Source organism: Balaenoptera acutorostrata, chromosome 14, assembly GCF_949987535.1.
Source record: "Balaenoptera acutorostrata chromosome 14, mBalAcu1.1, whole genome shotgun sequence".
NCBI lineage: Eukaryota > Metazoa > Chordata > Mammalia > Artiodactyla > Balaenopteridae > Balaenoptera > Balaenoptera acutorostrata.
Window position 1 is genome coordinate 10990168 of NC_080077.1, and position 72089 is coordinate 11062256.

Here is a 72089-nt window from a genome sequence, read left to right on the forward strand (position 1 = left end):
GGGCCCCGTGATTTGTAGTACATTCAGTATTAATTGCTCACTAGCCTGGGAACTTCACATATCAATTTGCCTGTGCCATATAGCGTGATCATTCACTACAAATGTGTTTGAAGTATTTCCTTGCAGTGACAACTGCTGAATGAACAGATATTCCTTTCTATCACAGAGTGAATTATATCCTAGACCCTCAGGCTTGAAGGAGGCTGTGTGGAGTCCCCTACATAAATAACGAGGGGAAGAGGGAGCTTCATTTATGAGAAGTTCAGGTGTAACATCCAGCAAGTGTCCATGTGAATGTAGGAAACAGATGCTTGGAGTCTTCCAGGATGGAGATGGTCAAGTCCTTCAGAAACACCTTTTGCCACCATTAGCTCACAAGTATGGTCCGGCAGTGTGCTCTCATCTTGCCTCCCGAGAGGCTCCAGGATAGTGAGGAGAGCTGGGAGATTCCTGGGACTTCAGATCACAGTCACATCATAATAAACAGCAAAGAGAAACAGCTTCCATCATTTTTTCCCTTCTCCTCTGCACTCCATTTTGCAACAACTTTCTAGAACTTCTGTCAGTGCACACATCCTCAGAATCACTTTTGGGGCCTCTTCTCTGCTGGCCTCCAAACCTAGGGACCTCCTCATTCCAGGTCCTGCATAAAAGGACACACTGTCTCCTACTCTTAATTATTCAGACTCCCCAGTTTGGGGTATGTAAAAGTTGTTTTGCTTGTAACTACATGGAGAGAGGTAGGTATACAAAATGATAAACAGGGAACTTATAAGAAATCAAAAAAGGTAGAGTTATGGTCACCCTTGTCCCCTCATCTGCACAGAAATGAAAAGAGAGTGAGGCAGGATATTTCTTAGCTTTTGTCTATTTATTTATGATGTATTTCTTCTCGTTCGAGTTATTTCTGTCCACACCCTTCCCTTTTTCCTTCAGGAGTAGTGAATCCTGAATTTGCCCTATTGCATAAAACAGAGTTTACCAAACCACCCAATTATAGGAATCACCTGAAGTTCTTGGTAAAAAATGGATCAAATGGCCCCATCTATGATGTAAGAAGTAAAAGTCTCCAGAGGAGAGACCCTGACTGTCTTTGTTTTAAATCATTGCTCAGGTAATTTATATTATCAGACAAACTTGGGAAACACTGTGCAGACTTATCTATAGTACCAAGTAAAAGTCCATCTTCAATTTTCCATGTACTGCTGGGCTCTTTAGAGAGTGGGATAAAGGTGAGTTTGCACAAGAATTCAAACAGTTTTTTTCTAGTTCAGAAGAAATGCTAGAGAATAATTTATACTGTAAGTTATAATGATCTAATAGAAATAAAATCATAAACTATAATGTAATAAAAAATTATTATTGCTACTCACATATTTGCTCAGAGTCTGCACCCTTCCTCAAAAGTTCTGGAGGCTATTGGTCAAGAAAAGATCAAGGGAAAGAGTGGGAAGGTGTGTGCAGAAGACTATGACTGGCATAGTCTTCTCCTGTATGTGTGAAAATTCTAGAAAACTCTGTGAGAAACAACCAACGCTTATGAGGGGTGCAAGATGGATTTAGTTTTTCAGTCTACATATTTCAGTCTTGATTGATTTATATTGATGTTTTGCAAAAAAAAAAGGTATTATCTTTATTTTTAAAACAAATAATTATTAAAAAAAAAAAAAACCACACATTTGCCTTTCTCAGTATCAGTGGGTTAAACTTTCTCCACCTGAAGAAGCCGGCATAGCCATTTGTGACTGATAACAGAGAGCAGCTGAGGCCGCCTTTCCATGAATTTGATGGACGTTTTCATTCCTACATCTGGTTCTTTTTGGCCATACAGGCATGATTAGATTTCCTGGGTCTCTTCTCTCCTGTGGCCTTTTCAAGGAGCTCTGCAGAGCCCCTGCTTCTCAGGAGAGCCATTCAGGAAGACTGGACACGGGCTGGAGCAGGGCTGCATGACTGGCCTGCTCCGAGGTACCCAGTTTACAATAAAAAACAAAACAAAACACAAAACCACCAAACAACCTGCAAAAACAACCTTGCTGCTATCCAGCAAGTAGCAAAGCGCTCTTTTGATTGTAGCTGTTGCTATAATTTAAACAGAAAGTATCTTACATCCATTTTTCTCAAACTGCTCTAATCACAGTAGTCTTCATTTTACTTTAATGGAGCAAATACATCTGACGACTTAATTTTGCTCCTTTTTATAATATAGCGTTTTACATTTAAGCATTCCAGGCTGCTCTTGTGTATTTCCAAAGTAGAAATGATGAAAACTCCCTTAGTTATGCTATGACTTTAAAAAATTAAACTGTACTTCCAAATGACTTACTTCATTCAACTCCAAATGAAATAATGGCTTTGGATGTCTCTTGTATTTTAAATTTAGATGGAAATTAAATTCAGCACAAACCATGTTGGGCATATAATAGTCAAATATCATTTTAAGAGATTATTATTTGAATGGATCATTTTCTCGGGGGCTACTATTTGTAGCTAAGTGAGTAACAGTGGGTTCTGTCTATCCTTATTAATGCTTTGGAGAGCTTTTCTTGTTTTCAATCCCACAGATAAAAATCTTTTTCCAAAGATAGAAAAAAATTCCCACTGGGATATTGTCATTTTCTCCTGTGGCAGATAAATTTCTCCATACATTTGTCTTAAAGTATTGGCTTAGCCATTGTCCATATAGTGGTTCATGACTGAATGATTTTAAGTGTATTTTAAGCGTATCTGTTTACTTTTTTTCTGGAAACTTTTGGTTTCAGGTTTATTGGTGTCATTGGTGCGTCCTTAAATGATGGCAGACTTTGTCCTCAGTGAGGGGTAGGGAAAATATCCTCTAAGAAATCATCATATTGGGGAGGAGCCTGAACTTTATAATATTAACAACCTCTCAAACTTTATGCAGGCCTATTCAAATTGTTCTCTTGTACATCGTCCCTGCAAAGTCCAGACCAAGATATTTAATAAGGTTTGGGGAAAAGCTGTTGAAAAGCAGAGTACTTCCCTTATAAATGCCAGTCAGTCATTTCATTTCGTACCTTTTGTGATAACCTTAAGATGCTTAACATATAATAGCTTAATAGTCTGTTGTCACTGTTTTCATTTAATTAAAATTTATGAAATGCATAGAGAATATAATGAAGAGAATTTGTTCAATGCAGATGTCAGCCTAATGCCAAAGAAAGGACTTATATAGGAAGGTAGAAGGCCTGGACTTCGGTCATTTTTCTGTGCTCATTGTGAATTTGGGAAGTCACTTGACGTTTTCAGGACTGTGTCATCCTTATTTGAAAAGTGGGGATGATAATACCTGTTATGGACTTCGTTTCTTTACCTGTAAATTGAGCTAGATCACTTTCCCAACTTTTTTCCCCTTCGTTCTACAATACAGGATTATTTTAAAGATACGAAACAAGTGTAAAAGTATCTTTAAAATATCTATAGAATGCAAATATATTTTACATAGATTGTTGCCATCATTTTTCAAGGTAGGATTCTGACATGAAGAGTGGAGAAGCACCTATTTTTGGAAGTCCTAAAAATTAAGCCCTATCTTTCCTGAAGAGGGGAAAATAACCTCTTAAAATTTACTAGGACATGGATATTTTTTAAAAAATCGTCATCATTTGGTTCTTTAAATGGGCCTCAGATGTCCTAGGGCTGATAGGGAGTTTGTGGCAGAGGTTTTAGTCTGTAGTTTGGCTTAACTTTTTCTGAATTACATAAAAGAAAATTACTAAGCAGGTCACAAATTTCCTTAGCTGTTTGAAAGCAGATTTCGCCCGTATTTAGGGTGTGAGGTGCCTATTTTTAAAAAGCAGGACATAAATAAAAGATATAAATAAAATATCATTCCACTAAGGTTTGTTTTTCTTTTTTATCCTCTCTAGCTCTTTCCAAGGGTGTTGAAATCTGCCGAGATTTATTTTGATGAAGGTAAGTTGCTTCTTGTTATCAGGCAGTAAAGATGTTCTGTTATTGTTTACTGCCTCAGCAGCTCTGAAAGTTGCCATCTGAACACTTGTGGTTATAATAGGCAGAAATAATGAAAAGCCGGTTTTTGCTAGTGATGTCCAAAGCTTTGATTTACATCTTCAGAAGGTGAAAGATTTATTACTGACACGTAAGGTGGTTTTGAAAGATAACAGGTCACGGAGCCCTAACTGTGAGAGACTTTTGAGGTTTGATCTTGGAGTAGTGGGTTCGTAGGTGGAGAAGGATTTTCAGAGATGTAGATCTTGGCCACGGCTGCTGTGAGGCACCTACAGAGAAGGGAGTCACCAGGTGTGGAGGTCCTGGTCAATCAGAGGATGTGCAGGTTTAAGTCGTCACCTTGAGTTGCTCTTCTAAAACTGCTATGTGTTAAATGTGGCACATGCATTGTGAGGGCAGTAATGTGGCCTGATTATGTCCATATATAAGAGAGTCCTGGACCAGGAACAAGGGGACCTACGTGAGTCGGATGCTGGCCACATATGTGATCCTGAGAAAGTTGTCCGCACCTTCTAGAACCCAACCAGGGCTGGATCAATGACCGTTGAGATTAACTTCCCCAAATGAATTCATTTTTTTAAAATATGAATTTGTTGAATGTCTGGGCGTTAGGCATCTAAATGTGAATAAAGCTCAGTTCTTGTGGTGGTGGTGAGCTAGATATGAAAGTGAATATATACAAAGCAGTATAGTAAGAGACATACTGAGGAATGGATATGGCATGATGGACACACGTTAGGAAACCATTTCTTTTAAGGGTAGGAGGGCTAATGAGAGAGTTAAAGGAGATTGCTTTTGAACTTAGTCTTGCATAATGGTTCAGGAAAAAAAGTCCAACAGGGAAACAAGGGTGTTCTACATAAAGGGCCAGATAGTAAATATTTTTGGCTTTGCAGGCCATATGGTTTCCATGGTAACTACTCTGATACTGTAGCACACAAGCAGCAATAGTAAATGAAGGGGCATGGCTATGTTCCAATAAAACTTTATTTACTAAAACAGGCCAGATTTGGCTTGTAGTCTTTTGTTTGTTGACTCCTGCTATAGAAAGGCCATATGCAAAGATGGATGCTTTTTTCCATCTTTGGAATTTTAATAAACATGACTTCACAGATTAATATACATGTGTGTATGTATAAACCAGGCTATGTTCATCAGAAAGCAGCTCATATCCCTCCAGGCAAACTGGCCCAGCTTCCAGCTCCCAGCTCCCAGCTCCCACACCTATGACCAGTTGTCTGAAGATTTTCTCTGGCTGCCAGAGCTGCTAGGCCATGCATGGGGATCAGGGCAGGTATGCTGGGGAATTAATATGACCCTCCCCTCCTCCAAGTCCTCAGTCAACTATTGACTGAAGTTGGTGGATAACTATCCCAGTCGCTTTCCTCTGGGGAGGGTTCTCAGCATGGGTTCTATGGACTGTCTCTGAGTTGCCCACAGGAATGGGTCCAGTGGCCTGCAGTTTTAACTTGCTTCACAACACCCTGTTAGTGGCATCTTACCTTGCCTGTCTCAGGTACCCCCTTCACCTACAAGTCCATGGTCACCTCTCAAATCACCTACTTGTACTCAAATCTGTGTATTAACATTTGTTTCTGGAAGAAGGCAAACCAAAACAATATTGGGGGCCTGGAGGACATAAATCAAACTCTATATGTGATTACTTGGAAACTCCTGATTAAGAGATGCTACAGAGAAACTTTCTCCAAGTAGGGCAGCCCTCCTCGGCAGAACTGATTACAGAAGGTCTTCTTTGGGTACAGAGGCCAATAATGGAAAACAATTTTCTTAACTATTGACAGATTTGCCTACTTTTGACCAGGGCCTGTAGCAGATGCCGTTGATCCCCCTCCCGACACCCCCTGCAGCTGCTGACAGCGCCCTCCTGCCCCCACCTCAAGCACCTGCATCCATCTCTTTTCCTCCCACTTTTGGAGGTGCTGATCTGGGCACAGGTGCAACCTAGACATGTTGAGTGATCAAGGCTGGGGGAGGTTTGGAGAGATGGACGCACTGGGATGGGTTTGGAGGAGATAAGGTTGAACGGGCTGGAGAGGAGGATGGGGCCGATCATGATGGGCCCTGAGTGACTGGCTGAAGTATTTGAATTTCATTGTGTATCCAGAGTGGAGTCACTGACAGTCTTTGAGGAGGGAGTGGCGAGAGTGTTCAGTGACATTCAGTAAGTACTTGCTGACAGCCTGCAATATGCCAGGCGTTGTGGACAGGTGCAGCCACATGGACAGGGAGGTGCTGAAAGGTCACCGCCTTCATGAAACCCTTCCTGACCCTTTAGGTAGACAGCGCCCCTCTGCGTGCCACTCTTCCTTCTAATAAGGCATCCTCTAGCACTTCGGTGCACTTACTAAGTACTACCTGTACCGCCCAATACTGCCTGTCTTACTCACCTCTGCATTGAGCTTTGTGCCACAGCTAGCCATAATTAAATGGATTTTCAGGTGTTTTTTTTTTTTTTCCTACAAGTGACATTTGCTTAATAAGAATATCGAGCTCAGTCTTTAGGGAGGGAGAAGTCAGAATCAGTCAACATGCTTCCTGAGAGGGGTGGTCTTCTTGACCAAAGACCACTGACCATCTTTACCTTCATGTCTGAGACCTTGGGGCTATATAAGCACCAGTCACTGGAGCTGTCTTCTTCTCCCTCCACCAGATCACCTGAGTCACTCTTCTACACCCTGATCTAAGGATCCTCAACCTTTTTGAGTAAGAAGAAATCCATTAAGTACTTCATTGTGAAGATTCTGAAACATACACAAAAGTATTAATTGTAAAAACAGTAATAAATAATCAATCCTTATATACTCTTCACTCAGAGTCAACAGTTACCTAGTTTCCCATTCTTGTTTCCTCTGTTCATTTCTTTCCTTTTTGCTTAAGTATGTTAAAGTAAATCCCAATCATCATTTCATTTCACCCGTACGTGTGTGAGTATGCATCTCTTTTTTTTTTTAGTTTATTGAAGTATAATTGATTTATAATGTTGTGTTAGTTTCAGATGTACAGCAAAGTGATTTAGTTATACATACAGAAGAATCTTTTTCAGATTCTTTACCATTATAGGTTATTATAAGATATTGAATATAGTTTCCTGTGCTATACAACAGGTCCTTGTTTTTTATCTATTTTATATATAGTAGTGTGTATCTATTAATCCCAAACTCCTAATTTATCCCAACCCCCCATTTCCCCTTTGGTAGCCATAAGTTTGTTTTCTTTCTTTTGTTATTTTTACTTTTTGCCTGCACCACGTGGCATGTGGGATCTTAGTTCCCCAACAAGGGATCGAACCCCTACCCCTTGCGGTGGAAGCGTGGAGTCTTAAGCATTGGACCTCCAGGAAAGTCCCCATAAGTTTGTTTTCTATGTCTGTGAGTCTATTTCTGTTTTGTAAATACAGAATTTGTAAATAAGTTCACTTGTATCATTTTCTTAGATTCCACATATAAATATCATATGATATTTGTCTTTCTCTGTCTGACATTTCACTTAGTATGATAATCTCTAGGTCCATCCATGTTACTGCAACTGGCATTATTTCACTCTTTTTTATGGCTGAGTAATATGCCATTGTATATATCTACCACATCTTCTTTATTCATTCATCTGTGATGGACACTTAGGTTGCTTCCATGTCTTGGCTATTGTAAATAGTGCTGCTATGAACATTGGGGTGTGTGTATCTTTTCGAATTAGAGTTTTCGTCTTTTCTGGGTATATTGTCCAGGATTCGGATTGCAGGAGTATATGGTAACTCTATTTTTAGTTGTTTAAGGAACCTCCATACTGTTTTCCATGGTGGCTGCACCAATTTACATTCCCATCAACAGTGTAGGAGGGTTCCCTTTTCTCCACACCTCGTGAGTATGCATCTCTTGAAAATATGGCCATTTTCTTATGTAACCACAATGCACAGTCACACCTAACAAAACTTCATAATTTCTTGGTATCATCCAATATCAAATCTAAAATTTCTGGATTGTTTCAAACATCTTTTTTTTTTTTTTTTTTTTTTTTAAAGATTTATTTTTTTTTTTATTGATTAATTGATTGATTGATTGATTGCTATGTTGGGTCTTCGTTTCTGTGCTAGGGCTTTCTCTAGTTGTGGCAAGTGGGGGCCACTCTTCATCACGGTGCGCGGGCCTCTCACCATCGCGGCCCCTCTTGTTGCGGAGCGCAGGCTCCAGACACGCAGGCTCAGTAATTGTGGCTCACGGGCCCAGCCGCTCTGCGGCACGTGGGATCTTCCCAGACCAGGGCTCGAACCCGTGTCCCCTGCATTAGCAGGCAGATTCTCAACCACTGCACCACCAGGGAAGCCCTCAAACATCTTTTTACGGTTTGTTGAAATCAGAAATTAAACAAGATCCACAGATGTCATTTGATTGTTCTGTCTCCTAAATTTCCCCATGGGAAACTCAGTGTTCTTTGGGATTTGACCTCACTGCTTACTGGGGACTTGTGACAATCCTTCTACTTTGACAGTTTCCCCCCTCCTTTTCTTCCTCCTCCTTCTTCTTTTCCTCTTTTTTAAATGGCAAAAATTAGGTTAAATGTCTATAGTTTTGGTGGGAACACTGAATTTGAGCTTGTGTTCTTATCTTAGAGGGCTGGTTCTCGTCTTTGAAGATCTGGCCTGAAGGTTACAGCATCAGGAAAAATAAAACTACAGGTGTAAACCTGCAGTCTTTTTACCCCTTACAGCTTCGGCCTTATTACCTCAAGCAATAAGTCTAACCCTTTTTCCTCAGTGTATTGAAACTAAAGAATAAGTAGTTGATTCCCACTGTTCTTCTCACAAATTTTCAGCAGAGTGAGGCCAATTCACTGCTTGTTTTAGGCTTGAAACTCCTCCTGAAGTGCAGGGATGAAAGCTGGTGTGTAACTGAAGTCACTGGATATTGTGTGCATAAGATGGGAGACAGAGTTGAATTTCATGGGCTTTTCTGCAGCTTTCTCTCTTAACTGAAAATGTTGGCATTTTCTAGGAAGTTTGCTGTATGTTTATTGAGAAAGAGAGACTTCTCTTCAGTGCAGTGTGACATTTCTACAAAAATCAATGATTTAGAAACAGGTATCTGAAATGAAATGTGCAACTTCAGTTTCCATCTGTTGGAAAGCCTGCTGGGTTGGTTTTGAAATCTTCATACATGTTTGGTACACCTTCAGGGGGTAAAAATTATATTCACTCTGCACTTTGGAACGTGTAACAGATATCTTTTGAATGTGGCAAAAAATATAACCACCACCTAGTCCTATGTTTTCCAAATTGACTTTGGGGTATTTACTTAATTTTTTTTGACTTTTAGTACTAGTGTTTATTTATTTTTTTTTATCTTGGAAGATTTTCACCTTTATTACACATGATTACTTAATCCAGTGGAAGGGATGGTAATGAATGTGGCTCAGCACTGCCTCATCCGTGTGTCAAGTTGAAACTTGTTCTTTGATTATTAGAGGTAGTGAAGCTTATAGGAGCATGATGATGTTTTAATTTGAATTTTGAAAGTTAAAAATGCCGGGCACTAACTATTGACACAGTGAAGAGGGAGACGCTGAATCCGCTTTGAAATCCAGCTCCTCCCCCCCAAGAGACTCATGAATTTTTACATCTTCTTTCAAGCCCTTAAAATATAAAAGGATTAACTCCTAAAGTTACTGATAAAGGGGGAGAGAAAAATAGCGAAGAGTATAGAAAGACTCTAATGAAAACTCAGCACAGGGCTAGCCCTTAATTCCAGCTCACAATAACAAGAAAAAAGCATAACGGAGAGTGAGGAGCAGAGCCATTTACGTAGTAACATCCTAGCAACAGCTGTAATGAACAAATACAGGCAGATGAGTCAATTCTCTAAGACGCTACCTCATATCAGACCTTAAAAAATCGGGGAAAGGAGGCAACAACTAAATATCTGGGATTCCTGAATTTGGGTTATGTTCCATGTAGTTTTAGACCAGACCACTTGATCTTTGTTATTGTGACTTAAAACCGATTTGACAAAAGAGAAGCAGTCTGGCGAGATGAATATCATCTCCATCTAGGCATAAGCCGGGGTGAGTGGAGTGAAAGGTCTACCTTTTCCGGGAACGGATGGTTAGGACTGATGCTTGTGAATTTTCTGGCTTAACCTGGACATCACTAACACCAAAATCACCCTCCTCCTCCTCCTCCTCCCCCTCCTCCACTCCTCCCCCTCCCCTCTCCTCCCCTCCCCCTCCCCCTTCTCCCCCTCCTCCTCCTCCTCCCCCTCCTCCTCCCCCTCCCCTCCCCATCTCCCCTCCCCCTTCTCCCCCTCCTCCTCCTCCCCTCCTCCTCCCCCTCCCCCTCCCCATCTCCCCTCCCCCTGCTCCCCCTCCTCCTCCTCCCCCTCCTCCCCCTCCTCCCCCTCATCATCACTGCTATCGTTTGTTGAGTGCTTCCTTTACTCTATGTCAGGCACTGTGCTAGGCACTTTACATATATTTCTTTCAAACCTCACAGCACTCCTGTATAAGTAGATATGATTATTTGCAACTTACAGATAAGGAATCTGAGGCTCAAAGAAGGAAAATCACTTGGCTAAAATCTCACAATCAATAATAATCAAAGTAAACATAGTCCATTTTGATTGAGCACATACTGTACCAGGTGCCTGGCACGGTGCTGAAGGCTTTGCGTGAATTGTTTGATGTGACTGTACTCAGATTGTAGATGAGGAAACAGAGCCTCAGGGATGGCAGATGGTTTGTGCGAGGTCATATAGCTGCTCAGAAGAAGAGCCGAAACTCGAATTCAGGCAGTTGTGGCAGAAGGTGGGAGAATTAGGATTCAAACCAAATATGTTTGACGCTAAAGCTCAGCCTGCAGGGCTGCACCGCACCGTGTCCGTGGACACTTGGAAGGTGGAGACAACCGTGCTATTCAATAATCACGTGACTTGGGATCTTTATAGTCACTCCAGTGGATGTAACAAAATCAGCAGCAGCCACACTGGGCTTCTGGCAAGTGACTAAGGCCGATTTTAGACAAAATCATAGAGAACTTGTGTGTCCGAGAGAGAGAAAGAGAGAGAGAGAGAGAGTGAGTGTGTGTGTGTGTGTGTGTGTGTGTGCGCGCGTGAATGGTGCTTCTTCCTCCTGTGGACTCCGGCTGGGCAGTGTCTCTGGCCCCAGGACTTTCTCTCAATATTCACTCAACTTACTTTCTTTTGCCTCCGTCTGGTAACTGGCTGGAGACTCTTTGAGAAAATACTTTGTCTCCTAAGAATGGATCAAAGGGTGCTGTTTCCAGAATAGCACACTTACCTTTTTTTAAGGTGCAGATGTTTTTAGTGCTTCACACAAATGACTAAATGTAGAATTTCAGGCCCTTGACGGGAGCTGGAGGAGATATCCTGCGGTGTCTGTGCCTGTGTAAGTGGGAGTAAGGGGTGGCTTAGAGAGGATTTTCTGGGAAAAGAGAGGGACTTTTGCCCCTCTAATAAATGTCAAACAGGCCCATGTTGTTTATTCTACCTACATTATGATCTGGGGGCCTTGCCTTTCCTCCCTATTGGCTAACGGGAAGATGCAGCGAAGGGCAGGGATCTGGGGGAGATGTAGCCCAAGGAAAGTGGGTCAGTAGGCTGAGAGACAGGGGACAAATCTCTATTCAGTTTCCTAGATTGTGCCCTTTGTCGAGTTGCCTACAGATACAGTGCCTGTGTGTTCCAATTTTGCAGAATTACCTTCCCTGGTTAGTACCCAGACCCCAACCCCAGCGTCTGTAGAAATACTTCCCGGTCAACATCCTGTCCCCTTTCCTCTCTTTCTCAGGCTGTTCAGCCTCCTCCAGCTCTGCTGTGATTTGGGCATCTGAGGAGTTAACTATTTCTCTAGCAGGTCTTGTCTTTGCTTAACCCCAGGTGAATGTCTGGACCCCCTTTTAAGCTGGCCCCTCTCCCTGGACACCTTTGAGTCAGCCCCTCCTCTTTTAAAGGGGAAAGCTCCTTGGAGGGGCCCTCTTCCCCGCCCCCCTGTCGGAGGTGGAGTGGGAGCGGGGCGCAATTCGCACAGTGGGCGCGGGGCGGACGCGCCTGGACATCCTGGCTCCCCGCGATCTCTCCGGCCCAATGGTACTCCACGGGGGCTCGCCGCGGCTCACACCTGAGGTCATTTAAAAAAGGCCTAAAGCTTAAGTAGCTGCCGCGCTAGAGGAGGTATTGCCCAGCAGCGGCAGGCACCCGGGCCGCGCGGAGAAAACTGGGGCAGCGCAGGTGGGGCGGGGATGGCGCGGCGTCATCCGTGGCGACGCTCACCTGGCGCTGCAGGACCACCTCCTGGGCGCCTTCCCTGGCGCTCCGCCTGCAGCTGCTCTTCTGGAGTGCAGGGCCGCGGGGATGGCAGCCACCTCTCCTTTCTCCAGCCCTGGTGTCTGAAGGTCGTTAAGCCGGAAATCTCCGGTAAAATTTTATTTCCTTTTTTCCTCCCCCACATTTTCTTTCTCTGTCCCTCACTAATCCTGGGATTTGAAAAAGTCTGTGATTTCCAAGCTTGAAACGGCAGGCGAGAGACACTGACAGCACACCTGCTTTGCCAGCTTTTGTTTTGGGTCCCACAGAAAGTTTTTGCATCTGCGACATTTTGAGATCGTGCCCCAGAAAATTTCTTAATTTTGTTCTTTCCTAGTTGAAAAAAAAAAGGCAACTTACCTTTGCAGTAAGAATTTCCCCCATCTCCCTTTTAGAGATAGCACTCAACAGCACTACCATCCTATATTAATAGACCAATAATTGCTACATTTCATACCACGTAGCTTTCCCTCTGAACCACAATCACGTTCGGATACTGTGGTGAGGGTTTAAATGCAGCAGCTAATGTGCCGTTCCAGCAGGCATTTCCCCACCTCTCATCTTTTTATTGAACCTTTAAATGGAACTTGAGCTCCTCTGGGTGGGATCAGGGCTTTGAGATTGAGTTCCACGGTTTGGTGTGGTTCTTTTGCGAAGATTCTAAGAGCCTGAATTGCATGAAGAGATGCATTTGTTGGTGTGGGTTTCAGATGAAAGCATGAAATCTCACTGACTTGCTGAACATTGTGGTTTTGAATCAGGGCTTTGGAGACGAAGCTGCTAAACCTCCCCAACCAAACTCTTAACAGAAATCACCGGCTTAATATGCATATTGGCTTTTCAGCAAAGTTTTAGCTCCACCCCTTTTCAGTGGCTACGATGTCTTACAAATAAGAATATTTTCCGATGTTTAATCTAAAGCCCTCTTGCTGTTTCCAAAAATCCGTTGCCTCAGACAGCCGAAGCACCTGTACTATGGTTTGGACAGTATTACTTTGTGTACTAAGGGCTGGCTATTCCTCCAGACTAAATAAATCTGGTGTCACCGTCTATTAAGATTAAAAAATATCCTTTTGCCGACTGACATTCAAAATGGAAATGCAAAAAGCTCAGGCTTTCCTTTTATTTTTCATTCTCTCTTTTTAACCCTTGTAAAGGTGTTGACACAGATTTCAGTATGCAGCCTGTAAGGTGATGTTTTTGATGAATGATGGCTCTGGTTGGCATCACAGACTTGAATTTACCACTTACTGTGGGTTTGACTGACCTGGTCACGGCCAGACCAAAGGCAGCCATGTAGACTGCTGGCCACATCTGTCACCATCTTTCGCCTCCCTCATAACCTCTTCTGGTACGGAAGTCAAAGCATTCTCTTTAACAGCAAATAGTGAAAAACGTGTTTCTTGCTTTTTTTTTTTTTTTAAATGGTGAAACTTAAGTCAATTGGCAACAGGTTCTTATTTCGCCATGGGCAGAGGAGGTGCCAGGTGTTGTGGATCTGTGCCTGTGGATCTGGGGCAGGCCGGAATTGTAATCATACCCACCCCCGAGCAGAGTCCATTTAGTTCCAGCAGTCGGATCATGTGACAAATGTTTGAATCACTACCCAGGGTTTCACAGATGGCATCTCCACTGCAGAGACCCTTCTCTTACTCACAAAGAAAAAGAAAAGAAAAGAAAAGGGGAGATGACAGAGCAGATGCCTTGATCATTGCCCAGGGGTGAACACCTGGAGGACTGGCCATTACGGAGTTTGTGGAAACATGACCTTTTCCTCCATGACTAGAACATGTAAAGGACTAATCCGGTGATGATGAAGCAAAAAAGAGGCTGGCATCTTTGAAATTTTCAGTAAGGGTTTTGTACTCAGTGTTAAATGTGACCCGGATAGCTTACAGCCCCTTTAGAAATTTAAATATGGTATAAGAGAGCCTTAATTACTTATAGTGAAGACATCTCTTTAACCGCTGGTTGGAATATATGTAAACAGATCAGACATTCCACAAGTTTTTGATCTTGAACACTGCTGTAATTGAGTATCCCACATAGAATGTTAAGGTGAGGGGTCATTCTTATTGAAATAGGTTCTAAAATCTCTGATGCAGAAGCCTTTATCTGCTAATCATTAAAGATGTTAGTCATGAAGAAAGTTCTTATCTTGGAGACTTTGATAGCTGTGACAAATCTTGTGAGCACTGTTTTCTTATGCTGTTTTTGTCAAATCAGATTTCATTTGGGGTAATAATGCTCCATCCTGGTCTTACGCTCTCTCAAGGTACCTCTGATTCTTCCATTTAGTACTGAAAACATTTTCGTTTTCACAACCTTTCACAGATCTTTCTAATACAACACTTTAAGAAAATCACATCACCCTTGGCTCAGAACTTCTGATGGCTCTCCATTGCCCTTTGAGTTTTGAAATGGAAAGGGATCATACAAATCCACTCTCCTGCTGGATATAGAAATTATCTCCCTAATAATCTTCTTCGGTTTCCTGCTTGTCACTCCAGCCACAGGGACTTCACTGCCTCATGAAGTAATGGGTTTCATTATTGGCCAGTGCAAGGTATTAACAGGTTTGTTTTTGTATTGAGGTGAAATCAGTTCCTTGAAGCAAGTACCGATTGGACCCACTTTTGCCCATGAGAACAACAACAACCAAAACACCTGCTTTCTTTTTGACATGATATTTGAAGACATTACTCTGTCATGTTTTCCTTCACCAAGTCAAGCTCAGAGCCCTTTCACTGTCTCTGGGGCATGACCTCTGGGTACGCTTTAGTTGATCATTACTCCTCTCAAAGTGCGAAGCCAGATCAAGCCCAGACTTATCATCTGGGTTTTCAAGAGCTACCCTGCCAGCCTGTCTACTGTATCTACCCACAGGTTATTTCTAGGACTTTGCAGTACAGATACCCAGAATCAGCCAGTCTCTTCACTGTCCTTTAAATAAAGCGATGATAATTCTTCTTTCTTTGGTCTGTCTGAAAGATACAAGAGAAGTTTAAGTTATGATAATACCTTATAATAATATGATTTCAAGAACCTACCATACGCGCGGTGCTGATGCTGGGGAAATGACTCATAGTCTCTGCCATCTTGGAGCTAACCGTAAGCTTCCTAGATGGACAATAAAAAATTGAACAAAGAAATTAATGATTGCAAATTTCAGGAAGTGCCGTGAAGCTAAGAGCCGTGGGGTGCTGTGCTAGAGAATCAGGACGTGTAGATTTGTGCGTAGGAAACCTGATTTAGATAGGATTGTCACAAAGGCCTCTCTGGGGAGACAGTACTGAAGTGACACCTGAAGGATAGTAAGAGGCTGGCTCTGTGCAGAGTGAAGGGAGAGGAGGAGGAGAGACTGCGTGTGCTGGGATCTGAGGCGAGAAGAGCTTCATTGCTCAAAGAAGCTCCAAGGGACTGTGGTGCAGAGAGTGTTAAGGGCATAGGCCAAATCCAAAGGGCTTTGCAAGTCATTTAAAGATTTGGACTTTTCCCTGAAAGCAAAGGGGAGTTCTTTTCTGAAGACATTTAAGCCAAAGTGTGTGTGTGTGTGTGTGTGTGTGTGTGTGTGTGTGTGTGTTTGAGAGAGAGAGAGAGGTTTTAATTTTAGAAAGATCTCCCAGACAGCAGTGTGAAGAAGGAAGGTTTGTGGTCCGGCCCTGTGGTGCGGGCGTGGTGGAGGAGGCTGACTGGTCAGAGCCCATTCGGTGCTTCCATCAGGGACCCTAGGGTGTCAGGTAAGAGCCCTGCAGTAGAGCTCAGGGCGTGGTCATCCTCCAGGTGGGGCTTGTCTGGAAGAAGCTCGGGCAAGAATGAAGAAACTTCTTGGGAAGGAGCCAGCACCTCAAATCTGGGGCCGTTGGTCAGGTCCTTCCAATGTCTTCCTCTCTCCCCTGGGGACCTGGAAAGCCACCTGACATTAGGGTCCCAATGACTCCAGGAGGAAGGGCAGCTCTATTTGTAGGAGGAGCCTGAAATGAAAACCTGAGTCTTCCTGAGTTACAGGTTGGACACACAAGGGAGAGATGTCAGACGAACAGAGACCAAACTGAGCTTCGATATACACCCATAACCCTCGTCTTTTCAGTCTGGCCTGCTGGCTCTCTTAAAAGTTAGGTGGGGATCCAGGGTAGTGAAGAGGTAGGGTGGCTCTGTTCCCCACTGGCCGGAGAAGAGTAGCCCTTCTCTCCCCCTCCCCCATGTCCTTCCCATTCTTTTCAACCTCCTCCAGTCCTTCAAACCACAGTCTAGACCACAACCCAGGGTGATGAAGGATTCGACCTTAACTTTCCTCCGACCTTGACCTCTGTAGGTAGGGCCTCACAAGCAGTACAGGAGGGAAGAACTCCTGTTTTGTCACCTAGCTTCTGGGGTTGAGAAAAGCCAACCTGCTCTGAGCCAGAGTGGAGGAGGAGTGGGGAGAGGTGAAGTTAGCGGTGGGAAACAGGAGACATTTGAGTGGAGAACAGAAAATCCATGGAGAAATTTTATCCATTTCTGCTGTGTGGATTCTATAATGAAAAAATTTCCTTATCTCGTCAACAAACTATCAGTAGAATATGAATTTCTCCTGTTATATAGAATTGGAATTTTGGGGGGAACTGTCATTAATTGAAGTTCTCTCTTTGTCTTGATGGGTAGTACATCAAGGGTGTGTCCATGTGTGAACGGCTGTAAAAGAAAGGGTGTGTGCCACACATACACACACACACACACACACACACACACGTTTCTATTGGTTTTGTCTTGACTTTTCCTTGCCTGCAGTGTCTGGCCACTCATGAATCCTGTGAGTGTCAAAATTCTAGATTAGTGTTGACTTATAAAAGGGAAGAATCTGGTACTGCCAGAACCCCGGCACAGTGTTCTGTAATTGCATTATATTTCATAATTGTTTGGAGCTGGATTATTTGTCCAATTCCATCACACATGATTGTTTCCTTCTCTTGCCTTATAAATTGGATAAAGCTCTTATCAGTATTCACTCAGCTGTGGGAAATGGCCTGAGTTTTTCAGGCCCCCTCACTGCGCTTAAACAGAATTTTAATGTATCTAAAAATACCAGGCCCAATGCTGTTTGTTTAACACCGTTATTGCAGAGCCCTCTTTTTGACCAAACCAGTCCCAGCTGCAGAAAGCAAAGAATACAATGAATAAATATCCATAAAACAGGAGCACCTCTAACCGGCAGATCTCAGATGGAGAGCTGGGTATTCGCTGCCTGGGGTCAGCAGACAGGGTCTTTGGCGGCCACTCCTGCAGGCGCGCAGCCAGGAAACCAGCCTTCTTGGAGTCCCGTGTAGACGGTCCCGGGACCTGCTTGGGCAGGGACAGAGGCTCTCTGTGTGGCAGGCAAGGGCCTGGGCCAGCGGGGATATTGGGACACAGCAGACCTGATGTCTGGCTCCCTTTATCACTCCCTCACCTATACTGGTAGGCACTGTGCCGAATGCTTTAATGTGTATTTGCTTTCCACCGGCCTGTGGAGGACGTGGAGCTGGTGTGATTTCCGTCTACAGGGGAGAGATTATGGCTCAGAGAGGCTTCATATCACAAATGCAAGTCGGAGACTTCACTGTGTCTTGAACCTTTGCCTTCTGACTCTATGTCCAGTGCCCTTTCCATGACGTTTTGCTAGTGTAATATAATCCCTGGGGCAAATGCGTTCTAGTCGCGAAAGAAAAGCCTTGAGTCAGAGAAGGGCTGAGGTGCTTGGGTTTGAACTTCCTTGGACGTCAATGGAGATTTCAGCAGAGGGGGAAGAGGAGGAGGTCTTAGGCCTCTGCCCAAGGTTGGCTCAATGTTCCTGGAGATTGTGTAGGCCAGGGAACATTCAATAATGCAGCCTCGAATCTGGAAACACAGAGGTAGCGGAGGCCCATACCTGGGCTTGAGCTGACATCCTTAGCACTAGACTCCGTGGGAACTGGGTCTTCCTAGCCGCAGCAGCAGCAGCCCTGGGTTATTATGAAGTAACTAAGGATTTAAAAATACCCCAACTTGTGTATGTTAATGAGCAAGGGCAGCCCAGTCTTTTAACTGAAAGAGCCGTTAGCACTTCCCCTGTTAGAGGGATTTGATATAATTTAGAAGAAAACACTCATTATTTTAATTTTCGTTGTTAGCTGTAATATTCTTAACAATCGTAATGTATCCCTGAGCGTTTTTTTCAGAGTTCAGTAGTCTACTTAAAAAGAGGAACATCAAAAAAATCAAAATTTCTAAAAATGGTTCCTGGGTAGGATTTATTTAAAATCTACTTATGTATTAATATATACAAATAACAAATATAAACAATGCCAAAATGCAAGAAACACAATCAGGTATTTAAAATTCTCTCTATTATTATTCAACTAAGACAAAGCTGTTCTGTTTTTCTTTTTAAAGAAACCTTTCTTGAGTGAGCAATCACTAAAATTACCGGTGATATAGCATAATGTGTTTTGCAGTTTTACAAGTGCATCTTAATTTCTCTTGTGTTTCTTCCCTTCTGTTTCTCATCTTTACATCCCATTGCATTGTAAACATTTTCTGTTCTTTCCTGGATGGGGCTATCTCTTTGCACCTTTGTCCTTGCTCCCTGTCGACCTCTGGCCCGGCTCCTTCAGTGAACAGGTCCTTGGCTTGTATGTGACACCTCAACCCTTGTTTCAGCAGCAGTGGCTGGTGGGACCATCTAGACCAGGGACTCCTCCTCCTTTGGGGACAAAGCTTTGGTGCCCAGCGCTGTGCAGGGCTGCTCTTGAGCTCTGTGCCCCCTGACCAGGGTTCGGCCAGATCTACCTGAGCAGTGTGGCGGATGGTACCAGCATTCCCTTGGCTCTTCATAGCCTTCTTCTCTTCAGGAGGAGGAAGCACAGCTAAAGGGAACTCAGATCCATTACAAGGCTTCTGGAGCAGGGGCTGCCGCTGTTCTCGCCAACAGCAGACAGGAAGAGTTTCAAATTAAGATGCAACCAACGGTTCCATCCAACGGTTTAGACCAACCAAAGGTCTAGTTCCTGGTTAAGGCACACACCTGAAGATTTATATAGACCAGTGACCCTTAATCGGGGGACTCATGTCCAACCTTAGTATCACATGGAAAGGTGTTTCAGAATATTCTGGCCTAGGCCCCTGTCTACATCCATTGAGCCAGAATCTCCATGGGGACTCATCTTTGGAAAAAGTTGTCAGGGGATGCTGACACGCATCTTAGTTCAAAGCCACTGGTTTAGAAAAAATGGTTGTTTGGAGGCCACATGACAACCAGGCTGTGAAGTGTTTCCTTCAGGCCTTTCATCTACAGCAAGCACTGTTTTGTAGGGCACCAAGGTGTCGCTCAGAATGCGTGTCCTGGGGAGGCTGAGCTCCTGGGTGCTCAGGAGAATGAGCGCCCAGCATGTTCTGTCATCTTCACTCTGCGAAGTAGTGTAGTTAGCCGCCTTCCCGGGGGAGGGCTGTGCTCAGAGCCCTGGGCTGTGTTTGTTAAATTAGCGCGCTTGACTTCTCTGGGCTCCAGTCTCTTGCTGGTAAGAAGATTAGACTGGGTGACGTGTTAGGTCCTCTAAAGTTCTAGGCTACTTTGAGTTCAACTTAAAAAAAAAACAACACAAAACTTAAAGTATGATACAAGTGATCTATCGTAGAAAACCATAAAACTTTGGAGTAAGCAAAAAGAAAAGAAAAACTTCATTATCCCATGACCCCACCACCCTGAGACGACCTTTAGATATCAGTTCTTTCAGTCTTTGTGCAAAGATAAACATAGATATGCATGTGTGCACATAACTAAAAATACATATATTTTAATACAGTATGCATTTTATAAAAAGGTGATCATATTGTATATTGTCCTGTAATCTGTCTCTTTAGTTAATATGACAAGAACACAGGAACACCTTTCCATGCTACTAAATGCACATTTGACACCTTGAACTTGGGGGCAGATAGCTTACTGATCAAGAGCCGGGTCTTGGAGACTGACACTGGCTCTGCTCTGTACTCGCTTTGTAACCTTGAGCGGATTACCTCACCGCTCTACATCTCAATTTCCTCCCATGGAAAATGGCCATAACAGTAATGTCCACTTCATAAAGTGTTCTGAGGATGAAAATCAGACAGTGTGTGTTAAGTACTTAGTGAAGTGCCTGGTAAGTGCCCACAGTAAGGGCACAATAAATGGTAACTAAAAATGCTGCATATCATTTCATTTTACTAATGTGCATAATTTCACCAATCCTCTATTACTGCTTATTTAGATTTTTCTTTGCTATTATACACAGTGCTGTGCTGATTGTTTTATAGGTAAGTATTTGTATATATTCTTAGGACATACTCCTAAAAGCAGAATTGCTGAGTTAAACAAAGGACACATACATTTTAAAGATGTCAATACGTAGAGCCCAAGTCTCCTACAGAAAAATTACAGCTGTCTGTGAGAGTGACCTTCCCCACATCTAAGGGATGTAGTTTTTTTTCTTTTTTCTTTTCCTTTCTTTCATTTTTTTTTTTGAACTTAAAAGGAAGGGAAAATGGGTGAAAATGGTGTCATTATTTTATTTTGCATTTATTTTTATAAACCTACTCACTTTGACCACTTCTCTGCTGCACTGTTTGCCTCTTTATAGATGATTTGTAGGACTATTCGTACATTTAGAGCAACAGGCCTCTGCTTTCATTTATTAATTCATGAGAGCCAGCTCTGTAGCCCAGCGCTGGGTTAAGTGATAGTGGTAAACAGATAGCCCAGTCCTTGCCCTTGTGGATGCAAGGTTCAGGGAGGAAAATGGAGATTCAAGAAATGATTTAACCTGCAATAAAGGAGGATCACAGGGCTATCCTGGAAGACTTCCTGGAGGCAGTGATGAATGAAGAGAAGCTGAAGAAAGAGGACTTAGCCAGGTACAGATGGGGTTCCAGGTGTGTAGGAACATTTTTCTTAGTTGGTTCTTTGCCTTTTTAAAAAAAACTTGGCTCATGGTCTATGCTGATATCTCAAGGTTTTTAAATTAGTAAAATCTATAAATATTTATATTCACGTATATTTTCTACCGTTGGTGATTTACTTGGAAAATCTACCTATGAGGTTTTTACTTAAAAGTTTTGGTACTGGGACTTTCCTGGTGGTGCAGTGGTTAAGAATCCGCCTGCCAATGCAGGGGACACGGGTTCGAGCCCTGGTCCGGGAAGATCCCACATGCCACGTAGCAACTAAGCCCATGTGCCACAACTACTGAGCCTGTGCTCTAGAGCTTGCAAGCCACAACTACTGAGCCTGTGTGCCACAACTACTGAAGCCCGCACGCCTACAGCCCATGCTCCACAACAAGAGAAGCCACTGCAATGAGAAGCCTGCACACTGCAACGAAGAGTAGCCCCCACTCCTCGCAATTAGAAAAAAAGCCCGTGCACAGCAACAAAGACCCAATGCAGCCAAAAAAAAAAAAAAAAAGTTTTTGTACTACTGGAATTCTTCATCCTAAGTGAGACAGATGTGTGTTTAAAATAAACACCAAATATTGGGCTTCTAAAGCTATCTTGTGGGTCTGAGCTCAGGGACGGTAAGACTAACCTTTACGATGATCTTTTAAAACCTATGCTCAGTGGTAATAGAAGCTGGATAGGAGGAAAAATGTCTTAATTCACAGGAGAATTGTGAACGGGGAAAGTTTGTATTCAGCTCTCTCTTATGAGCTGTCTGATTTGTAGTACCTCAAGCTTTTAACAAATCTATATGGCCCCAGGTTGCTCTGTTGAAAGACAGTTTTCTATCAAACTAATTCATGGTGAGATGTGAATGACTGAATAAGCTGTCTGTCCCTACTCTATTTACATTTGGACAGAACACCATAATAAAAGGATAATGCTTATACAAAAATGGCAGAATTTCAGACATCCAAGTCAGACTGAATATGGGCGATAAAGTTTTGGTTAAATGAATTTCTACCTGCATTCCTCGACCTACTCACAAAAGCAGCAGTTCCAGGCAGATGCTGAGAGTTGAGAGGTATAGAGTCTATTGGTTAAGAGAGTGAACTATAGAGGTAGAATAGCAGGGTCCAATTATAGTTCTGCCATTTCCTAGCTGTGTGACTATGGGCAAGTTCATTAACCTCTCTGTGCTTCAGCATTCTCATCTGTAAAATGGTAATGAATGATGGTACCCATCTCATAGTAAAGGTGAGAGGACTGAATGATTTATTAAGTGTATGGTACCCAGAACACTGCTTGATACAAAGCAAGTGCTCATTAGATAATAGTAACTGTTATTTTGATTGAGGACCTTTCCTTGAGAAAAAATTAGAAAGTTGGCATCCTCTCTTTACCCATACTCTAGGGATTTTGATACTTTACTTTCTTGGTCTTCCTGTTACCTTCCTAACTCTCTTTTTCCTTTTTTTTTTCAATTTATGTGTTCCCTTACCCATGATGATTTATACAATCCCATCCTTAGTTGTCATCTTTTTTCTCCCACTCCTCTCTCCATAGACCACCTTTGCTTCCCTTGCTCCATTTATCACCTCTTTGAGTGGTTTCTCAAATTCATATCACCAGCCTATCTGTATATAACATTTGGATATTTTGTCAGTTAACAGTTGTGTGTGTGTGTGTTTGCTGTACTGATGTAAAACACAGTGTAAACTGGCTTAAATGATAAAAAAGTTCATTTTCTGAAAAATCCATAATATATGGCTTCAGGTATGGTTTGATCCAGGGGCTCCCATGAGAGACCAAGGCCCCAGATTTTCTCCATTTATTTTCTCTGCTTTCCTTGGGATTGGGCCCATCATCTGAGAGCCAGGACCTTACTAGAATCTACAAAGTACTCATGTTTCTTGTTTTCTCACCATGCCCCTGATAGGGAAGAGAGAGCCTCTGTCCATAGCTTCAGAGGGGAATCAGTTCTAGTACACTCCATAGCTTAAAATCTGGGCACTACTTTATGAAAAGAAGTATAAATGAATACTGAGAGGCAAAACCAGCAGATATTCACTACAAGTGTACTGCTTTTCCTCAAATTCATCAAAACACAACCAAGGTGGTACTTGATTCTTATGTTCTGACTTCACTAATTCTGTTTGGACGTTTACCATTCTCCCATTTTCTGAGTTCAAAATCTCAGCATTCAAATTTGTTGTTGCCTATTCCTGTAACTCCACCTGCATTCCAGCTACTGGGTCTTGGAATACACTCCATCCATGTTGATGCTCTGCTCGTTAGTCTAGCTCCTCCGTACAAGCCCCGCCTGCTCTGTGTAGCATTCTGTTGACACTGGGGTCCACCGTGAATTCATCTGCCCAATTCCTATGACAAGGATGTCCAGCATTCGTGGGCATTTCTTATTATATCCTGTTTTATACTGTTACTTATCTCTGCCTTACTTCCTCTCCTACGTTTACTGCCCAACTGAATTTGGAGTGAGTGCCTCCGGGGCAATCTGGTATTTCCCTGAGTCTTCCCACACCACCCGGCACAAGCTCTCCGGGGTGCAGAGACACAATTGAAGCTTCTGTTGACTGAGGGAGCCCCAGGTTCGATGGAGGCAAGCTGGGGTAGGATTCTCTGCAGTCGGCATGGAACTTTGGGCAAGCCTAGGTCTTGGCAGCTGCCCAGTGGTGTGCCCTGCAGAAACATGGGTCCATGGCATGTGAAGAGATGTGACAGAGAAAGTTGGACGAATGCTGCCTCATACAAGGTTAGCATTTTCTTTAGTATATGAGGTTTCAGCGCCTTGATAGGGTAGTGTGTTTGTGAATCTGCACGGAAGGGGTTATGAGCTGAATCGTTACGGGCTGAATCCCCCATCCCTCAAATTCATTGTTAAAGTCCTCACCACCCTGTGGAATGTGACTGTACTTGGAGAAGGGGCCTTTAAGGAGGTTGTTAAGTTAAAATGGGCTCATACGGTGGGCCTCAATCCAAATGACTGCTGTCCTTATAAGAAGAGGAGATTAGGACACAGACACACACAGAGGGAAGACCATGTGAAGACACATGGAGAAGACAGCTGTCTGCAAACCAAGGAGGGAGGCCCCAGAAGAAACCAACCCTGCCTACACCTTGATCTTGGACTTCTAGTCTCAAATTGTGAGAAAATCAATTTCCGTTGTTGAAGCCCCCCAGTCTGGGATGCCTTATTATGGCAGCCCTAGCAAACAATACAGGGGGTGTAGTTGATTGTGTTTTGTAAATGAATTTGACGGCACAATCTCTCTTTTACCAACAGAATTACATAAGGTGAGCGTCTCCTCTCATTCCTTGGGCTGCAGCCCTGTCAGCACTGCTGGGCATGGCGGACGCCTCCCAGGGACACACTAGCAGTGCTGGGTGCTCCGCCCTTTACACACATCCATATGCATGGGAGCTGCACCCCGCTCTGCCCTGTCTCATAGCCACGTTCATGTAGTAACGAGCTGTAGCATATAATGGGTCCTATTTTGAACCTCATAAGCTATCAAAGACCTGATTTCTACAACAACACAACCTAAGCTGGGATTCTCTGGAAGTCAGAGATGGTATTTGATTTGTATCATATAAAGTGGACACAATAATTTGGTGACTGGCTAAAATTAAGAGGAAGATTCGGACATGCGTGCGTTATACATCTCTCTCAGAAAAGATCTGGTTTATCATCATTGCTTTGAGTAGAAGTTTCTAAAGTGTCTTTCTTTTCTTTGAGGAATGTGTTGTCCTTCAGAAGAATTCCATCTCCTCTTTAACCAAAGGACCTGTGTCACGCGATGTGACGCAAAGTTTTGGTAATAAGGACGGATTTAGCTCTCTTCATGCCTCATACACATTTCCTTTTTGCAAAGGTTTCTCCCATTTTTTTGGTGATAGAGCTCACTGCTTGGGCACAAGAACTGTAGATTGTAGGATGAGAAGACGCTACTTATCTGTCAGAACATAGAAGCGGACACTTGAGGGTGGTGCTAATGTCAAGTACAAACGGTAAGTAGTTGTTGTAAGACTTTCATGGAGGAATGGAGAGTCTCTTTTAAAGATGAAATGATTTTTGCAATTGCAAGGGGAGAGAAGAAGAGGCAAGGCTCTGGGGTTTCTCTGGTAAATGCAACACTCATTCAAAGGGTCAAACTAACATCTCTAGAAAAGTCACAGCACAGCTTCATCCTGAGAAAAGAGTCAGGTAAGCATTTTTATTTTCTGTTGTAAGTGTGCATATGCATATATGTGTGTGTGTGGATTTAATGGAAAATAGCACCTCAAGTAAGGGTGGTTGTGGTAGAGAGTGGGAACTCGGAGGGGCTGTGGATGTCTGGTGTTAAAGCAACACCCTCTCCTAAACTGAACCTGGCACTCAACATTGGACACCATGACCGACCAGACACAGCCAAAGAGCTGTGATACGATGGACATAAGTACGTTAACATGGAAATCAAGTTTTCACTCTTTTGCGGGTCAAACTCCAGTGTGCTCAAGAATCACCTTTGGATGCTTGTTAAAACAGATTCCAGGAATTCTTCTCCCCAAGATTCGGGTTCAGTACTTCTGGGGTGAGGAGGACCTGGCATCTGCGTTTTTAGCGAATGTAGCGAATTCAGCTTGGGAACCGCTGACCTAGAAGGCCCCATTTCTGGGCAGCAGATGGACCTGCCTGTCGCCTTGCTGATAAAACCTGCCAGTAAGCCGCGCAGCCTGGCTGTGTTACAGAGATAATACCGCAAACGGAACCTGGATGAGTCATGTGTAAACTTATTAAGTTCAAATGTTTTCATAAGCAACTTATCATTTCCCAAAATCAGGTTAGAATAGATTTTGGAGGGAGTCTTTGGGCTTGCTTGTCAGAAACAATAGTATAGGTAGATTTGGGGATGTTGCCACCCAGGGAATGGATTCTGTCTTGCAGGGGCACAAATCTTGCCTGACGATCTGATGACTAATTGTACCGGACTTCTCTGCAAGGGTCCTGCTGCGGGTCACACATATGCTTTGCCTCTTATGTGGAATTCAGTAAAGCAACTGCCTGTTAATAGCCATTCGCTCACTTTAAAATTGTCCCAGGATGTTCTTTCTTTCTGTCCCACAGAATTTAGAGCCTCTACTGGGGAATGGGCCTCAGTCTTGGCTAAGTTAACTCTTCAGGTGTTATTTCCATCAGGATAAACTCGGAAAGGGGGGCTCTCGATCCCTCACAAATTACAGAGGCAGCACTCTGTGAGACATTTATGTAATTTGTAGCCCTGTATTTAACTTAATCCTAAAACAATTTAGATTTTAATGCAAAACTAGTTTGGTACTGATTGTTGCTCTTTCCGGCCACTGATGAAATGATGTAACAAAAACACAAACGTTTTCTCAAGGTTCATTGCTATTTCACTGGCCTTTAACATGTAGACAGGAATTTTTTTATGGGCCAGTCTATAAAACCTCATCATATATCTCAGGCCATTAGTGTTTCTCAAAGTCTAACTCACAATACTGTTGTCAAACTCTTAAGTGGCAAAGACATGTTTTTTGTCAAGTCAAAATCCAATTTAAGTGGTGGAAAACAATGCTGTCTTCTATTAAATGTGTATTTAAGTTGTGATGCAGCAATTAGATAATTTGGATGCTTCTCTGACGGTCATGGGAACTAGGAAGACATACATCCACTTCTATGTTTATGACATAATCTTTTTCTTTCTTTTCCATTATGGTTTATTACAGGATATGGAATATAGTTCCCTGTGCTCTGCAGTAGGACCTTGTTGTTTATCCGTTCTGTATATAACAGTTTGCGTCTGCTAATCCTAAACTCCCAATCCATTCCTCCTCCACCCCCCTTCCCCCCTATTACATAATCTTACTATTATATATTGGAATGACTGTAAAACACTGATGAACCCATTGCCTGATTACTATCAGAAAGGATTGTATCAACTAAATTACTCTCGTTGGCCAAGATTTCTGAGAGTTGAGTTGGACTCTATCCTAACTGGACCGTTCTAAAGGAACAACTCATTCAGAGTTAAATAAAATCATGAATGTCCTGGGTAAAATGTGAAGCTCTAGTCACGTTAAAGACTATTTTTGTGTTCTTGGGGCGACCTAAGGTCTGCTCCTCAAATACCCATTTTTTGTTCATCCTAAGACTGAACAGGCAGCCTGTGTGAGGCGGGCTGTGGTCCAGGCAGAGGAGAGACTTCTGTCCTGGCTTACGGCCGTGTCCACTCGGAGGCGTACACCTGTCTCAGCTCTGGAATTTCTTCTCTAATCTTCATCTTCTGAACGCAGTAGATTTACCGCGAAGCTACTGACACTTACCTGTCAGGCCCTCCCCTTGTAAGAGACTCTTCCAGGGCCCTGGGAGCAGCCTCCAGCATGTCTTCACATGGACATACGTGTTTGTAAAATTTGCTGAAAGAAAACATTTAACCTCATTCAATTAACACCACTATCTCTTGGCTCTCCGACTTAACTTCTGTCACACTTTCCCTCATCTTGGGTAGCATTGGAGTGGCCCTGGGCAAATTTTTAAAAAATAGACTTTGTTTAGAGCTGTTTTAGGTTCAGGGTGAAATTGAATGACAAGTACAGAGAATTCCCATCTACTCCCTGCCTCCACACATACATTCCCTCCCCCACGATCAACGTCCCTCCCCAGAGTGGTACAACTGCAGTCGATGAATCTACAATGACACATCATCATCACCCAAAGTCCACAGTTTACATTAGGGCTCACTCTGGTGTTGAACATTCTATGGGTTTAGACAAATGTATAATGACATGTATCCGTCATTGCAGCTTCATACAGAATAATTTCACTGCCCTAAAAATCCTCTGTGGTCCACCTAGTCTTCCCTCCCTTCTTCTAGCCCTGGCAACCACTGATCTTTTTACTGTCCTCATAGTTTTGCCTTTTCTACAATGTCATATAGTTGGAATCATACAGTATGTAGCCTTTTCAGATTGGCTTCTTTCACTTAGTCATATGCATTTAAGGTTCCTCCATGTCTTTTATGGCTTGAGAGCTCATTTATTTTTTTATGTTGAACAGTATTTCATTGTTTGGATGTATCACAGTTTGTTTATCCAGTCACCTACTGAGAGCATCTTGGTTGCTTCCATGTTTTGGCAATTATGAAGAAAACTGCTATCAAGCCCTGGACGATTTTGAGATAACTCAGGAAAGGCGAGATGGGAGTATATTTACCTTGGGTTTATTGGAATACACGTATATGATTTGTAGTCACTTCCATGTCTCATCCAGCATCGCTAGCTATCCCAGTGCAGGAACAGCTTCCAGGAATGCTTGTACCACTCACTGCACCAGCTCCCCTAGCATCATGGCCCAGAGGTGCTGGGCCACACGCCATCTTCCAGTTTGTGCTGTTCATCACCTGGTCCCCAAAATGTGTGGCTGGTGGAGGAGGAACAAGGTTTGAAAGGTATGGAGCCAGAGGCCAGTGTGTGAAAATTTCATCAGATGTATGACATTGTACGCTGAAGATTTGGTTCTCATCAACACCTAGTGGAGTGGAAGTTCTCTCTTGTCAGGAATATAATTGTTAATGCAACATCTTTCTATCAACTGTGCGAGAGGACAGACTGAACTATCTTTCTATTCTCTGTGTAGAGCATACACAACACTTTTGTCTTACGAAGAGGTGCTCAAAGAACATCCAGCCAAAATATGAAGAAAAAAAGTATTATAGCGCTATGTTAGTAATTTAGTTAATAAAAATATTATGTCTTTGTTGCATTTTATGCTCTGCGTGTAGTATTGGTCAGTTTAAACTATAATTTGCTGAGATTCCTTTTCTCAGTTATATATTAAATGTACTTCTGTAGCAACTCTATATTTATAATTTTGTATTCTTTCTTATTAAACAGGGAGCCTAAGATTGTAGAGTCTTCTGGCACTAAGTCTAGCTCCTTCCATAACCTTTGGCTTCTTTATCTTAAGATCTGGCTGCTTTTTGTGGCATCTGACCAATTTTTTCTGTCACATCTAGGCCACTTTAATACCTAACAATAACGTGCATATTATTTTAATAGGCTCTTGACTCACAGAGAAATTAATGTTTAAAGGCTTTAATGTTTAGAGGCAGTGTTTAAAGGAAGAAGTGTTGTAGGTACTTCATCCCTCCCAGCCTCACCCATCTGAGTGCATCTGTGGAGTATTGACTCTCCTGTACATGCTGAATATCTTAGTATGAATGGAGGGATTCCTAAATTTGTCTTTTAGAAGGACGCTTTCATCATATAATTAAAAGTATTGCTATTACACTCATGGAACAATTAAACAGTGTTTAAAAATTCTGCAAAACTCTTATGTATTCTTAATGTTAAGATCAGTTATTGATCTTTTATTACAACGTAAACAAGCTCTACTATTTTGACTAGGGGACAGTTGATTATTGTTAACCATATTTAAATTTCTTTAATAAAATTTTTCTATACTTGTTTTTTTAACTTATTTGTAGAACACTGAAAAAGGTCATAAATAATGACATTGTCTATGGAATATGCTATGAGGACTGGGCTTATTTAACAGTGAATAGAGAATTGATGTAAATTTCTAAGCAGCTGTGTTCCCCAAACCCCACTTTTGTTGTCATTTACTTGTGATTTGAGATTAAATTTGGTTATTTTACTTGAGCTAAACACATTTCAACCTCATTTAGGTGGGCAGTTTTAGCTTCAGAAAGATGAGAATTTACATATTTTGGCCTTAAAAAGAGCTATAATAAAGGATTCTAAATCTTTAAATGGCCAGTTTAAATAGGGTATAGCTAGAAAAGGTTGGGCTACCTTTAATTCTGTGCGTTTCCTGAGTATTGCTGATGGCAGTGTAGGGAACAGCCAGTGCATTGTTCTGTGTCTGGGCAGTCCACTCCAATTCCTCTTCCCAGAGTGGGCTGTGTGTGGTGTACACGTCCCCTCTCACACCTTTACCACGAGACACATCACAATTACATAAAGCTGGTGAGCATTGCAAATCATAAGACTCACTCTGGAAATACATTTTCTGACATTGCCTTCAATTGTGCAAATGTTATGGAGCTGTCCTTAAATTATGCAAATTGTCTTATAAAAAGGAAACAACATAGGAAGAACTATGTCAGTGTCATATCAAAGTGACTACAATGCTGTATAAAAGAAAAATGACTTGTAAATTTGATTTCATTCATTCATTATCAGCAACATGCTTTTAGATACAGAAAACTTTTCTAATCGTACAGGCCTAACTGGAGTTCTAAAACACCAGATTTGGTATATTGCAAACATCCCTGAGGGGTTGAAATCAAATCATTTGTTTCTTCAGATTGAAATCCTCAGCTCCACTGCCGTGCATTTGGCATGGTTTTCAGCACTACCGATGCAAGGACAGCGCGGCACTGGGGCCCTTGCTCTCAGAAGGGCCTTTTGAGAGCCCCTTTTCCATCGCTCTCAGTTTAGAGCGATGGAAAAGAAACCAAGGAACAAGTGCACACGTAACATGAGCGCCACACAAAGAAAAATAAAGCAGGGAAAGGGGGCAGAGATTGTGGGAGAGGGAGTAATCTGAGAAGGCTTCTTGGAGGTGGTGACGTTTGAGTAGCGAACCGACTTGCAGTGAGGGAGGGTATCAGGGGTAGTTCTAAGAAAAGAGCTTTTCAGATGGAGGGAACTGCAAATGCAAGTGTCTTGAGGTGGGAAGACGCAGGGCTTGTTCGAGGAGTGGCAAAAGGCCGGTGTGACTGGAGTGGGAGTGGTGGGCAGATGATGTAGGGGAAGCCAGTGGGGGCAGAGGTGTGCTCTGATTTTCAGTTTAAAAAGATCGCTGGTTGCCCTGTGGAGAGGATATTGCCGGCAGGCAAGAGAGGGAGCAGGGTCTCTCCGTTAGCGTTTGTGGAGAAACCATCCCAGGATGTAGCAGCTTAAAACAACAGCCCCGTGTGCAGCTCAGAAGTCTGCGGGTCAGCGACTTGGGCTGGACTTGGCAGGCAGTCTCCGCTGTGCTTCAGGATTTCAGTTCAGGGGAGCAAGGCATTAATGAAATAATGTGTGGTTGGAGAAGGCTTCATGGGGGAGCTGAGGCCTGAGCTCTCTCTGAGAGACGTGGCGGGTTTGGACAGATAGGCGAGGGCATTCTGGGGAGGGGCAAGCATGAAGGGAGGAACTGGCGTGAATGTACAGGGTGTGTTGACGATGGAGTGGGAGACCACTCGGACTGGAGTCTGATGACTCGGGCAGAGGTGCAGAGGAGGTAGGTGTGGCTAGGCTTTGGAGAGACTGGACCACAAGACGATTTCAGCTCTGAGGTGGAAGGAAGTAGCCATGGAAGACTTTGAGGATGAGAGCAATATAGGAGGTGACGGAGAACTTTGGCCTTGAGCTGGATCATGGGGACTGGGAACTGCCTGCTCACTGGAGAGCACGGTGCAGAGAGGGCCACCCTGGAGTGATCGTCACGGGGCTCAGGAGGTGGATATACGAGCTAACTTGTGAGGCGAGGCAGGCCTTGCTTATGGGTTCCATGTGGAGGGGAGGGGCAGGTTTGTAAAAGGTGATCCTGCGGCAGCGCTTCCTAAAAGTGTGTCCTCTCTTGCATAGTATAGTAACGTGTACTGTTGATTACGTTCTCATAGCATCACGATGGTCAAAGATATAAAACAACTCCAGGTATTCAAGAAGGAAGGGATTTAATACAGGGGTATACTTAGCCTTTAGAAAGACAGGAGGTAGTGGGGTCTCCCGGAAACTATCAGAGGCAGCTGCCTCCAGAACAGATGCTTTGCCAAAAAAATCCCGTGGCTGCCAAAGCCCTCACTTGCCCCCTCCCAACCCCCCGCCAGAGGAACACTCCACGTGACTGTTTCTCTTCCTCTTCCAGTCACGTGCGAGCACCCCTCCTGGGTAGGGTCTGACAAGCAGCCCCGCAGGCAGACTCTGGAGTGGTAGCTGTGAGACTTCTAGCTCTGCAACACAGGGCGGGCTACAGGAGGAGGGAGCGATGCTGAGGAATCCACAGACGGTTTGACTCCTGTGAGTCTGTCCTTCCTCCTTTCCTTTTAATTCCAGCTCCAATTCCTGCAGAGATCCCTGCCCTATTTTATAAGATTCCTTTAACCAGAGTTTGGTCAAAATCCGTCTTAGCATTTCCATAAGCAGTTGCAAAAAATAGTTTAATTTTAAAGACCAATTATCAGTGTTTCTTATTGTTCCCTATTATGGAACAAGGCTGAATAGAAAACCTGGTGAAATAACTTATTGGGTGGCAGAGACTCATTTGTACCTGCCTTGTATATTTTATCTATGTGTCTATGCCTTCATCCAAATAGAGATACAAATGCATAACTTGCTAGTTAATTGAATCCCAAACTGGGCCAGGTTTTTTGTTTTTTTTTTTTTTTTCTTTCTACCCTCTTCTGGGCTGGAAAAGTCAGGAGTTCCATTTTCTCTTCTCCCTGGAAGGACATCCCCTTTGTCATGTGTTCATACTGACTAGAGGAACCAAGCTTTATTGGCTTGACTTTCATGGTAGATGGTATGCAGGGAGAGAAATAGGCTTATCAATAGAAGGGACTGTAAAAAATTAAGAAACAGAAACCTCAATTAAGTAAAGTTTGGGAGACCAGAAGGGGGCGCTGTCACACCCTGCGACACTAGCAGAGCCCAACAGGAAGAAGAAAGACACCTCTTCTTTCCCGTCAAAGACTGGGTCATTGAAAGGCCACGGACTCTTTGGTTACTCCAGCCCTCCCAGCTTCCTTTTCCTCTCTGTAAAAACCTTCTCCCTTGCCACACAGGGACTTACACATGACTCACCATGGTTGCAGATCCCGAATTGCAATTCCCTGCTGATCTCGAATAAACCCATCTTTGCTAGAAAAATATCTGGCAGTCTGTTTTAGGTCAACAGGACACATATCAGGAACTATTTATAAAACACGGTCCCTGTGGTACTTGCTATCTGGGAGAATCAAGGGGAACTTCACAGAACAAGTAATTCTTAAAATGAGACTTGAGGGGTAAGTTAGAATTTCCTGAGTAGACAAGAGTAGGAAGAGTATTGAAGCTGAAGCACAAGTATTTTCAAAGCCATGGAAGCACACAAGTTTGGCAGGTGCAGGAAAAGAGTGTTTTTGGACTCTGTTATTTCAGAAAGTCCTGGGCAAGAGTTATTTTTGTTGGTGGGAGTAACCTGGCCAGCACGACTGATCTGACTCTACAGTAAAAATCAAAATGTGTGGTTCCAGTTTAAGATGGGCTCAGAGACCATGAGCTTCTCTCTCTTCATTCCCAAAGTTGCCTTTAAAATGACAGCAAAGGGATAACAACAGCAACAATAATAGTAATAATAAGGAAAATGACAAAATATTGGGATTGTCTTCTATGCACCTGCCCTTTACTTTCGCATTTTGGTTCCCGGACTGAAACTGGAGAAAAGAAAATCACAAATAGGAAAAGCGTTCTGGATTTTTCCTCTTGGAGGAAACAGGGCAGCCCCGAGAGCTCCTTGGCATCTGCTACTCTTTGACTCATCCCCCGGCTGAGTGACCATCACCAACGGGTAGTTCAAGTCTTACGGTCTCAAGCTGTGTGGTCCTGTCCCCACCTCTCTTCCCAGCCAGAGCCATCCTCCTAATCATTCATCCCACAAATCTTGCTTTTGTATATTTTATTCTTAATATAACCTTCAATCCCGTGGTGCCTCTGCTCTTCTGTCCCCTGCAGACTCTCCGGGCTCACAGTTGTCCTATGCATCCTGGTTCGGTGTCTCAGCCACGTCCTCTCTCGTGTCCTGGTGCACCTGTTCTCTGGACCTTCACCCATGCCTCACTCACCAACCTTCGACTCTACTTTCTGTTTCTGTGCAACCAAGAGTTGCTGAAGAGTTGTGAACACACAAAAATGTGTTGATTGATCTCCTGTGTATTTATTGGATATATCATACAGAAACCAGGAGTGGGTTTTTTTTTCTTGAATTAAACTCTATTTTTCTCAAACTCTCAACCCAATGTTCCTCAAGCATCCATGGAAAATGGCCTTGATTCAACTTTACTGTGAAGAGTGTCTCCACTTAAATTCAGTACCCTCAATGTCCCTCCTCTCCACTTCAACATTTGTCTGTATATTCCCCTCTCCTTTCCTTCTCCTTCCCTGGGTCAAGGTAAGAAACTGCCCTTTGCCCTCCCATGCTCCTCTGCGTGTGCTGTGGGCTGAATTCTCTTCTACCTCCTCGCACGTCTAGCGTCATCAGTTTTCTATACTTCTAACTTGTTTCCTCATCCTCTCTCTTGCCATGGGTCTCTTCTCTGTCTTTTGATATATTAATATTTTCCAATGTTAAAACAAATCTTCCCTATACTCTGCCATCCCCATCAGGAACTCCCCTTCTTTTTACCTTTAAAATTCTTGAGTGAGTAGTCAGCACTTCTTGTTTCTTATCCTATACTCCTCTCTCTATCCCTTCAACATTGGCACTGTTTCCAATGTTCTGTTGAAACTTCTTTCTTGAAGGTTATCGATGACCTTCAACCTCCCAAATCTAGGATCTTTTCTCAGGTATAATTTCCCTTGACCTTGCCCTAGCATTTAACATCGTTCATGAACTTCTCGGGCTTGAAATCCTATCAGCTCCTTGTTTCCATGACAACTCATTTTGCAGGTTCTCCCCCTTTTGATTTCTCATTCTTCTTCTTCTTTTACTCTTTTTTTCTTTTCTCTTCTTCCTCAAATGTAAACATCCATTTATTTTATATTATGACTACTGCCATTATCATTAACACTTATATTATTTTCTTGAGCACTAAGTATCCTCCAAAATCCTTCCCAGTGCTTTCTCTATATTAACGTAACTAATGATTATCACAACTCTATGTTTTAGCAGCTATTATTATTCTAATTTTCCAGATGAGGCTACTGCAGGACAGAGAGGTTAAATGATTGACCGAGATAAGATTACAGGGCTAGTAAATGGCAGAGCTGTAATTCAAACTCAGGCATTCTAACTCCAGAGAGTCCAAGTTCCTAACCATCTTGATCATCTTTTCTACTCATCTCCAGGTTTTCCAGGTTATCTCCTCTCCTCCCAGGCTTTGAAACTCACTCCTAGCGTGTGACTACTCCTGTACCCTTTTTCCCCTTCTAATGCCACTACTGCCTCAACTGTACAATGTTGATGCCTCTTAATAACCGCAATGGGTCCCCTCAGTACTATTTCCCCCCCAACGATATTACCAGCCTGATATCATTATCTTTGTTAATGGCTCCACTTGGTTCTACACTCAACATTAGCACTGATGTTTCTACATCTATTCACCCCTGTAAATACTATCTCAACATGTTTCTTCTGCCACCATCACTCTACCTCACGCTCTATATTTCTTCTCCTTCTAACAACCTGTATGCCAGTTCCTCATCCACAAGAAAGATGATTTAGGGTGTATGAATAAAATACACACTTGTCACAGAGTGGGCTCTCTGGAAAATTCTTCTGTGTTTGATGTCACCAAACGGCTGCTCCATTTTTAAGACCCTTTTAGCTCACCCTACATGTCTGTAAGCGGGAGCCTTAGCCAGGCCAGGTCTTAAGTACAGATGTTTACAGCTTTGACAAATAATCTCCCATCTACTTCTACAAAAAGATGCCAGCAGCTTTGTGAGTTATGTCTAACACCGCTTACAGCAAACCAATTCTATTTGATGGACAGGCGATTGAGCAAATCATTTTCATGTGAGCTGGAGTTGATGGGTTGACTATACGCCAGGCTGGAAGAATAGACTCCTGTTGAGAGGAGTCTATGGAAGTGGGTCCTGAGGATAAGACTCAAATTTAGTACATCTCTAACCTTCCTCCTCTTACTGCCTGTTTCTCCTGAATTCGTCATTCAGGGAGCAGGACCTCCATTAATCTGTGTCAGTCAGGCAACAAACCTCTGTAATTCTTCCCCTTCCCTCAGACTTTCCTTGTATCCCACCTGGACAAGCTCACCACCCCCCTGACCTACCCTCCAGGTACTCACTGGCCCCCCTTGCACGCCTCAGCCTGGGAATATTTATAAACAAAGACGTCAGTTCTTAAAAATGGTGAGGGTGAAGGGTGGGTGCTGCAGAGGGCACGTTGGTGACTTGACTTAGGGGTTCTCTGAGTGAAGCACACATAGAGGCCACCTTGGTGTGACCAGGGTCTCCGTGGCCGGAGGAGCCATCAGTGACCCCCCTTCATGACAGTGGTCCCCTTGGTATTGTTACTGAACGCAAGTTCCTGTGCCCGATGCACAGTGAGGCCAGACAAACCGAAACGATGGAGTTTCGGGCCATGCACGGAGATGGGTGACTTATGCCCAAAAAACCCCAAACTCCCTGAAGGGTTTCAGCAAAGCACTTTTAAAGGCAAGGTGAGGGAGGGACGTGGTTAGTTGTTGCAAACTTCTTGGTGTCGGAATCCTTTGTTCTTGTCCACGTAGGTCAGGTCACATGTTTCTGTTAACCTCCAATAAAACAAATGATATTCTCTGTTCTGCTAAAAAAAAAAAAAAGACAGACAATGACCATGACCCCTGATTGTGGTGCATTGTTTAGGCTACTGCTCTCATGGCTGACCTCTTCTCAGGATGCTATATTTTGGATTTTACCTCCCCAGCCTTGCAGTTTCAGCACATGGATTTTCTACTCTGTATTCTTAACACTAAGGTTGCTTTCCTAGCAGCTGGGTTTAGTGACTAGGCTTTTAAGCTTAAACAAAGTAACTTTATTTTTAAGTGAAAGATTTTGTTTTCAAGTGAATGATACATAAAAGAGATATACTCAGAGCCTGGGGACCTGGTGGGGGTGGATCCAGTCCAGCCACTGCCTCCTTCCCTGGGCAGCTCTGGAAGAGGCCCAGGGGAGTTTGAAAATATACAGGGTGTGGTGGAAAGGTATAGGCAGAGCCCTTGCGTGTGAGGTTCTTGGTCCTTGGGTAAATCACTCAACCTCTGGGAACCTTAGTTTCCTCCTGTTCACAATTTGTCTGTTAAATGGTACTTGCCTTACCTAACCCTACCTTGAACGATCTTGTAGGTAAGGTACTTTTTTAAAAAGGATAATATGGAAAAAGTGAAAAGTCTCCTCAAAATAGAAAAAGTTTTGCAAACGTTAATTGCTACATTCAGATTAAAGAACTTCCCTGAATTTAATCAGCATCTGTTAACTTTTAAAATGGTTTTAACAAATGAATGGGTGCCTATAATTATTTTTAGCTACTGTGCATCTTTCTCATTGTGGTTTCCTCAGTAAACAATTCCCAAGGCTGCTGTACTAAGCAAAACCAATATAAATGTGAATAGCAAATCTCATTCTTGTTAAACGTGAGATGGGTACACGCTATGGTGTATTTTGTGCTATAACTGTGGGATGCTTTGAAAACATATTGTTGACTGAAAAATAAAGGCATTATGTTTGTTCTTATTTTTATTTTTCATGTTCTATATCTGAAAGCTACAAGGAAAAATGCCCAAAGACCAAAGTAATGGGGGTTCATTTATGTATTCGGCCCTTTATACCCTGCGGTAGAATTCAATTGGTGAATGTACTTTGCATGATTTTCCCATAGAGCATGCTGTATTTAATAGCATCTGGCACATGTTGGAGAGCCCCATTGCATATCATGAGATGCTTAAATTGTATTGAATACTTTATAGAAGCAATTTCCATTCTGTTGTGTTCTTTCTGCAGATGGTGATCTGAAACGGTTAACAGTGATAATACTCTTCACTTTACTTATTTGTGACTTACACTGTTGCAGATGAAGAAACAACATTTAGGGATCACTGTTTCTATTCCCTGATTTTGAGGCTGACTTCTCCTTAGACAATACCTCAGATTTCACATTTAGTTCTCTCGTGCCAGATGGAAGCTAGCATTTGTGCGTGTGGACTTGATTTGTACCTGCAATAGTCAAGTAGAGTGCTCAATTTAATAATGACTGGTACCTACAGAGACCAATGAACTCGATTCTTAAGGTAATGGAACCAACACAAATACCATTTGAAGAATGTGTCTGTCTTGCCCAATTTCAAATGCCCATGAGCACACACTTACTCAACGAACACTGAGCAGAGCGGTTGGCTGGATGGGCTGCACTGTTAATAGCACGCTTCCTGCTCTCAGGGATTATATAATCAAGCAGGAAGGAGTTATTTGACAATAACAAGTATTTATCAAGAGTGTCCTTTGTGTCAGGCATTGTACTATTCAAAACAGTACAGTTGTATTTTATTAAGAATATTTCCAGGTAACTTAACAAATATCCGATTTGAAGCTTTAAGGGGAAAAAAATAAAACATTGAAAGTTACTGTGATGGGCTTAATCAGCCTTAGTTGTCCAATAGCCCCACCAAATACAGTCTATCTTGGTAGACTGGGCATTTGGTCAGTTGGTAAGCCAATGGCTATACGTTAACCCATTCACCAAAGAGGTCTCTAACTTGTACTTTCAAGATGTAGAGGCTAAAGTTTTGATCTAAGGAAGAGAAATAAAACCAATAAAAGGAAAGTTTTTTCTAATTCATTTAAAGCAATGTGGAGATTTACATTTTAATGATAGGCTCTAAATCTTACCACATATATATTCACATCCAAAGTTAAATGCTAAGATGCTTTTTATGTGTAAAGTGTAACCATATCATAATGAAATTGATTCTAAAATACGAGAACACACACACACTCCTTAGTATATAAGTATGTGTTTCTATATCTCTCAAATGTCTGCTGTCAGATTCTATAGGTAGGTGTTACTGAATTCATGCCGTTGAGGATAGAGAAGAAAAGAATCTGTCAACATTTATCTGTTTGTTCATTCAATCATTTAGTTTTGAAAAATATGTATGCACTAATACGTATAAATGTTTAAAGAGTACCTGTTCAGTACTAACAGGAAAGAGAAAGGAATTAGGCAGTATCCCTGCCCTAAAGTAGCATGAAAATAAATGCCTTTAATACAGTATGATAAGAACTCTTGCAAAGGTAAGCAGTGGATAGAAGTGCTTTCATGAAAGGAGGGGTATGACTTCTGCCTTGAGGGCCTGGTGAGTGTTGGTGACTGTATGAGTTAAGCTTCCTCAGAAGAGGAGATGGTAAACATGGGATGAACCCAGAGATCTCCAGGCAGGTAATGGGTGTGGGTGGGCTTGGGGGAGGGCACTAAGGTGCGGCATGTGGGAGAAGGCTTGCTCCTGAGTGCCGAGGTGGGTCATGCGATTGCGGCGTGGGTGACTGGAGATGACAGGTCAGATCACAGAGGGTTTGCGTGTGTGTGATGATGAAGAGTTTGGACTCCAGGTAGTACTCTAGGCAATGGCGGACCAGCCAGGGGTTTGAAGCAGTGCCACAGGCATCTTTTCGTTTTATAATGATGCCTCTGGTAGGAGTGTTGAGGACAAATTCAAAAGGGGTACATTTGCAGACAGGGATGTAGTTAGGAGTTTCTGATCAAACCGTAATTAGTGAAGGGAACAGACATGAGGGATGCTAAGGGAGGCATTGAAAGGGGATTGGGGGGGAACTCCCTGGCGGTCCGTCCAGTGGTTAGGACTCGGCGCTTTCACTGCTGTGGGCCCAGGTTCAATCCCCAGTTGGGGAACTGAGATCCTGCCAGCGGAGTAGCGGGCCAAAAAACAAAGGGGGTGGGGACTGGAGATGAGGGAGAGGTCGGTATTTAAAATGAAAGCCAGATTTTGGAAAACCCGAGGGATGGAAGTGTCATATTTATCAGGAGAGAAAAATGGGAAGAGAAGTGGTATTTGGCCGCAGAGTGATGCATTAGCTTTGTCCCTGTTGATGTTATATTGGACTATGGGGGAGGGGAAGTCCTGCAGGCAGTTTTTGCAGAGTATTACTCACAATACCGTGCAGCCTGGGAACATGAGGGTAAATAAAACACGAGCTCCTGCAAAGACTTCACAGGCCAGTGGAGGAGTTAGTGTCCACATTCTAGAAGAATGCAAGACAAGGCTGGCCCTGAGCTATCATAGAAGACATTCCCAGGGAGCTGTTCCCATTCGTTGTCCTACCTGCACACCCCCTGTAGCACTTCTCCTCCCTGAAATCCAGGCTCCAACCCGGCCAGACTTGGAACATTTTTAATTACGTCACTCCCTCGTTAAAAACCCCTTTGACGGCTCTTAATTACCTACGGAATAAATCCCACACTCCTTAGTGTGTCATTTAGGGTTCCTCAGGGCTCGTATTCCACAGCCCCCTTCAACAGCGATCCTTGGAGCCAGTGCACCTGACTGACCGCCACTGTGCCTGTGCACTTATGCTCCTGAACGTGGCCCAGTGTGTTACTTGGCTTGGATTGGTGTCCCCAGCTGCTCTGTGGGGACAGTTGTACTAATACTCAGCCTTGACCTCAGCTGCACCTAGAATGATGACTCTGTAATAGAAGAATATATGATGAAGAGGGGATACTAGTTGGAGAACCTGGGTTCTAGTCTTGACCCCATGCTTTCCAAATCCCATGGTCTACAGTCACAATCACTAAATTTCTTTAGGTTTGACTTCATCTGTAAAATGAAGTTAAAAATGCTCTTGTAGTTTTCCCTGGGTGATGGAGAAGTTCAGAGTGATATATAGATGTACAGTAACTTGTAAATGAAGTGCTTTATAAATGTATTTTATATGGACATTTCATTTTAGGCATTGAAATGTCTGTTTCTAAATAACAAGATGAAATGTGCAATTAATGACATCTTCCAATTGCAAACCTTTTTTCTTCCTGAGAAATTTTTGATGAGTACATGTCGCAAATAGGGAGGTACCATCTATCACCAACCTAAATCAGTGGCTTACTTTGTAAGTGGTGACCTGCTAGGTCCTGAAAATTTACCGTTTATTTTCTCCTTTTGGAGATTTTGTGTATTTATATGTCACAAGTAACTAGACTACAAATTATATTCTTTGATATTACAGTGAAATTCAACATTATCTCAAATTCCATAACTAACTTTTACTTAGGTTTGGCTGCACAATGGGTAATAGATAATTTCTTGTACTTTTGCTGGGTAGTCCTCAAATATTTATGGTCCATTAGTCTTCTCTCCACATTAATCTGATGGTGCTTGGATGATCCCTTGGTGAAGACAGTGCAGCTGGAAAGACAGTGATGGGTAGCCCCTTTGGAAATTGCATTAAACTCTTTATCTGCTTGTCCAAGCATCTGCACAAGTGAACACACAAACACTGTGGGAGAATAGAAAGTGGGCTACCTCGAAGATAAGGGTTTGAATGTGTCTTCTGAATTGGGAGTCCTAATTGACCCTAGATAGCTGCTAAAAACATTCTTTGATCCTCTGCTTTGACCAGAGCTTCTGTGTTCAAATGAATTATTTTTTTCTATTATATTCTTTCTGTACCAGCAAATATACAAAATGTTTGCATATCCCCATTTTCTGAATATTCACATTTTCATCCCTCAGTTCTACCCCCTAAGCACTGACCTTTAGCTCCAAACATTACTTAGCAACATTAAGAGTTTAATGTTTATTGAACATTCCATGCACCAGGCTTTGTGCAAAGTGCTTTATTCACAGTACCTAATTTATTCTTCACAACATAGGTGGATAGGAACAATTATATTAATAGATAGGTACTATGCTATCCCTATTGTCCTGATTAGAAAAATGAAGCCTAGAGAAGTTAATTTGCCCAAGGGCACCCACCTAGGTTGTGGTAGGGCAGAGTCTAAACACAGAACTTTCTGATTCTAAAGGCCGGATACCTAACCACTGCACTACACTCTCTCCTGAGGCTTTGTCTCCTGGTTACATTTCTTTTTGCAAAAGCTATACCTCCTCTTCAAAGAATTGCACATTAGTGTACATCACCTGTTTCTTCTCTCTTCTTATAGCCATCCCTCTGCCTAATTAGTTCCCAACCTACACCTGATTGAAAGCAAAGTGTCTGACCTGGAGGGCTTTGAATGGATGACCAGCGGTGATGAGTGATCTCCTCTGTCCCGGGGTGGCTGGTGGCTCTGGCTGTCACTGGCTGTAAGTAGCATCAGTTTACCCTGTGATGTACACACAGACATCGTTCTCTGTGTGTGATGTGGAAAAAGTCAGGGCTCTGTTAGTGTCTGTGGCAAGCCTCTAGGAAAACTTCGTAGAGTTCTGGCTCCTCAGCAATTATAACATCATATTCTCTCTCACTAAATCTGGCTCTTAATGGATTCTTGTTCATGTTCACTGATCTTTCTAGAGTCTAAGTGTTGACTTCAATTAGAATATAACTTCCTGAGGGCAGTGCAAGGCACATAGGAGTTGCTTATTGATAGACGAGAGTTATAAATAAATAAGCAAATAAACTTCTGCCCTGTACAATGACCAGTTATTATCCTGTGACTAGGTTTCTAAGTCAAAGTGGAATGGAAAACTGAAGTAATTATCTGGACAATTTAGCAGGAAAATAGTGGAAGGCTAAATTTTCCAGATAATGTGTGACTCCTTCCCATATTACTTAGATTAGAGGCTCGGAATCGTGTTTGCACACCTGGGTCTATATATTAGGATTCAGCTCTCAGCCCTTTAGGAGACAGCTCTGGATGTTCATCCAGAGAATTCATCTAAATTCACCTCCCCAGCCTGGTCTCTGATAGTTTAATAATGTGCACAGTACAGTCATGCGTCGCGTTGTCTGCTGTTCCCTTTGACCACTCTGTTGGAGAACCAGGTAATCATCTATAAATATACATGTACCACATGTCTAAAAAATGTTCACATATGGGGAGTGGTGCAAAATGCCATGAGCTACCCTACACGTGGCCTGGATAAAATGTTTTCTTTATAGAACCATCTCTGATGCAACAGTCGTCTAATTAAGGCACCAAAGCCCACCCCACCAATAGCAGCAAAGGACCCAACAACACTGAAGCATCTCTTTCTCCCCAAAGCCATGTTCTTTGTGCTGGAGACTCTCCACAGGTGGAAAAACACAGAGAGAGATGGCGCAGCTTTTGGGCTCTTCCATTAGAGCAGAACGGTGGGAGGTATAAGAGTAGGGCAAGAAGGGGAGGAGACTACTTATTTCCATTTCTAAATAACACAGAAAATCGGCCCCTCTCTTTGTAGCAGTCACGATAAGCACGAACATTTCTCTTTCTGCCCAGATCGCACTTGAGTATTTCCTCCTTGATTTCTCAGATCAGTCTGTGGTCGTTGGTATAAGCCAAACAGATCCTTAGAGCACTTAATAAATACAGAAGAGGCGTATAGGGGAGCCCTTATAAATATATAATAGCCACCTCTGGATGACACGTAGACATTTTAACTCCCTGAAAGCGATGTTATTTTGAGTGTCTCCAGTTGTAACATCAGGAAAGGAGCCACACAGACGACGTGGAAAAGGAAGCAGGAGGATGCATTTAACATGGCTTTTTTGGACCACTCTTTAATCAACTATTGATGTGATTGCAAAAGCCTTTAGTTAGTGCAGGAATTCCACTGGTAATAATTAAATTTTCAAGAGAAACGCTCATAGGAGAAATGAGGGGAGTAGGGGAGGGAGGGGCTGCATGTGGAGTGGGTTCCATGAATGTTAATGATTCTGTTAAGAGTTACATAAAAGTAACAGAAATTAGATCTATGGTTATTGAAGAGCCTCCTTTATATTGAGAGGAGCCACTTAAGTATAACGATTGGGGATTGTGGTTCAGTGGAGCCTTTCAGCTGTTCGTTCGCCTGCCTAACTGACCGCTGGCTGGGATGCGATAAATTCAGGATATTGTGCAACGACTCCTATTTCCCTTTAGTTTGGATTCCTTCACCCAGTTTTCTTCATAATATCACAGTGAGAGTTAGTGTTGGGATTTATCCTTTCCTGAGTCAGGTTTACTGAAATTAACAGTTCTTGCAAAGTGTACAGTCATTAACTGTTTCCCCCCATTTATCTTGACTTGTCTAAAAGACACCCTCCCCCCATTTCCGTAGCAAGTAACTGGAATGTAGTTTTGGCGTTTTCCTTCCTATCCAGGGCCCACAGTCGCTCCCAAAGGTTACCATGATCTGAACCTGCATTCTCTCCAGGTCGGGGTTGGGGAGCATTCTGACTGAGGACAGCAACGTTTAAGACAATGGAGTACAGCTCCTGCAATTGACGGATTTTTTTCCCCTGCTCTAGACATATTTTGTATGCTAATGTTCTGAAGGCTAGACCTGACTTTTTACTGCTAACTCCAGCATTGGTTGCCAAGTATGTTAGCTCAGGTTTCATGGGAAAAGATGTTCTTTGTGAGTAATGGGGTGAGAAGTAAGAAGAAGAATGCAATCTGACTGCTTATGATGAAGACTTGACAGGAAGGAGTTAAATCCCAGTCTGTTGTCTGAGGTGGGCTTAGTGTTGGGAAACTGGGGCATATAGATTAATTCACGGGGGGGCAACTGTTTGATTTCTCTCCCTGCTGCTGGGCACATGAATGAAACTGTAGCTGCGTTTATAGCAGAAGGTTGGATTATATTCTCTTTTGTAGGAATTAAACCCCACAGAATAATTTATGTACAGCCAAGCAAAAGGAAGTTGAAGCATATAAAGAGAAGTTGGTGGAGTTATCGCGAGGCAAATACACTTGGTTTCAGCGTCAGAATGGTGTCTGTGCTCTGTGCCATCCTTTGGGTGACGTGTGTGCCTTGGGAAAGAAATGTGTGCAGAATATTCTTGTAGCTTTTGCTTTGGGTTCTCTTTCCTATTTTTCTTTATGACATAACCCCGGAAAGCTTGGCTCCTACAGAGAATGGACAGGCTCATTCACCCTCAGGACTCACCACTACCAGACAGTCATAATGCTTTACTGGGATAGGAGTCCATATAAAAAAGTGCGCCACCCATTAGCCTGTGACTTAATGTGCACTTACTCAGGGTAAATAATTCAGATAGTTCGGGGAAAGCTAGGTTTTTACATAAATATTAAAGGGCTTTAACTGCTTGTTGTGCCACAATGCCCACCACATGTGTGATAGGAGATGGCCAATGTTAAACTGATAAATCAGGGCAAATGATGACTTTTGTTCTAAGGGGCTGTGCAAGGAGGGACGGGAGGATGAAAGGAGGATAAATTGCAGGACGCTGTGTTCGATGCCCCGCCCCCAATATGCGATGCTACAGTCGTCCCCCTTATGGGGGAGGGGTGTACATTTCAAGACCAAGTGGCTGCCTGAAACCATGGAGGGTACCAAACCCTGTGTCTATCGGTTTTTTTCCTTATACGTATATACTTACGATCAAGTTTACTTTATAAATTAGGCATGATAAGAGAATATCCAAATTGCCAGCATCACCACTCTTCCGCTTTGGGGCCATTATTAAGTAAAATAAGAGCTACTTGAGCACAAGCAGTGAGATACCATGATAGTGGCGCTGATAACAGAGACGGCTGCTAAGTGACTGACGGGTGTGGATGCGCTGGACACAGGGAGGGTTCACCTCCTGGGTGGGATGGCGCCCGATTTCATTACGCTGCTCAGAACCATGCACAATGTAAAACGTATGAATTGTTTATTTATGGAATTTTCCATTTAATATTTTCACACCACGGTTGACTGTGGGTAACTGAAACCTCAGAAAGAGAAACCAAGGCTAAAGGGGGAAGCAGTGTATCTTGAGTAGAAGCGCTTTTCCAGGTAGTTAGGTATGTGCAGCTCCTTGTCAGAGACAAAGGAAACCTCTCTCAGGTCGGGGCCGAGGGCCTTGGTTCTAGATCCACAGGCTGTAAACCAGGTTGCTTTGGAGCCTGAAGATGCCGGTGGAATGCAGAACCTGCTGCTGGGAGTGGGATAATTATTCAGCTTTAGCAATTGGTGTTATTGTTCTTATTTTAAAACCACCAATGAATTTTTTGGATATTACCATTTTTGAATTGCTTAGACAAAAACAATAATTAGGTAAACTTTGAGGAAGAACATTGTTTTGCAAAAGACTGGAATATGAATATATGTAGGTCAGTTCTGCTATAAGGCTTATGTTGAAACCAAGAATTTGTTCCAGTGCTAGTGATCTATTAGGGAACGATTTGAACGCAAAGTGAATTTTGTTTATGTAGGCTTGCATGTGATTTCATCAGTAAGAAACACTAGGTAAATGCAGAAAACTGCACCCAGCTGAACCAAGCCTTGTACACAAAAGGCACACGCCTCAAATAGCGGCCAGCCGTCTCCGTCCACCACGTGTGTGATGAGCCACAGCCACGCACAAGGTGAGCAGTGTCACAACTTCCCATCCTGTTCAGATAACCTTCCTGCCACCACTTCACAATAACTCAAAGACAGCAACCTCATGATGCACACAACCTTAGGATGGTAGAATGCCGTATTTATTGTAGTATATGTAATTTCTGAACCATTTAACATATGTACTACTGTTTTACATAGGTTCTTATTTTTAAATTTTTAAAAATGTGTCACTGACTAAGTTTTTGAGTATTGTGTCCTAATTTCATTTTCTCCATAAACCTTGTGGTTTTTACTGTGTGATTTTGCATAGTGCGGTGATATGGCGATATTTAGGAACACATATGTCACATTATAGCAGAACTGACTGTATTTGTCACAGTAATTCAGTAAAAACTCAATTTTTTCCCTCTCTCTCCTTTAAAAAATGCATTTTCTGGGTTCATTAGAGCCTCTTCTAGTTCTTAACTACCTTAATATAAAATAATATTCACCATCATACATATATTTAGCTTTGTAAAATCATAGATCTCTTCATATTGAATGATCCAAATAAATGTTTGTTGAAGTGATCTGAATTGGTTTATTCACTGTTTAAATAATAGAACCTGTAATTAAGGATGCTAAGATTCCTGTCTCAGATATCTATTCAAACTCACTACTCTCATACCCATGAATTTTCCAGACCTTATTTGCAGAATTAAAATCCTATGGAGACAGCAATATTTTCAAGGATCGGGTTTAATAATGATACATTGAAAGAAAGATTTTAATGAAAACAAAGCTAAAGGATCAGTTCACTTTATTTTTGTTTTGTAAATGGTATTAGTCACAGCTTAATCTAGGAGTGGGTTGATCAGAAACTCTTAGCATGGTTCTTCCTATGTTAATTTCATTCTTACCTTGGAGTTCGTTGCATTGGAGGCCTGGTAATAGCTCCAGCACGGCAGATCAGATTGACAAGGGCAGTTTAAGGAATTACTTGCTGAACTACTGTGTACATGGCTTACGAACAGATATCATTCTTTACTGGTTTTCAATTCTCTCGTAATTCCCTTCTTTTAGAGGAAGAAAAAGAAACTGCAGTATGAAAATTCCCAATACTTTTTTTCCCAATATGGCAAATAGAAGTTTCCAATCCCTGTACAGGAAGAGAGAAGTATTTTTAAGTAGATACTTCTACTGGTCGTATTCTGCATTTTAACTTTGATGACTGCTTTCTTCCTCTGAGGTTGTATCAAGTAGAGTTTAGTGCACTCCTGGAGCATATCAAAATGTTCCATTTGGTAAAAGAGTTTCTTAGGACAGATATCTTAAAAACTTTGCATTCACTATCAGTGAATTTTGAAACATTCCAAAATATTTCTATGAGATTTTATATTGAAAAAATTAGATTAAAAATTTTTAAGTATTCTTGAAATTAAAAATTAAAAAAAACTTTCTCTCTTGGGTACTTTTATTTCCTAGCATTTCCTGTCATTGCTTTTTGCTGATTCTTTTATTTTTCTTTGCTATTTTAATATTTTTGTTTAGCTTCTATGCTGATTCCTTTTTAAAAAATTTTTTATTATTGCTCCTAACTATTTGCAAGAAATTCCTGTTGTGAAGAGGTCAGAATCATGGCTATTAGGAATTCTTCTTATTCCATAAGGTCGTGTGTGAGAGAAAATTCCTTACTCCTTACCTCTCTTCAGTTAGCAGAATTTGGTAACCATAGGCCTGTTCACAATCTGACTTTCTCCTTCACCATATCCCTTTGACAGATTGCTTCCTGCAAATATGGCTTGTTTGCATAATTCTTTGTTCAGACTCAGCTATTCTGCACCTGATAGAATGACCTGAGAGGAATATTACCCAACGGGAAGTCAACATGCAGTTAAAGAGGGATGGATTTGAGAGAGGCATTCAAAAATATTTACAATACTCACGTAACTTGGAGCTAATTATACTTAAACTCTAAAGATAATTCTCCAAATGAATTTAATTAGTATTTCCTACTCCCCCAATAGTGAGACTTTATCAGTATAGTCACTACATAAAAAAGGGACTGACAGTTCCAGAACCCCTTTTGTCCCCTTGGCACCCACCCTATAGAAAAAGAGATGGGCACAGGCAATAAGAAGGCTGCAGATAAAGGGACATCAAGGGAGATTACAAAATCTGTAAACTAAACCCCAGTGTTTTCAAAAATGAACAGTGGTTTTTAGTCAGGAAATATGAAGAAAAAGATATGAGGACAATTGGAATAACCAATAAATCTGGGAATTAAAGAGTTGTAGACCATTTTCATTACTCTGGCTTTCCTTTAGTCTTACTGTAGTCTTGAGTAATCATCTCTCCTTGATCTTTATTTCTTAATGTATATACCTTGTTTTTTAGTGCCAAATATTTCCCCTCTAAAAACAGAATATATTACTAACTCGTCCCCTTGGTTCATGTGATAAACATGTAACAAAGTAGTTTTAGAGATTTCAAAAATAGAGAAAAAATATCCACAATAAAAATGTGTGTGTGTGTGTATGTATATATATATATATATATATATATATATATATATATATATAGTTAGTAATGATCTCAAATGTTCAGAAAAGATGAACAATAAGCAGTGGATGTTCAGAAATCACAAATAAATTTCCTCAGCCAGGCTTGCTAGCTTGCTCTCGGTTTGCTGAGCTCTATTCTCTCCCACAGACTGAGAGAGAGAAAGACCAGCAGATAAAATAATTTTGCAATACAGAAGCGATCACACCTTGTGCCAGATAATAGCCCTGTTTAAGTCTGCAGGTGGGATACTTTATTGACTGTAAACTCCTAGAACCTATGCACAAATATTGGCAGGCAGGTAACCAACTAACAGTCGGAAAAGGTAGGCAAATACATGAAGTAGAATCAGAGTCTGAAAAAAGACCCTCATTGTTACGGCCATGTAAGTAGAGGGTATTTTTCCTTATTCCTTTGCTTCCACCATATTCCTCAGTCATCTTTCTCTAGTGATTGCTTCTGGCCCCACCTTTGGTCTACACCAGTGGTTTTCAATCCTGGCTTCATATAAGAATCGCCCTGGAGGTTTTGAAAAATACTGACACCGGGTCGGCACCTCGGGAGATTCTGATTTATTTGGTCTGGAGTGGGGTCCAGGACTGGGTGAGTTTTAAGGTTCCCCCGGTGAACTGCTGCTGATGTGTGGTCCGTGTTGAGCAGCACTCGTCCCGTCCATTTCTTAGCAGTGTGACAGTTCTTGGGTCTAGAGAAGTGACTCTTGACCTCGGCTGCAAATTAGAATCACCTGCACAGCTTTTTAAAATGCCAATGTCCAGGGCACACCTCTGACCAATTAATTCAGCACCTCTAGAGCTGGAATCCAGGAATCATTATTTTTTAAAACTCCTTAGTGATTTAATTGTGCAACCAAGGTTAAGAACCACTGATGCAGAATGCTGTAGGGGCTATGCAGGAGAACAGTCCGGGTGTGAGCAGTACCTGTCAGTGGAGAGATGTGCTCCAAGGGGATGATTGGCTCTGTCACAGAGGCAAAGAAGAACCCCTGGCACCCAAGAAAAAGATGGAGAATTGAATTGGCTTCCAGAGTTTGTAGTTGAGGAAGCTGGGATTTTATGACTTTAAGAGGGCACCTGACTTCTATGGGGAGGAGGACAACGGGGGCATCAGGAGAGGGAATCCAGAGGGTGTGATTTCCCTGGAGTGGCTGCATCAGAGAGAGGGGAGGCTGGAGGGCTCTGAACCCGGAGACTGTAACAGCAAGAATTCGTCTCTCCTGCACCCTTACTTCTTTACCTTTCCCACTCCATGCAGCACCCTCCTCCCCCTTCCAGAAGATCTCTGGCTACCCCAAGCTCCCGGTGACCCTTGCTAGAGCCGACCCAAACCTGTCTCCAGACACCCAGGTACCTAAATCAAAGCAATGGCAAACCTGGTAAACTCATCTTCATTAAAGAGTAAATAACCATGACCCCTCAACAAAGGAGTTTCCAAACATCTGTGTATCGACATAGGAATACCTTTCAAGCTGGTTTGACTTGCAGCTTCCTGGCTGCCCTTCTCGTAGATCCGGACTCAGTCAATCTGCAAGGGCACCAGCATCTGCACCTTGCAGTGGGCATTCCAAGCAGTTCCGATGGCTGGTTCTCCAACCTCAAGCAGAGAAAGTGTAGCAGCACCTGTGGGTCATTGGCTTTTAGGGGAAAATGGCTGATAACCCAAATGAAAATCTGAGGTTGTTCCCTTACATCACATTCGACTTTTTTTTTTTTTTTAAGGATTTTCTTATTTATTTATTTATTTATTTATTTATTTATTTATTTTTGGCTGTGTTGGGTCTTCGGTTCGTGCGAGGGCTTTCTCCAGTTGCGGCAAGCGGGGGCCACTCTTCATCGCGGTGCGGGGACCGCTCTTCATCGCGGTGCGCGGGCCTTTCTCTATCGCGGCCCCTCCCGTCGCGGGGCACAGGCTCCAGACGCGCAGGCTCAGCAATTGTGGCTCACGGGCCCAGCTGCTCCGTGGCATGTGGGATCTTCCCAGACCAGGGCTCGAACCCGTGTCCCCTGCATTAGCAGGCAGATTCTCAACCACTGCGCCACCAGGGAAGCCCCACATTCGACTTTTATCTTTAATATCTAGCTGTTTCTACAGGACTCAGGGTTTGAGCCCATATCTATTGTGTATTTCTATGACATTTGCAATTGTCCTAAGTTGTAAGCTGTGTAACATGTAAGTGTATAACAGGTTCTTGTCCCCCATCCCTTCTTTTTTATATTTTTATTTTTTTAAATTAAAAACATTTTTTTTCTTTGGCTGCACCACGTGACTTGCAGGATCTAAGTTCCATGAGCAGGGACTGAACCTGGGCCACGGCAGTGAAAGCGCCGAGTCCTAACCACTGGACCGCCAGGGAATTCCCCCCAATCCCTTCTTTTATAATGAAGCCTCTCTTCAAAAGCGTGGCTGGACAAAATGTACAAAGACCTCACTAAAATTCTTACAAAGCACAAAGTGCAGAGCAATAATCTAATTTTCTCTAGTATGGTTCTCCCAAGCAGATGCCTGGCAGAATCGGCTCCTATAGCTGGCCCTGGACCTCTCTATCATAAGTGACATCACTGGCCCCTTATATGTAGATCTCAAAGATGTTTAGGGTTGAGGACATGGCCTGGGCTTTTCTCTGATGCCTGATCTTAGCCCCATTCAGTTCATGCTAAAATCCTCCTCTATAGATGTCAAACGTATCTGAGGTTGGGTTTTCCTTAACATGATTGGGGTCCGAGGAAACTGAGTGAAACTTGAGACAATTTTTACGTCAGGTATATTCATATGAGGACAATAAACCAGAATCACCAGTTTTGGAGTGCCTACTGTTTGCCAGGGCTTGTAACACAGGGATTTCAAGTTCATGTCTTGTCTTCTGAACAACTCGGGATTATAGGAATTTCCTCTAGGTTAAACTCATGAGAAAATGCAAGTGCAAAGAGGAAAGTAACCTGTTCAATGTCAGGTCGACAATAAGTGGTAAAGTCATGATTCACATCCAGATCTACCTGAACACAAGCCTGTGTTCTCTCTCTACTACCCCACTTCTCTGCAAACTGCCCCGAATAAATGGGGATAGTGGACATTAAGGTATCCCCATCCTGCTGCTGCCACCTGCGAGATGCAAGACATGGGCAGGTCCTTTAATTTCTGTCAAAGGGGCTCAGAGTCTGAAAGCCTCATCTTTCTTCCACCTGAGACTTCCTACTTTTTATTTCCTTTTATTTTGAACTCTATGTATGCATGCTTGCATTGGAAGAAAGGATTCTACAACTAAAGTAAAGTCCAAAAACTACAGGACTAGATGATTCCTAAGATGGTCTCCAAGCTCCCTTCCAGGAACATGATTTGAAAATTCTGTGTCTCGGAAATGGCTCTGGGGCTCCTGATAGAGAAATACTCTCTCTGCCATGATTCTGGAAAGTGACGCTCCTTCTCATCTCTGACCTATTATTACCAGCATGTAGGTGGCCGAGGAAACTTCTTGCGTGCTTGTCATTGGGTGTGGCAACATGAGGTACCAAACTGTGATCTATCAGTACAGAAAAGCAGAAGTGGAAGCCCCCATGTGGAGTGGAGTCACGAGAAGCCCATCATATGTAAACAGGTGAAAGTCCCTTTATTTGAGGTCATAGGCAGAGATGCGCGAGATGGAATTCAGGAGTGTAATCCACTCACTTCATCAGTCCTGTGTTCCCTCTTGCGCTTTGTTACTTAAACTGCAGCTTGTAGATCAGCCACATCAGCATCACCTGGGAGCTTGTTAGAAATGCGGAATCTGAGGTCCACCCTAGACCCCTGGAATCAAAATCTTCATATTAAAAAGATTCCCATGAAATTTGCACACACATTAAGGTTTGAGATTTCTTGCTGTTGAGTAACACTGGAAAAGACTGGAATGTAGAATCAGAAATCTGTGATAGAGCAAGAGAGTGGTAGAAGATCTGTCTTAGATACCAGATTGTTCCACAAAACCAAATGAAAATACATTGTAAAGCTTAGCAATGCGAAGGATAGAGTCTACCTTCCAGTGCTGTTCCCCTCCTTTCCTCCTCTGCCTCCATAGTCCTAATCCGTAGGCAGAGACTTGCTGGAATGCCCAGGTTGGTTGTTGCGACATGGAACTCAATGTTGGGATATAAGGGGGCAGCTCAGTGAGGAAGCAGAGACATTTGGGACTGGCTGGGGCAAGGAGACAAGGAATCATCCTGACTGTCAGTCACTTCTCAGTGTCTGAACAATAAATCCAGTAGAATCTGTCCTGAACCTGCAGAAGGGCTGGCTGCTTAGTTAGAATTAAATCACGGGGGCCTGAACTTCCATGAAGACGGAAGGTCTTTAGCAACTGCAGCTGAGCGGACTGAGGCTGGCCAGGCAGACACTGGTTGATGGCAAACATTAGTCGAGAGCTCACATTGCTGATTTAGGAAGAATGTCACGCTAGTCACTGTAACAGACACTCCCTCCTGTCAGGGTTTAACCTAATAGAAGTTTATTTCTTGTTTGCATCCCAGTCTGCTGTGGGTCAGGTGGCTACCCCAGGCCTCACAGCAGGGACCCAGAGTGCTTCCTCTCTGTGGCTCTGCCATCTGCTGGCTTCAGGCCACCTTGACCTCATTCGGAACTGAAGGCAGGATTGTGTGGGATGCTTTCATGAGCCAGGCCTGAATTGGCATCTATGGCTTCTATCTACACATTCCATCATCCAGAATTTGGTCACCTGGCTCTACCAAATGACAGGAGAGCCTGGGGAAATGGCAGAGAGGAAACAGGTTTGGTGGCCATCCAGCAGAATCTGCCTCTTTCTGAACACGTAGAGGAAAAAGAATCCCTTGCTCTTCCCGTGTTTATTTTGGTGAAACCCATTTGCCTGAGATAAAATGTATTTTTATGCATGTGTACTATATAAGTGAGCTTGGGGAATACAAATCTGACAATGTCCTAGAACTGAAGGGTAAAGATTGCACACTGGGAAATTCACCTGAAGACCTTAAGGAGGAGTTAGGGTCCCAATAAGAGTCCTATATGCCCTGGACATGCCCTTTAAGATCAAGAGGCAGCACACCAGGTGGGCATTTTTTAAGAAGATCATGTGTGTGTGTAAATGGTGAGAGGAAGGAAGGAGGGACAGAAGGAAGGGAGGGAGCGAGGGAGGAAAAATGTTTCAACAAGCTCCTTGGTACAGCGTGCTTCCCAGGAAGAATCCCCGTTGTTGAATGGGGCTGGCTCAGCCCTTGGCTCCTTTTTCTTTCTGGTTGTCAAGCGTGGCCCTGGTCCTGTGATTGCCGTCTGCCTGTCTGCTCTGTCCCTCCTTCCAACCTTTTCTGACCAGGTCTGCTTGCTCTCATACAGAGCACCAGACATAATTTCTGCCCCCAGCTGTGTCCTGCTATTAGCTCCTTTTCTTCTACTCTTGGATTTCACCCTGAATTTCTCATTTTCACACCTTGACCAGTAAGGGCAGAAAGAAGGAAACCAGTCCTCACTGAGTACCCATCATGTGCCTGGCCCTGTGAAACTGGCATAGTCGTACAATCGGCCTTTGACATGGGTGCTAATAATCCCATTCAGAGGAAAATAGAAAAAAAAAAAAAAAAAACAGACCCTGATCCTGATAGAGGTTAAACAGTTTTTCTATGCCACCCTTCTAGTAAGTGCTGGAGTTAAACTTTGAGCCAGATGTCTGACACCAGAGACTGGCCTTTCTATCGCAGTTCAGATCAGCCTGCTGTGGACCCTCATTACCCCACCACGCCAGCCCCGGAATATCTGTCTCCATCAGTGTCAACTTTGAAGTTCGGTTCCGATAGCCAGCCTTCCTGGCTGATGACAAGACAAGCAGAGTCTGGACCTAGACCAGGGCAAAAACTCTGATCCTGGTGGCTTCCCTGGTGGCGCAGTGGTTGAGAATCTGCCTGCCAATGCAGGGGACACGGGTTCGAGCCCTGGTCTGGGAAGATCCCACGTGCCACGGAGCAGCTGGGCCCGTGAGCCACAACTGCTGAGCCTGCGCGTATGAAGAGTGACCCCCGCTCGCCGCAACTAGAGAAAGCCCTCGCACAGAAACGAAGACCCAACACAGCCAAAAATAAATTTAAAAAAAAATTGCAAGTGATGGATACTTTCCTTTAAAACAAAAAACAAAGAAAAACTGATCCTGCCGGAGACTCAGAGAAGAGATGAAAAATCAGGCATGGGAGCTAGAAGGAAGAGGCCAGAGTCTTTATCTTTTGCTTCTCCTAATCTCCAAGTGATTTGTATGTGGGAAGCACTTAATAAATCGTTGTTCAGTGAATGAAAACCCAAATCCCTGAGATGATAGCTGTGGGGCTGACCAGAGGTTAATATGGGGATTTTCCTGTTTGGGGTTTTGTTAGTGACGGATCCTGAAGCAGTGGCTATCAGGGACCCAGAAACTCCTGGCAAGATCAATGCTTTTGGGAAGCAGTGGCATGCGCTAAGCCCTTCTGTGTGCTGCCTGGGGCGGTGGAGCCAAGCAAAGGTATAAGCATGGTGAGAGGAAGCATACGGGTTTGCAGAAAGACAGGTGGATTTGAGTCCCGGCTTGACTACTTGCCTACAGCGTGACTTTGGGTAAGTCACAGAACAGGTCTGAGCCTCAGTTCCCTTACTTTAAAATTTTAATTAAGTAACAACTCTACTGCAAAGGCTATTGTGTGGAGTGTGTGTGTGTGTGCGCGTGTGTATGTGTGTGCTGGCAAAGAGCAAGCTCTCAATAAATTGTAGCTATTATCTTTATTCCAAGCAGATGTAGTCTCTGCCCTGTAGAAATGCGTGCTCTGAACCAGCTAATATTTGCTCTGATTCCTTATTGAAATGATAAATGGCAGTGATCGGGAAGGGTCAACTTTGTGTAGCGTAGGAGCTGGTGTGATTTAAGGCTTTGCGACTCAAAATGTGATCCATGGAGCAGCGACGCCAACATCACCTGAGAGCCTGTAAGACCTTCAGACTCTCAGGCCCCACATCCCAGACCTCTGAACCAGAATCTGCATTTTAACAAGAACTCCATGTAATTTACATACATGTGAAAGGCACTGGTGGGGTCTGCAGAGCTTAGACCCGTATCTTCAAACTGCAAAGAGGATAATTCTTAATTCACCTAACTTGGACATTTTTCTAGTTTTCCCTTTGGGGCAGAGATGTTTGCCGTGGGCTATGCTGAGGAGCATCTGATGGGTTCTTTTCCATCACACGAAAGGGGTGTCCACCCTCTGTGCAGTGCTAATTCTGGGTGTGGTAGACATACAGGGAGAGAACCTCCCCACTTGCACTGACTTTTGGACTCAATCTCACTGATTGCTTTTGGCGGCATGTGGCCGGGCTGCGTGGCCACTGATGCTGAGTCAGGGCATGCTGAGGAGGGGAGAAAGGCGTGGGTCTGCTGGTGGTGGCATCTGCAGTTGTGACCCGTGGCCTCCATGGAGCACAGTGCAATGGTTGTCAAGGTAACTGATGTGCATGGTCAGGGGTGACTAGCTGAGCCGCAGGAACTGGACCCATGGCCCCTCTGCAGTGTCCTCCTGTCGCTGACACAGCAGTATAAGTGCTGTTTGGCTCCACCCGCATGGGAATTTGACAGAGAGGCAGAGTGAGCCTTCTTGTTCCTTGTTTTGCTGTATGTCCTTCACTCTGGGGAAAACCAAGAGACCTAAAAAACTGAAATGAAAAGAAATTAATACGAAATTGAAAGTATTCTGTGCTAAGCACGATGAACACAGTGCACTAAAGTGCATAGGAACCAAAGGCACAAAGGGATGGACTCGCCTCCGGGACTCCTGCTTTAGAGCTGATCAAGGTGAAAGTTCCATGGAAGCTACGAGGTCGCCTCCTCTAACCCCTCATTTTACAGATGGCAATTCTGAAGCCCAGAAAGGGTCAGTGATTTGCTCAACATCACATAGCAATGGGTAAATAAAATAAACACCGTTTATGATCTTTAGAAGCTTATGGTTTAGAGAAGCTTAAGAGAAGGGCTGACTCCAGAGCGTGGGAATCCTTATTCCAAGCGCAATGCTCTTTCCAACATAACGCACTGCCTTTTTGACTTATCGTTTATGTGTTTTGGATCTCAATTTTTCCCAGGCACAGAAGAATCATGTCACCTGTATTCTACTTGCTGCTGGTGGGGTGGGCCACAGTAAGAGTGTGGGCCTTGGAGCTCTGCTCACTTGGATTCCAGCCATGGGTCTGATACCTACTAACAGTGGCTTTGGGTCGAGTTATCTTCCTGCTCAGAGTCTTTATGTATAAAATGGAAATAATCAAAATGATAACATCTAGCTCATTGGGGTGTGGAGATCATGTATGTAAAGTGTCTGACATAGTTGATGTTCAATAAATGTTAGTTTTCATTCCTGCTCTAACCTTGAGGTGGAAGGGGCTTCCCCTTTATGTACCTGACCTAATTACTATGGAAAATTTGCAATATTGAGTGGAGTGCATATTAGATGTATGCCATTAGTGTGTGATTTCAGACAATGATGCAGTGAGAGGCAAACAGTAAATGGGTTATAACCTTTAAACCTCCAGCAGCCTGTGGTTCCTATGTGACAATAGCTAGTACTTGAAATCACAATGATAAAGCAGTATAAAAATGTACCAACAGCTTTCAGAGGTGTGAAGAGAGTGTACTGAATTTGAGTCAAAGGGAATTATTCTACCATTATGTAAAAGGACTAGCAGAGTCTCATTTAGAATATCATTTTCAATTCTTATCACTTTGGTGTAAAAAGGATATTGTAGTGAAGGAGAACGTAAAGCAAAAGCAATGAAAATGATTCAGGGACTAGGGGAACTTGGTCATATGGAAAAGCCAAAGGATCCATGTTTGTGTTGAATAAAAAAAGAGAACCTAAGGTGATGTCAGAGAGGTGTAGGCAACCCTTTTGAGAACATGAAGAATCACTACTGCACAGATACTGCATTTGTGCTCATGTGAGAAGGGACCATGCAGGGGGCAGAAGTTAAGTTTTGTGCAACATCGAAGCAAATTCCCAATGATTCTAAGGTTTATGTTCATGGTGTATTAGTTTCCTAGGGCTGCGATAACAAAGTACCACAAACTGGGGGACTGAAAAACAATAGAAATTTATTCTCTCACGGTTCTGGAGGCTAGAAGTCCAAAGTCAAGGTGTTGGCAGGGCCAGGGTCTCTCTGAAGGATCTAAGATAAAATCCTCCCTTGCCTCTTCCAGGTTTCTGGTGGTTGCTGGCAATTCTTGGTGCTCCTGGGCTGGCATATGCATCGTCCAGTCTCTCCCTCCATCTTCACATGACCTTCTTCCCTGTGTGTGTCTCTGTGTCTCCTGTTCCAACAAGGACACTGCTCATGTTGGAGTAGGGGCCGACCCTACTCCAGTATGACCTCTGTTTAACTAATTACATCTGCAGTGACCCTATTTCCAAATAAGATCCCATTCAGAGGTTCCAGGACTTGAACATATAGTTTTTTTTGCGGGGGGGACACACAATTCAACCTATAATACATAGAGATAATTCATTGAGTTGTCCATTGAAAATTACACTCTGCTACCATAGAGGTGACCATGGAGATTTCTGAACACAGGGTATTTTTTGTTTTTGTTTTTACTTGAAAAACTTTTTATATTTTAAAAATTGTGGTAAAAAACACAGAACAGAAATTTTACCATCTTAACCATTTTTAAGTGTACAGTACAGTGGTGTTACTACATGTAAGACCACAGGGTGTCTGGGGGCCGTGTGGTGAGCCAACGGGAGAAGACTGTGAAGCGTACCAGAGCCCAACGCAGAAAACATGGGCAAAAACCCAGCTAACTCTACTGCGCCAGGCAACACGACTTCACTTTTGGGTGAAAGCTGGAGCTTGGGCAAGAAAACACACTTGTCCGGAGATTAAAAGGGAAGAGTTGGCAAAAACAACAGTTGAAATACGTTGAATGGAGAGTAGAGGTGGGGCTGTTTGGCTGTGGTCCCAAAGCGCAGTAGAATGGATGCTGAGGGCACCAGAGCTCCAGAAGCTTTCCCGCCCTGGGCTGGGGCGTCTCCCACGCCAAGGGGACACGTGGCGGTGTGCCACCAAGGACGGCAGGGGGAGGGAATGGAACGCTCGGAGATCCCAGACCTGCTTCAGGACTTCCTGCTGTGGTTGGGGGGGAGGATGGGGAGGGACGGGGGCAAGGATTCCCCCTGCAGAGGAAGGACTCGCTCCTCCTCTTGGCTGGCAGTGGGGGGCAGGGGCGAGGGCCAGAGAGGGAGACCAAGACCAGGACTGCACTTTCCGTCTTCTTGTTCCCGCTCTGCTCTCCTTTCCACCAAATAAGAACACCTGTTCATCCTTTTCCAGGGAGAGGGGAGGGAACCAGGACTCTGAGCGCCCACCCCGCTTTCCTTTCATTTATTACCGTAACTGGGTTTCAGGAGACAAGCATCCTTGTTTCGTGAACTGGTTTGAAGGCTGTCCTGAGGGGAAGCAGGCACTATGCTCTGTGTTGGGAGGCAAGGGTGACAAGCGCCTGTTCAGAGGGGTGCTGTGGACAGAGGGTGAGGGTCTGATCAGGAGGGGGCCCGGTGCTGGGAGCTCCAAGGGGCGTGCGTCCGTCTGGAGAATGAGGCGTTACCTAAGCTGGGTCCCGAGGCGTGAGCAGGAGTAACCAGGTGAAGGAGGAGGGGAGCTGGGCGTCCCGGTGTGAAGGCGCGGCGAGGCTGCCAGGTGGGCGAAGCGTAGGGTGTGGGTCCGAGCGGTCAGCGGGCGGCCCCGAGGCTGGAGGAGGAGGCCTGGGCTGCGTCTGGAGGGTGAAGTTCCACCTCTGTCTGTCAAGAGGACGATTGTGCGAGGTATCAGAGGATGACTTTGATTAAGGGTAAAAAGCAAAAGAAAGGGCTGTTCTAGTGTATTATCTAATGGTAGGTAAACTCTTAACAGGGTGTTACAGGCTGAAGGTTTGTGTCCCCTCGAAATTCATGTGTTGAAGCCCTAACCTCCAACGTGATGGTATTTGGAGGTGGGCCTTTGGGGATAATTAGGTTTGGATGAGGTCATCATGGGATCAGTGTTCTAGAAGAAGAAGAAGAGAGATACCAGTGCCCTCTCCATCTCTCTCTGACACGAGGACACAGCCTGACGGCGGCTGTCTGCAAGCCCCGGAAGGAGGGCTCTCACCAGGAACCGAATCTGCCTGCACCTTGATCTTGGACCTCTCAGCGTCCAGAACCGTGAGAAGTAAATGTCTGTTGTTTAAGCCACCTGGTCTATGGTATTTTGTTACAGTACCCCGAGTGGTTTGTGAATTGGGTCTAATACAGAGCTCGGATTGTAACTGAGAGTGCACAGAGCTGTCTGAATGGGCAGAAAGAAGAAGCCCCTTGACGTCCCTGGGGCTGAAATCCTATGGCTTTGAACCTCTCTGAACAGTTCCCAGCCCCATTTCGCCTGCCCTTTACCGCGTGTTTCTGCATCTCTGCTCCCTCCGTTCTGTGGGTCCAGAGGCAGACCTGCACTTCCCGGTCAGCAGCACTCACTCCTCCCTCCACCACTCCACAGTGCCCCGGAGGCCAGGTCCAATCTTTAATGCTAATGGCTTGGAGCCCTTCCACAGAACGAGATGAGATGGGGTGGACCGCTGAGTTCCTCCCTCCCCTCCTCCTCCTCCTCTCTCTGCCTCTCTCCCTTTTCATCAGTTCTGTGGCCTCGCTAGTCTGAACTCCTCAGTGACCTGCCAGTGACACCTCCCTCCCTGCGCACCTCATCTCAAAGCTCACGCACAAGGTGCTGGCACTGTCTTTTCAAACCCTAACCGGAGAACGGGTGCCAGGATTGTAAACGAGTCTTTCCTACAGCGTGGAAGAGCGCTAACCTCACTTCCAGAGGCAGCCTAAAGCCAAAATCACTCTTGGCTGCCTGGAGCCATGATTTCCCAGTGTGTTGTTGACAGTGAACACATCAATGCCCAGCACTTGCTGACATCTGGAGATGTAAATGTGCTGGGAGAGGCCGATCGGGAGGTGGCCGACTGGGGAGCTGAGAGCAGGGCGGGTAATAGTGCAGGATCGTGAATTATTTTTACGTGGATAATTAATACTGGAGAAACAATATAGCGACACAGAGCCTCCCATGAGAGAACACTGTCAGTCTCCTTATTCATTTATTCTTTTCTAACCAAATTGATGGGCCAGACGACCGCCTTTCTAGATCCACACGGATAATGAAACTGCAAACAAGTTTCATGTAAATAATGGGCAAATCTTCCAATTAGTCAAAGCCTAATCCTCATGCCTTAAAAACGACAAACTGCTCTTACCACGGCTTCTGTTTGTTGAAGACATGAAAAAGGGGGGAAAAAACCCAAATGAAAACATTGACTGAAAAAAATTTAGATGCACAGATTCTTTTTTTTTTTTTTTTAATTAATTAATTAATTTATTTATTTATGGCTGTGTTGGGTCTTCGTTTCTGTGCGAGGGCTTTCTCTAGTTGTGGCAAGCGGGGACCACTCTTCATCGCGGTGCGCGGGCCTCTCACTATCGTGGCCTCTCTTGTTGCGGAGCACAGGCTCCAGATGCGCAGGCTCAGTAATTGTGGCTCACGGGCCTAGTTGCTCCGTGGCATGTGGGATCCTCCCAGACCAGGGCTCGAACCCGTGTCCCCTGCATTGGCAGGCGGATTCTCAACCACTGCGCCACCAGGGAAGCCCCGATGCACAGATTCTATTGCACATTAATCTAGGGGGAGCTTTTCAAAGTCAATAATTGTCATAAAGATTCATTGGTCAACATTTAAGGCCTAATTAAAATTATATTTTTTTGATGGTTTTATTCCTAGAGCATATGTGTTTTCTAAGTATCAGAATATTTTAACTTCTCTGTAACACCAGAGTTTTCAATAAAGGAACAGGTGTAACTGATATAAATAAGTAGCATTTAAAAATAAGTATGTTAAAGTGAATTAATTTATTATCTATATGTTTAAATGTTTCTGCTGCTGACGAAGATTAAATGAATCCTCTACTGGATAACTGTTTGAGTTCTGGTTTAGAAATCATTCCTAAATGTGTAAGAACAAATCATACTCATTACTCCTTCATCTACCCAGCAAGCATCTGTGCAACACCTAGCGTGGAGCAGGCCCTCTGTAAGGAACTTAGCAACAAAAACTGCCTATCTTCTAACACAATGATATGTAAATAAGCAATTGTCATACCATTAAGCTGGCCAATTCCCTGATTTGCAGCGCTTTGCAAATTGCAATGGGAATAGGGCTCATCTGAGATCTTGTTAAAATGCGGATTCCAAGGTAGTCAGTCTGGATTAGGACCCAAGATTCTACATTCCTAACATGATCCCAAGAGGTGCTGGGGACCACTCTTGGAGGACGAGGTCCCCAAAGACCCACAGGGGGCTGTGGGAGAAGGGAGAGGAGGGCACTTCAGCAGGTGTGGGAGGGGCTGGGCCTCGTGGGGCTCAGGAGATGGCTTCCTGGAAGAGCAGACAGGTGAACTGAGAGGCTTAAGGAGGCAGTGGGGGAGGCCTGGTTGGGGAGCCCTTGGGAAGGGGGTGCGTCCTCACATTCCAGCCTCAGTCTCAGAGGTCACAGAAGCCCTGTGTTTGGAAAACCGCAGTTAGCTTGATGTGGCTGGAATGTAATTCCTGAGTTACCGGTTACATCTAACAAGGAATTCGTGTCTCAAAATATATACATTTCAGCAATGTAAATTTGCACTGGATGGATTGGTTTTCAAAGTGTGACCCTTGGGGGTCCCCGAGACCATATAAGGGAGAGATCCAAACTATTTTCATAATAACATTAGATGTCATTTGCTTTTTTCACTGTTAGGACATTTGCAGTAATGGTGCCAAAGCAATGATGGGACAAAATGTTGGCGCCTAAGCATGAATCAAGGCAGTGGCCCCAAACTGTGCTAGTATTCATTGCATTCCTCACCACCAAACACTCACTGTGAAAAATTAAAAACAAAAACAGAAAACCAGAGAAATCCCAATTTCCTGTAAGAATGTCTTAATACAGCATTAAACATTATTAATTTTATTAAAGCTTGGCCCTTGAGTCCACATCTCTTTAATATTACGTGTGACAAAGCAGGAAGCACATATCAAACACTTCTGTTACATAGTGAGGTACAGTGGTTGTCTGGAGGAAAAGCAGTTGTGTGATTGAGCTGTGAGCTGAACTAGCTACTTTTTTCGTGAAACACTATTTCTTACTTGAAAATGTCTACAGGCAAACTGGTTATTCAAACTTGGATGTTTGGCAGACATTTTCTTTTAAAAATGAATGAAGGGAACCTGTCACTTCTAGGAAAACAACTGACAGTATTTGTTGCCAATGATAAAATCTGAGCTTTCAAGTGAAAATTAGGATTTTGGGAAACTTGTATCTGCCACTATGAGTCTGACAGCTTCCCAGTGCTTACAGACGTTTTTGGTGAAGTTCATGGTGATATTAATGATATTTTTTAAAATATATACTGATTTATTTATTGAAGTAAGGTTGCTGTACAATATTATATAAGTTACAGATGTACAATATAGCGAGTCACAATTTTTAAAAGTTATACTCCATTTATAGTTATTATAAAATACTGGCGATATACCCTGTGTTGTACAATATATTCTTGAGCTTCTTTTATATCTAATAGTTTGTACCTCTTACTCTCCTATCCCTATATTGCCCCTCTCCCCTTCCCCCTCCCCACTGGTAATCACTAGTTTGTTCTCTATATCTGTGAGTCTGCTTCTTTTTTGTTATATTCAATAGTTTGTTGTATTTTTTAGATTCCACATATAAGTGATATCATACAGGATTTATCTTTCTCTGTCTGACTTATTTCATAAAGCACAGTGCCCTCCAAGTGCATCCATGTTGCTGCAAACGGCAAAATTTCATTCTCTTTTACGGCTGAGTAGTATTTCATTGTACATATATACCACGTCTTCTCTATTCATTCATCTGTGCATGGACACTTAGGTTGCTTCCATATCTTGGCAATTGTAAATAATGCTGCTATGAATATTGGGGTGCAGGTATCTTTTTGAATTAGTGTTCTGTTTTTTTCAGACATATACCCAGGAGTGGAATTGCTGGGTCACAGGGTAGTTCTCTTTTTAGTTTTTTTGGCAAAACCTCCATACTGTTTTCCACAGTGACTGCGCCAATTTACATTCCCACCAACAGTACATGAAGGTTCCCTTTTCTCCACATCCTTGCCAGCATTTGTTATTTGTGTTCTTTTTGAGGATAGCCATTCTGACACGTGTGAGGTGATATCTCGTTGTGGTTTTGACTTGCATTTCCCTGATGATTAGTGATGTTGAGCACCTTTTCGTGTGCCTATGTTTTTTGATATTATGTAATGACAGAGCCAACAATGGGAAGATGTGCATAAATCAATGAACCAATCTTTTTCAGATAATCAATGCATGAGTAAAAGATCCATTTGAAGTGCAGAATAGATGAATGGATTTTAATACAACCAAGTTCATCAATATAGTTTCAGATTCCATATCACAACTAACCTATAAGAAATGACCACTGTTGTGTTTTGGCGTGGTGTTGAAGAATATCCACAATTATCTTGAAAAGCTATAAAATACTCTGCCCTTTTCCAACTACACATCTGTGTCAGACTGCATTTTCTTCATATGCATCAACCGAAATAAATATCTCAACAGACTAAATGCAGGCGGAGAAATGAGAATTCAGCCAAGCTCTATTAAGCCAGATATTAATGAGATTTGCAAAACTACAAAACAGTGTCATACTTGTTACTCTTTTTTGTTTTAGAAAATAGTTGTTTTTCATAAAATTATATAATTTTGGCAGTATGTAATGGATTTATGGTTTTTTGAAAAATAAAGTAATAAATATTTTTAAAATGATCAGTTTCAATTTCTAATGTATTAATCAGTAGATAAAATCCACATGAACCAAAGCTCTTTGGGGTCGTCAATAAATTTTAAGAATTTTAAAAGGTCCTGAAACCAAAACTTTTGAGAATTATTGCTGTAAATTACACAGTTATGGAGACAGAGGTGGGAAAAGATAGATATTTTTGCTTCCCCTATCTTCCACTTGTGAACAAGTGTCATCAACTTCTACAGAGTTGCTCAAGCCCCATATCTAGAAATTATCTGTTGTTCCTCCCTTGCCCTCATTCCCTACCCCAATCAATTACCTGGTCCCGTTGGCTCCACTTCTCCCCGTTCCCATCTCCACTTCTTCCACCAGGGTCCAAGACACAGAAGGGAGGTTGCATAAATAGGCCCTGATTTTTTCATGCCTCCCTGTATCAAGCCTTGAGTAGTTTCCTCCTGAGATGACACTGGGCTTGGCCACGTGACTTACTTTGGCCATGGGATGATAGCAAGCATGATGTAAGCGGTGATTTGAAAGCTGCTTTTGTTTGGGACTTGCTGTCTCTGACTGCCATCATGTGAACAAGCCTGGATGGTGAGAGAGACGTGGCTCAGTGTCCTTCATCCCCTCCTCAGCCCGGCCACTCCAGTTGACTATAGATACATGACAGCCCAGCCGAGACCAAGAAAAGAAGTACGCAGCTGAACCCAGCCCACATTGCTCACCCACAGAATTAAGTGCTAAGTAAATGATTGTGTTTTGAGGGGCAGTTTGTTAAGCGTCAGGAGCTAGCTGATACATCCTGTCATTCTGTGTCTGGATTACTGCAATGCCCTCCTCTCTATCTCCCACCTTCCAGTGTCTCTCCTCCCACTTCTGGTTTCTCCTTCACGCTGTAGCCCCAAAGCTCTTTTGAAACATAAGTCTGACTATTGTAAGTGTCATTCAATAACAACCTTTAATGCCCCCTCATTGCATGTTGAATGAAATCAAAACTTCTTATGGTGGCCTCCCAGGTACCCTGATCTTGTCCCTGGCCATCATTGTGAGCTCATCTCATTTCCTTCTGTTTTGCACACTGTGCTTCAACCACCTGCCACATTCTCTGCCTCGGACAAGCCCAGTTCTTCATCACTCAGGGCTGTTGTCCTTGCTGTTCTCTTTGCCTGGACCACATTCCCTCCTGCTCTTTGCCTGGCTGGCTTGTTCTCACCTTTCAGGCCTCAGGTCAAATCTGCCCCCCTCCCCATGAGACCTTCCCTGACCACTTTATCCTAAGCACTGACCCTCCTTTTCCGCATCACAAACACCCCATCATTCCACCTGGCGCTTAGCTCGATTTATTGGCAGGGACTTTGTCTCCCCCATGTACTGATATGTTTCAGCTCCCAGACCAATGCCTGGCTCACAGCAGGAATTCAATAAATACTCAAGGAATCACTGATGAGTAGAGAAAGAGGACTGACTCTCTCGGGGATGGACCTCCTTGCGAGTGGCTGCACACAGGGCATCACTTGAGGAATGGCCTCCCGCTCCCAAATCTCTTTGCCACGCGACACAACAAGACACGGTGTCATTTAGTGCCATATTCTTGCCTGAACACAGGAGTCACTAATGTTAATAAAATACAGAGTTTGCGTCCTATTGAATTAGAATCTCTGGGGAAGGTGCCTGGGAATCTGTATGTGAGCAAACAGTCCAAATGATTCTTAGGATTAGCAGGGAAAAACACAGACTTGGAATCAAACAGCACTGGTTTTAAATTCTGCCCTGGGTCTTACCAGCTGAGTCACCTTATTGCTTTCCTTCTTCCCTCCGTCACTCATTCATTCACTCACTCACTAATTCTCTTATTTAATCAACCTTTACCGAACACCTGCTATGTTTAGACATGACTCTCGCCAGTTGGGAATAAAGCAGCGAACAAGATGGATAAGGTGCCTGCTCTCATGGAATTAGCTGGGGGAGACAAATAAATGAACAAAGTAATTTCAGATAAGGCAAATGCCACGTATGGGATGAAAAGTGATAAACAAATCAGGGTGATGGGATAGCTACCAGAGGGTGGTCTAGTTAGATGAGGTGGTCAGGAAAGGCTTTTCTGAGAAGGCAACCTTTGCGTTGAGACTGAATGACAAGAAAGATGCAGCCTAGAGATGCCGTGTCATTAAAGCTTTTCAGACAGAGGGAGCGCGGAGTGCAGAGCCCCTGGCCTCAGTGTCAAGGTCAATGCCGTCATCTGTGAAACAGTAGTAACCCAGTGGTGGTGTAGATAATAGAGTACGTCCCGTGCCTGATACATGGGAGCTACTCAGCAGATGTTAGCACACGTTCTTTTCCTTCTCTCCTGGGGGTAGGAGATGAGACTATCCACTCCTTCACTTGTTCAACAAGTATGTATGTGTGTGAGGCAATGAGGAAGTGAGGGGTTCTCTCCTCAAGGGACTTGTCGTCTAGGAGCTAAGCTAAAGCAAGCACAGGACATAACGCAAAGCAGAAAGTGGGAAGTGGTGTTTATAAGTTATTCCCTATTATCTGAGGAGTTTTGGTGGGACCAAGAGACCCAGAGGAGGGATGGGAGGGAGGGGAGGGTCTGGAGGAGACTGCAATGTCCAAGGCCCCTTAGGATGTTCATTCCGGGGCTGCGCACAGCTGAGGGTGTCTGGGGATGTCGAGATGCTGCCAGAAGGACCAGGGGTGATTGGAAAGGTCCTGAAAATGACCTTCACCTGCTTCCTAATTGTGCTTTTGTCTCCCTCCGTTTCCTCCACCCCTCAAGGTCCTCAGAAGCATCTGCCAGCTCAGAGTCCATGTCGGGGACTAAGAGCCATCAGGGGGCCCCCTTAGCTCCGTTCTGCGCCCGCCCTTGTGTTCACCAGTGTCACCCGCAGCCCAGGCACAGCTGCTGGGGGGTGCAGGCTCACTCTGCTCATCAGCAGGCAGAGGGGAGAACAGAAGATGAGGGAAAGGAAGGTCCCCTCTTCTGCCATGCCAGGGTGACAGATGTTTCAGCAGGTCAGCAGGGCCTGACGTGTACTATCTATTTAGATTACTATCATCATTCGTAGGAATTTGGATGTCATTAAAATTTTCACTTTATAGCTGTGGACACTGAGGTAGAGGGTAACGGGACATCCCCACCCCTCAGGTGTATTAAGGACAGAATTTTATTTTCAGCTTTTGAGTTACTCCATAAGCACTAGAGCTGAAATCATGTGATGCCACATTGGACCATGGATTTGATCAATTTAGTTCAACAACTGCTTCACTAGGGCAGGGGCATCAGGTGTTTAATGGAATTACCTCGTAGTTGAGATGGCAGTTTGGGGGTTATTTAGCAGTATGGCTGAGGACTGGTAGGTTGGTGAGGACAGATTCCGAGTCATGTGCTTTATTTAGGTAATAAAGTATGGTTTTGTTGGAGGGTCTGTTTATCTGATAGACCATCAGGCAAAAGGTGGAAAGGATTTTAATAGAATGCTACAGTAATGTAAGAATCTTAATTTCATTAGTCGTGCCAGAAGCCGTAAGAGTGAAGCAAGTCTGGGAGCATGATGAGTATTTTGGGCTCCGGATCACCAGAGTGGACATCGTTAATCCTTACGATCCAATTGGCTTTGAACTAATTTCAAAGTTGTGAAAAATATTGCTGTTATGCCAACTCAAAAAGACAACTATATGCCTGTTTGGAATTACTAAATTGCATGTTTGACCTTGGTCAAAGTTAGCATTACATTTTGCACAGCACTCATCATGATGATAAACAATAATCACATTTAAGCATTATGAAGTCTCTTATTACCATTGCTTTCACATTTGATAATTTTTCCAAGAACTTAAAAATTTTTTTCCCTTCCTTTAATTTTTCCTTTTTAGCTATATTATATTCATATAGATATACATAGGGTACTAGCTGGTTAAATTCGAGATTATTTTTTATTACCTAATTGCTCATGGAATGCTACTTTTAGTAGAAGGCATCCTCCCCATATAAGTCTCACCAAATGTTATGAACAGGGAAGGCTAGTGCCATATTTGGAAAGGAATGAGCATTATTTAAGATACAGAGATGAGTGAAAATCAGAACGAGTGAATGCATCAAAAAACCCCATGACATACGAGTGAAGTAAGTCAGAAAGAGAAAAATAAATACTGTATGCTAACACATATATGTGAAATCTAAAAAAAAGGTTCTGAAGAACCTAGGAGCAAGACAGGAATAAAGATGCAGATGTAGAGAATGGACTTGAGGACACAGGGAAGGGGAAGGGTAAGCTGGGACGAAGTGAGAGAGTTGCATGAACATATATACACTACCAAATGTAAAATAGATAGCTAGTGGGAAGCAGCCACATAGCACAGAGAGGTCAGCTCGGTGCTTTGTGACCACCTAGAGGGGTGGGATAGGGAGGGTGGGAGGGAGGTGCAAGAGGGGGGAGATGTGGGGATATATGTATATGTATAGCTGATTCACTTTGTTATACAGCAGAAACTAACACAACATTGTAAAGCAATTATACTCCGATAAAGATGTTAAAGAAAAAAAACAACAAACCCATGATATTCCTAGAAAAAAATGAGTGATATGTTTTAACTTCGAGATCTTCCACACACATAATCAAGCGTAACACTAGGGAGAAAAGCATTTAACCAGTGAAACTGCACGGCTTGATGCAATGCAGAACTGCAGTATTACCTCCTCACCTCCAACTCTTCCTGTTGTAACCTCAGACTCGAGAGCATCTGCCTTAAACTCACCAACACTTCAGCGAGTTTTAGGACTCACTCTGACTCTCATTGTTGTGTATGATTGGAGGCAAGTCAGTTCAGAGCTCTAAAATCTCATGTTTTTTTTTTTGTTGTTTAGTTTTGTTTACAAAATGAGGAGATTGGAGTAGCTTAGTATAAGGTTTCAGAATTATGGTAGCTTTCTAAGGTTGGAGCAGGTAATGCTGGGGCACTCTGGCTGAAGGAAGGGGGTGAATGACACGGAAGCATCTCTGATGAATATTTAGGGTTCCAAGAAACACAGTTCGAAGATGCATGGGCAAGTCAGGCCCTAGGATCCTAATAACACGCCATTGAAAATGGGCATTGGTAAAGTGCTTAAAAAAAAGGAACTGAAATTATAGGGAGGTATGAAATATTTAGGCTAGTTATTCAGTATGGTTCTCATGGATTATGTGAGAAGGAAGGAAGTAGGAGATAAGGCTGGGGAGGAAGCTGATGTAAATTATTTATATTTCTCCTTTCATTAATATGTACAAATGACTGGTATCTGAACTTTCTTAGACTCTATATTCATGAGAATTAGCCACAAATAGATTTTCTCTCTTATTATTTGTTCTAATAAGCAATAAAATTCTGAATCTTGCAATAGTTAATGAAAAAAAAAGAAAATGGGCATTGGTGACATGCCTCTTTACTACTCACCAGGGGGTTGGCATAAGGGACTAGTATGGTAACTAACCTCGCCGGCCTAGTTATATTCTATAATATGCAGGTTTTGACCAACATCTTAATTTTTGTACAACAAAATATATAGCTTTGAAACAACAAACAAAAATATTATCATGATACTTTAGGTGATTCTCTTATGGTAGCTAAGAGGTGGATATATTTCTTGTACCTATGTCTCTCTCTAGGAAAAGTGAACACATGAAAGACTAAGAGAGCCTATATTTCAAGAAAATGAAGATACTCCTATAGGTTTAATATGCAAACACACAGACACACACACACACACACACAGCAACAACAACAACAAAACCCCTGCAAACCTTCCCTGTGTACTTTTCTCTCTTAGCTGCTGTGAGGAAATCACTGGCCAGCACATGAAAAGAAAAGGCAGTTATCTCTGGTATTGGTAACAGGAGAGGTTGGAGGTGAGACCCTTGAGGGAAAACAGTTTTCAGGGGGCAGCCCAGCTCTGCTCCAGCCAAATATTACCACCTGCAAATTAGGGCCCAAGGTTGCCAGACAGCACAATTTTTAAAAAGGACCTGGAAATTCAAAAATTTGTGGTGGAATCTCCAAATTTTAAATGTTGATTCTATTTTTAAAGAATGGTTGATAATGAGGAGACGGTCCATGGGCTGCTCAGACTCAGCAGCTGGAAGCTAGTAGGAGACCAGGGGGGTGTCAGGGTGAAGTCACTACTGGAGGCCCAGGCCCTGCCCTGTCCTCCCTTCTCTGCCCTTTGGGATTCCAAGGTAGAGATACAGACACGGGATGAGAGCTGGGTGGGAGGTGGAGTTAGCGGTACCAGCAGGACAAGCTCCTGGCCCTCTACTGCAGTCTGCAGGGTCCTCAGGCTGGAGGCTGAGTGGCCCTCTCTGGCCTACACTCCCTATCCCCACCCTCCAAATCTGGTCCCAAGCTACTTTTCAGGGTTAATTTGGAGGATTCCCCCTTGTTCTCCTCTTGATCCAGGCAGGCAGATTTCTCCCCAAGGAGATGCAGGTGCCCCTAAAGCCACCATGCTTTCTGCCCAAAAGCCAGGCTTCCATTCTCTCCACTTGACTGCACATAGGCTTGTATTAGGAAGAATCACTACTGACTAGAAACATCTCATAACTTTTAAAAAAGTAGGATGCCAAATGTTACAATTACTGTAATTACAATGAAATATTTACATATAGGGAAATACCAGAAAGAGATATTTAAAAAATCACATTGGCTATATTAGAATGTAGAAATCAATAGGAGGTATTCTCTGTTTTGTAATTTTTCTGTAACATTCTTATATTGCTTTGATAACTACACTGAAACAAAAGAAAAGCAATGAGTTTTAATTTTTAATTTAAACTCTGGAACAAAGGCAGAAGGTCTCTAATAATCCAAATTTAAAATTCTTTGGCTTCGTGAAGTAAAGTAAAAATGTCTCGAGAAAATAAAAGGATGAATAAGCTAATAGATTGTTTGTAGCCATCTACGAACACAACATTCATATATACAACCATAGGTAATACATAATAAAAGATAAGGGTTAAAAATTTTCCATCTATTAAATCAAGAACCTAGATGATACACTGTACTTGTTTAAGAAAGAATATTATTTTTCAGAAAAAAGTTCTCTGCTTTTTCTTACCAAGCCTGCTATTAGAGATGAGCTTTTAAGGTTTATCCTTTTATTTTATTTTTTTTAAAGCACACAAAGCCAACTTTAAAAAAAGAGGGAAAAGAAAAACCAGCCTCTGATAGATTGCCCAGTAGAGAATTATTTATATGA